Raw genomic sequence first — 72,089 nt, 5'->3', positions numbered from 1 at the left:
GCCAATTAGTTCTCTGCTTTTGATGCACAGTCTGGCTTCATCCATACTAATAAAATATTTCAGACCTCAGGTTTGGGTAACCCCATCCAAACTCCTCACTAGGGATGGTATCTGAACCAGACTAGATAGCAAACCATAGGCAGAAATACTTTGGGAGATTTGTCTTTGTTTACAAATCTGAAAAGTGTAGAGTATACAAATTATATTCCTGTTACTACAGGTATGTAGTTGCTTAATTTTTAGTGTATATATATAGATATATATATACTAGAATATATCTATTTTATTCTATAGTGTGTGTGTGTGTGTGTATATATATGTATGTATATGTATGTATGTGTGTGTGTGTGTGTGTATACATATATATACTTAAAAGTAAATTTCTGTTGCTTATTTTAGAAAGGAGATACAACTGTGCATTAGAAAGCCAAAATTAAGGTGCTGGCATATAAGCAACTGGTTTTATACACTCCAATTATGAACAAGAAAAGTGAAGTCAGTAGAAGTACTGGAGCTTTTTAGTGCTTTCATCTTGTAGTGAAGATGTTTTTCAGTCATTGACTGCAGTCTGGATGTGGTCAGTGCATTTTTGAATCATCACAGTGTATATAAGACTTCCATGTGTGCATAAAACAGCTCATAAGATGCTTAATCCTTTGTGGAACAGCATTTGGAGGCCAGATAGGGTATTTCAAACGGTGTTAGGTGCCCTTGCTGTGATAGCTAAATCTGACTTGGTCACTCCCAAAGTGCAGTTCATATGAGCTGATTTAGATTCCCATTTGAAGATGGGATAAGTCCCTGGAAACTCGTAATTCCCTCTCTAACTTAAAAGAGAATCTTCCATAATCCTAACATTAGTGGTGGGTGACTTCAAGACATGCAGTACGAGTAGATGAGATAAAACATTTGCCCATGTGTCTAAACATCACAACTATATTGAAAACAAGTGTATAATTTAATAATTTTTCTGGTATGAAATGAAAGATTTTCTGTAATGATTCTGTTTTCATTCTAGCACATAAGTAGTGGAGATATGATATTATAAACAAGAGATGATGAGAAATACTGGCCTGGTCCCAAACAAAGGTAAGAATTCAATTCTGTCTTTTTACAATACAATCAGCTTATGCATTATTACAAAGATTTCCTATGTTATCTCGGGAAGATCTGAGATTCTCTCATTATGATTTATGAGAAGACTGCTTGAGATAGAGCAGAGGAGTTCAGAGAGAACAAATGAAGCTGAGCCTGGGAGAAGAGTAAGGAAGGGTGTGTATTTTGAATGTTTATATTTGTTTTACATGAACCAATTTGTTTTAATTGACAATTAATTAAATTCTTTTTCCTCAAGCTGTTTTGCCTGTGACAGTAGCTCATAATCTCTCTCCATGTGTTTACCTCATCCTCCAAACTTTCACATCCTCTTTTGCCCCTTTGTCCCTTTAAAGAGGGGTGAATGAAAGGCTGGATGTATGAAACTGATGTATGAAACCTGTGAATATCTAAGAATGGAAACTTGTATTAACTTGCATTTAAGTCATAATACTGAATTTTTACCCTTCATGTGGTTTTTCCAGGCTGGGATCTATTTGTTGAAAGAACTGTAGAAATATGGCTACAACTTGAATGAATATCTACCATTCTACATCACAGAAAACTTGCTTTCTACATTAAAATAAATTCTGGCAAATTCAATCAGCCTTAAGCAGAATACTGTGTACAGAGAGGCTCTTTGTAGTTTAAAAGTTTGAGAAATATATACAAGTTAAAGCTAATCAACTTTAATTTAAGCTGTAGGTCTTTTGAGCATGACTCATGCCCTCTTCATTATCTTACCCTTACAGCATTACTAACATGCTAGTGTAATTAAGATTGGTATCTTATAAAATTTATCCTGAGGAAATTTACAACACAAAAAGAATACTTTTCAGTTCTTTAACGGTACCAAACATAATCATCCTTTATTTTCATGAAAATGAGAATATGTTACTCCACTACATGATAGAAGAATCTTCTTTATGATTAATGCATTTAAATACAACAGTTATAACTGCAGAATACCAAATAGGTAAAACTACTTTGCAACTATTTTATGAATACTGTGATTTCAACAGTCATAGTTAAAATGCTTAATAGAGTTGCTTCAATGTCAGTATCTATTTTTAGCCATTTCAAGTATATGTTACAACCGAGGAATGCAAAATGTACTAGTATTTTCAAAGACATAAAAGGCATGTGGCTGTTTCATAGTTTCTGTCCACTAAATAGAGGTGCTTTTATGGACCATGACAATGACTCAAACACGGGCAGATACATGCACATCTTCCTACACTCCTTATGTCAACATATACAATGACAGTAAAACAGCTTATTTGGACTTCTGGAGGGCAGACTTTGAACTGTTCAGGACCCTGGTAGGAAGAGTCCCTTGGGATTCAGTCCTGAAGGGTAAGGGGGTTCAGGAGGGCTGTTTGTTCCCCGAGAAGGAAACCTTAAAGGGGCAGGAGCACGCTGTACTCCTGTGATGCAAGACAAGCTGCTGGGGAAGAAGACAAGTGTGAATAAACACAGAGCTTTTCCTGAGGCTACAGGGGAAAAAGAGAACCTCCCTCCTGTGAAAGAAGGGATGGCTAAACTGGGGAGAGTAAAGAGAAACTGTTAGAATGTGCAGGGAGAAAATTAAAAGGGCAAAATCCCAGCTTGAGCTCAACTTGCCCACTGGGATAAAAGAGAGGAAAAACCTTTAACAAATATATTAAAAACAAGGGGAGGGCTAAGGAGAATCTCCATCTTTTACTGGATGCAGAAGGGAATGTGACTGCTGAGGATAAGGAAAAGGCTGAGGTACTCCATGCCTTCTTTACACCTGTCTTTGAAATTCAGACCAATTATCCATGGGATACTCTACCCCTAACCTGGAAATCTGGCACTAGGAGAAGAACACACTCCTCATAATTCAGGTGGAAACAGAAAACTACTACTCCACCTGGACTGCCACAAGTCTGTGGGGCTGAATGGGATCCAACAGGGGATCCAACAGAGGGAGCAGGGGGAGGTGATTGCCAAACTACTTTTAATCATCTACCAGCTTTTCTCATCAATAAGAAATCTCCCAGAAGAATGGAGGCTTGCCAAGGTGACTCTCATCTACAGGAAGGGTCATAAGGAGAATGCATAGAACAACAGAACTGTCAGTCTGATCTCTGCCAGGAAAGGTTATGGAGCAGATCATTTCAAGGGAAATCACAAGACATGTCTGGGACAAGGGAGGGATCAGACCTAGCCAGCATGGGTTCATGAAAAGCAGAGGTTGTACCACTACACAATGCGTGGCACGTGGCAGAAAACAAAGGGCTAGAAGTGTTGTGGGAAGAAATTAATACAGTAGAGTCTAAAAATCAAGTAGGATTTTTTTCATTTTGAAAATCTGATTATTTTAATGTTCTGTATTAAGTATACTTTTGACACTGACTTTTAATAAAATTGTATGAGAAACAGATTGATGTCAACAGTTGAAAATACAGTAGATAGCTTTCCTGTCCAGAATTTTATTTTTCTATTGCAAGAACTCGTAGACAATTTCATACTACATGTGGCATCAGAACTAAAGCCACAGTTATTCTCATGACAGTTGGCCCTTTTTGGCCTATTCTGACAGAGAGGTTAAAGCAAGAAAATATAAGCCATATGTCTATCCTCTGAAGACACCCAGTAGTCTTCTTTTAGTGAACGTTTGATCACCTTCAAATAAGATTACTTCAGTTCTTGAAATAATCTAGCACAGTAAAAGAATTCTTAAATGTTTCCTCTCCTCAGACTTGCTATCCTGATATCAAAGAGATCCCAAGGAATACAGAAATGAGATTATATGAGCAGATTATTTATAAATTCATGTCTAGATTATTATATTATTTTATTTACCCTCTCTGGTTTCCCATATAGAGAATTAGGAAAATAGACCCTTATCATTATGTAGTTGGAATATATTTCATGGAAGACAAACAGTGAAATGGAACTGAATGTATCAGTTTCCCTGACCCTGCCATTTGGGGAGAGGACTGCACTCTGTTTTTCGTGCTGTCTTAACCTTATGAAAGTTTTAAGTCATTCAGCCCTGCTGGTCAGTGTGATAGTAGATTACAGAGGGAGTACTTCAAAGCTTCAGGAGCATGATCCATTTTAGCTTTCTTTTGAAGAAACATGACTGAGTTATTCTGGACAGTTCAAAAGACAGAGAAACAAGGAAATCAAAGAGGTAATAAAAACTACAAACAAAGTGTAATGTCTGCTGGGCCTGATTCCTGCTCTTCAGCCCTTCTAAGCACAGAAGTTTGACACTTCTTTTCGGTTTCATTTTTTTCTCCCTTGTAGATAAGAGATATAGAAGTCAATAGCATGCAAGCATCTGCTCTTTATTCTTCACTGCATTGTTCCTACTTTTGTCTGTTAATAGATATCATTTACTTTGGTGTTGTCTATCATACTTTATTTAAAAAAAAAAAAATCCCCAAAACTACATATATTAACTGAGGCCCTTCTGTGAAACACTTCATGACCCTTCTGGTTGCTATTCCTTTTTAACTGGGCAGCACTGCTCTATGCCAGCTACTGCTAATTGGTCCCTTAGTTGCAGCTAGAGAAATAATTGGTTTATATTGGCTTCTTTGAGCCATGATAGTGTCTTTATATCGTATCTTATTCACAATACTCCTGAATACTCATCATGCTGAAAGACTCAGAAGATCAGAGCTTTAAAAATTCTAATACATTTGGTATTAAAAATTCATCCTCAGAGTATGTCTTTGGATTTGGGTAAGGTTGCCAGTCTTAAATTGTATATTCTGGGATGAATATAGATGGAGATTGTGTGCAGAATCATTCATGGGAGTTCAGAGATCAAAGGATCTGCTGCTGTCTGACCTAGTAGAATACAGTGAGCTTGTTTCCCCATAGAAATATATGTACACACTTCACTGAAATCCTGCTAAATGAGGTGACATACATCTTTATAGTGGGCTGTGACTGAACCAAGTGAGTATTAAAAATTATAGTCAAAGCTCTGTGAAAGACACTGATAAATTATACTACAGACAGCAGACAGGATGTATTGTTTGCAGAAAAAAATAACTGTGGCGATGTGCCCACTTTCCCAATGCCTGGAGCACAGCCAGCTACATTGGTATTATGACATAAATGAGTTTGTAAAGTACATTTAATGGCGTATCAAATTCTTTCATTTACCTGATAGCAGCTTTTTATCATTCTTAAGAGTTTGCAATTTATTTTGTCTGTTTTTCATTTTTCTTTGTAGTGCACAAGCCTTCCAGAAATGTTTGGCATCAATTTCAATGTTGTTTACATTATTAAACCAGTGAGCATGAGAGGTTATTGCACTTTATGGGATCGTTTTGATTTGTTTTTATTTATTTTTTTTTTCCAGTTTCTCTTTTCCTCAATGTCCAGAAATAGTGTTCTCTAATTGTTCCATTTATTTTGTTGAAATAGTAATCAACCGTGCATCTGAAGACATCACCTTCAGGAAAATGAATATTTTTGAGCTTCTCCTATATGCTTTTGTTACAATTTGAAAGGCTTGACTTCAAAGATGATTAATTTATATTTTTTTTACACACTTCCACTAAAAGCATATAAAGATATTTAAAATCATATCTATTTTAACAAATTGATAGTCTGGAATTTGAAACAAATGAATTTTTTTCTGAGCTCCCTTCCAGCTATCTCTGGACACACGTACTTAAAGAATCATAGAACTGTTTCAGTTGCAAGAGAACATTAAAAGCTATATAGTCTGACTCCCCTGAAATGAACAGGGGTGCCTGAAGATAGATCAGGTTGCTCAGTGCCCTGTCCAGCTTGACCATGACTTTTCTCCAAGGAAAGGTCATTCATCACATCTCTGTGCAACCTGTTCCATTGTCTCACCACTCTTACTGTAAAAATCTTCTTACTTATACCCAGTCTAAATCTTCTCTTTTTATTTGAAGTCATTTCTTCTTGTCCAGACACAGCAGACCCTGCTTAAGAGTCTACCCCTTTCTCTTATGCAGACTCCCTTTATATACTAAAAGGCTGCTCTGAGGTCTCCTTGGAACCTTCTCTCCTCCAGGCTGAACAGCCCCAGCTCTCTCAGCTTGTCCTCATAGAGGAAGAATTCCATCCTTTGAATCATTTTTGAAGCCCTCCTCCAGGTTCACTCTCTATGCTGAAGCTCAGCTCTCTGCATTGCACCTGAGCTATTAAGATCTGCAGTAAGTTATTCCGAATGCAAGTTACTTCTGAATTCAATCTGAATGCTGTAGTCCACAAGTACTTTAGTTTCAGTGGTCAGTTGTGACTATGTGACTCGTTGTCACATATATCGTTACATTTTTTCTATTCCGGATTTTCAAAATGTGGAGTAGAAAAAGAGATGGTGGTTGGGTCCATCTTCAACATAGGCTTGGTCTGACTGCTCTGCTGATGTGTTATTACAGTCTCCTAACCTGGGCATTTACACCATTTCTAGTCCAAGTAGCACTGTTGTGCCCAGCCCAGTGCTAGCAAAGAAGACTACGGCTAATGTTAGCTTTCTCCTCTGATAACTTTACTCTTGCAAGAGATTTTGGATTCAGATAGCACTATATAACTTCATTTCCTTTAAATGCTTGTTAGTAACATACATGCAAAGGGTATTTAAAAAGGTACTTAAACATTTAACATCTTTTTTATAATTAGTTTTTAAAAATCTGTGTTATTGTATTTTAAAATACCTTGTAAGAATGGAAAAGAATTCAACATTATTTCTCAACACCTTAGTAAAGCACAAGCATCCAAACAGTAGGGTAGCTGGATTAGTGAAGGGAGCACTTTATAATGAGATTTGTCAGGGGAGCACTTCATGAAACACCACATTCCCTACCAAAGGCTACAACAAACTGTAATGAGATTTAAAGACTTATCTACCTATTCTTTCACAGCTACAGAAAGATCATGTCCCTGGAGAATTTGCTACAATCCCAGAAATGCTACTGCTAATTTTATAGTACTAGTATAAAAAAAGGAATACATACACCTTCCATTAATATTACATCTCTTCCTATTTCTGAAATATAAAGACTTTAAAATTCACTGGCTTGCTATGTATTAATATCTTATCTCTGTCTTGAGGATATTGATCTTAAACATAAAGTGCAACTTCTGCACTATTTGGATCCTAAATTATCAACATGTCAGATTGATCTTCACTTATCATGGAGGTGATTGTGAAGCTTATTTCAATTGATTCATTTTATTCAGTTAAATGAGTTGGAAAAGTATGGAAGTTTAGATTTTGTGATCTGAAACTATGAGTACCAAATAGTAAGTCTTCAAGGCTGATTGAGTATTTTCAAGTGGATTTTAGTTTGTTTTTTATTTATCTGTTGTGCACAACTGCATTCTGCTAAATTACAAAACAATAATTACAGAGACCCTAAAGGAGAAGTTGGAAACATTAGTACAAGTACATTCTTTCAAGATGCCTTTAAGTTCAGTCTAGCAGAACAACATAGTCAATAAGGAAGGCAGCCACCCTGAACTGAACTGAAAGCAGCAAACTCCCATGCAACAAATTAAATTAACCATTTAACAGATAGTAGTACAAACCTGAGCAAAGATGAATCCAAACACAAAAAGTATGCAAATGCACAGACAGTATCTGTATTATTTCTCTATTATAACTGAAATTAATGAGTCATTTATGTTGGAAGGAACTGCTAGTAGAGAGTGAGGCATTGTAAATGTTGACTCCATGGAACTAAAAATGAAGAAAATGGAAGTTTAACAAGCAAGAAACATTCCCAGTGGGTAAATGTTTCATCATTCATGTGCACATCCTTTCATGTACTTTGAACTGAATTTCAGAAAAGAAATAATCTGTGCAGTAAATTTAAAGCCACCTTCACAATTTATTTCACTATCTTCAGAGCTAAGATATATTTTAAACAGTTTGCCTTTATTCTCCACAAGGGTTTCCATGCTTTTTCCTTTGGCCGTCCTGGGATGTGTCATTCTGGGAGTACCAGCACACACAGAAGGAAGACAAACATTTTAGGACTGCAGTAAATCATGTGCGTATGAGGTGAACAAGTCTGGGAGAGCCAGAAGAATTTTGATAAGATTTTCCAAAATGTAAGTTTAGCTCATATAGATACAATTAGCATTGAAATAATAGACATTTAGATTTTCAACATATATAAGGATGCACAGTAACATTCTACTTTTTAGGTTGTGATTAATGTCTTTACCATTCTCCTTGTGATCTTAGCAATTATATTTGTGGAGCGATAATTACCTAAATCCTCAAATAGAAGAAACAGAAAATATAATCAATAGTTTATTTTTATATATTTACTTTCAGATTCTTACTAATTTTTTAATTTTGGTTTTAGCGAGATCTATCTGTCTCTGAAAATGATGAGTGAATAACAAGTTTTGGTACTGTATTACTTAAACATACTTATTTTTAGAATGCAAACAACAATTCCAGATCTCTGTAATTCAAAACAGAAGATGATTAATCTAAAATTATATCTACCAAGAACAATATATCTCTCAAATAGGCCTTTTCTGTAGGTGGTGTTACAGAATTTGTGTCATACATTAGAGGATTAATTTGAAACATTCTTTTTCCCTAAGGTGAGTTCAGATCTTTATCTACTGATTATTTCTATTAATGAAACTGTGCTTCTAAATTTGTTTCCTGACTGAACTCTCATTTATTGTAGTGCTGGAAAAACAAAAAAGAATTTTCAAAAAAGAAATATTTTCACAAGACGTTTCTCTCTGTCTAATTTTCCAGTCTAAGCCATAACAAACAGGTTGATTTCACTGAAATATTAATATATATTAATAAAGTATAATTTTATAAATATGTCATTTTCAGCCCTGTTAATCGAACATGGTGCAATATTTTCCACACTGTAAGTATTGTTTTGTAACAACAATAACTGTCATTTGAAATGAGTAACTGTATCAGTTTTGATGCTTTCCTACTAAAATGAGTTATGCTACTAATGTAATATTAAAAGACAAAAGGTTCACATCTATTTGAACCCAAGAGATTCAGATAAAGTGGGTGAATCAGTTCTGCTTTCTGATTATAATAATAACACATTCAGGTAGTCTTTTTTTAACAGCGATCAGTGACTCACCTCAGTCTTATTTCTTCTGTATGCTAAAAATGCTATTTTTTCTATTTTCCAGTTTTACGTTTGTGTTTAATTATAAAATGAAAACTCATCAAGGAGGAGAAAAAAACATATTATTTTTGTGTATACTGTTTCATAAATGAATTATTCTGCTCTATGGACTGTTATTCATTTTAAAACTTTTTGGATAGTTGTCAGGTATTTATGAAATTTTCATAAAAACTGAAAGAATTATTAACTCAAAATTAATGTCAATTTGTCAAAAAACAATATTATGTTTTCTCTCTGGAAGAATTAGATAATGCAACATCAGAGAAGTAACATACTTAGAATAGTAATGTGATTAAAATAGAAACATGGGAAAATAGCATACACAACAAAAATATTATGGAAAGTATTTTATAAATACTCCAAACCAAACGTGTTGGTTGCTCTGAAAGTAATGCTTAAAGTAATGTTTTATATTTACTTCCATGGAAGCTACAATAGATACAAAGAGCCACTACTAGCTATGCTTTTTCACCAGCTATTTACAGCAGCTTGCATGCTCTAATGCATCATGAAAATCTGCACCAGCAGAGCTAACACACTGTCTTTGTCACCACTGATTAAATGTACCACTCACCACCACACTGTGCTCACATCCAGTGTTTGATCTCTGTAAATGTTCAGCAAATGCCAAGGAATGTCAACACATACAGTTCTTTCCATATGGAGGAATTAAATGACATACCTTTACTTCATGTCAGGCACCATTTTCTCAGACTGCCCTTCTTCTGTCATCTGTCACAAGGCCACAAGGTGTAGTGGAACACAGGTGGGAAGCTACAACTTCTACAGTCACAACACCAACATCCTATGATGTCGTGGGCCTACATAATAAAATAGTAGACATTACTTTTAGACCAGCCCTTGTAAGTGCAGCAGACAGGATCACAGAAAATGCCTTACTACAGCACAGATAGCTCACGCAGTTAAACCCACTGAAACTGAATCAAAATCTGCTAAACTGCAGTTTATTTTTATGCAGACCATAAACTTTCCTTTTGTTCTTCAGATCCAGTCAAAGATCTCTGTTCAGCCAGCCCGGCCTCCTTGCCCGTTGGCTGGTCTTTTATGATTTTGGGATGGTCAGCTCCTGCACCTTTAGAATAATTTCCTTAAAGTATTCCCAGCATTCCTGGGCTCCCACGCTCTCCAAAGTTAGTCCCCAAGGGACCCTCTCCATGGCCCTAAACCATGGTCCTAAAGAGGTTGAAGTCCACCCTCCAGAAGTCGAAGGTGGCAATTCTGCTGACCCTTCATGGTTCAACAAGGATCGAGAAATCTAGCATCTCATGATCACTTTGTCCCAGACAGCCTCCAACCTTTACATCCCCAACCAGACCTTCTCTGTTAACAAACAGCAGGTCCAGAATTTTGCTTGCCCTCATTGGCTCCCTCAGCAGCTGTTTCAGGAAGTTATCTCCCATACACTCTAGGAACCTCTGGGACTGTTCCCTATCTTCTGTAATGTAATTCCAGCAGATGTCTGGGAAGTTGAAGTCTCCTACCAGAACAGAGACCTCACCCAACTGTTTATAAAGCATTTTGTCCACCTCTTCATCCAGGTGGGTGGCCTGTAGCAAACTCCCACAATAACACCCGTCTTGTTATAAGTAATAAGTAATATTAATAATATTAATAGCAATATTGTAATATACCTCTTCATGTTAAAATGCAGCCAAACAGATTCACAATCTGGCTATTTGAAATATAGTCTATTTACCAATCTCAGGTCACTTTCAGGGATGAAGATGATTAAAAGAAATCCTAATGTCATCTTATTTTTTTTCCAGTGATACTTTTAAGACACGTAGATGCATCAAGATACTTATTGGGGATGACAATATGTATGATCACAGAATTTAAATCAGGCACATCATTGTGGAAGAGTTTCAAGGTAAAACATTGTCATGAAAGCACCTCAAAGTGATTAGAAAATAAAGTTTCTGTAGCTGAAGATTTAACAGAAAAATATTATCCTCCACATCCAGTTTGTTTTACTAACTATAGAAGATAAAAAGCCTAAATCAACTGAAACAGAAGGTTTTTGAGTCATAAAAATATATCTTTAGGCATACACAATTTCAAGTTTTGGGAAGAAGTAAAAGCAGACTGATATTTTCTGATAGAAAGGCTATCTAAAAGATTTCTGTGTATAAGCTATGATACAAAACCCACTTTTCTCTATTTTTTATTGGTTTCTGTGATAAAAATAGAATGGAATTCTAGCTGAATTACAAGTACTGAATTATATTATATGTGCAGGGTGTTGGAATCCAGATATATGTTTATAAAAACATACCTGAGATGACAGTGAGACAATGACTATTATAGTACTTTAAAGAAGCCTACAATGATAAAGCAGTTAAAAAGAGTTTTAAGTAAGCCTTAGATATGTAGAGATATATAGAGATTATAAATCTCTACCTTATGTCTCTGAACACATTTAAGTATCAAATATTAACTGAATTATGCTCAGAATCCCCACTGCACTGAACAAACTGACTGTGTAAACAGCTATCTATTTCAGCTGTTTGGGTAGTAGTATCCAAGTTTCCTCCTGACTAAGTCCATGGACACTCCTATGCCACAGCTTTCAAATGATATGATTTTAAACAGTCAAGGAAAAGAAACTAGATTTTTACATTTAAACACTGAGCTACAGCATCTATTTGCTTGTATTCTGGTGTCAGTCTTGCATTCTTGATTGTTGATGACCAAGATTCCCTTCTTTGAATATTTTATTTCCTCCTAAGTTGTTTTCTCCAGAATTGGGAACAAGAGGTTGAGACTGATGATTCATGAGAATTGCCCACACCTTATCCCAGTCTCAGGTTTGTTTAGGTTTTGAATTAAATCTCTGGAGCTCTACAGTGTTTACTTTGATGACAGGAAAAAAAACAACATAGATGTCCAAAGTATTTTTCAAAAACAACGACACACAAAAGAAATACACTTGTGTGCAGTATAAGGTCATTCTAGTTTTTATATACTACAGAATCATTACAAAATACTATAGATAATAATACAGTTTCCATAATCCTCCTAGATTCTAGATATATATATTTTCTAAATTTAATAAGCCATGTTAAAAGCCTAAGAGATCTCTTTGAACATCTCTTTAGACTGACTTTGTAAAGAACCTGAACCTGAAGATGCACAAGCCCATGAGACCCAACAAGACCTATCCGTGGGTTCTGAGGGAACTGGAAGATGAAATTGCCAACCTGTTATCCACCATATTAGGAAGATCATGGCAGTCTGGTGAAGTTCCCACTGACTGGAAAAGGTTGGGTGGAGAAGCAGCCCTGAGAAGGATTTAGGAGTGTTAGTTGATGCAAGACTCAACATGAGTTGGTTGCAGCCCAGATGGCCATCAAGAAAAATGTGTTGCATTAAGAGAAACGTGACTAGCAGGTTGAAGGAGGTGATTCTACTCTTCTGCTCTACATTTGTGAGAATCCACTTGGAGCAGTGCATCCAGTTCCAAGGCCATCAGCACAAGAAAGACTTGGAGCTGCTGGTATACGTCCAGAAAAAGGCCACAAAGATTATCAGAGGGCTGGAGTACCTCCTCTATGGGGGCAGACCGAGAGAGTTAGGGTTCTTCAGCCTGGTGAAGAGAAGGCTCCAGAGGGACTGAACAATCATTGCAGAAATCTTGATTATTTTCAGAATGTTTCCCAGAGTCTTTCCTGGGGAAAAGCAGATATAGTACCATGTTTTATGTCATAGTTCAGAACATTTTATTCTAAACTCACTAGTCTAATAATAAAATTCTCAGACTAGAACTTATCAAGACTTATCTAACTAGTTCTGCTAATGACAAGGCTTTATTAATGACTTTGTTGAGAATATAATCTAACCCCGTTGAGGATACCTTGAAGTATTTGTAAGTAAATTACGGGAAGAAAACTTTTCCAAGTATATAAGGAGGATGAGTAATGATATAATATGTCTGAATGTGAAATGTCACTGAAGAAGATGTGAAATTAGATATCTAGAATAAAGGAAAGAAAGAACAGTTTTAGGCACCAGAATCACAAGCAGGCATGCCTAAACCTCCATGTTATTATTAAATTATCAAAACAAAAAGGTAAATAACAAAACACTAGGATGAAGAACTGTGTTTTTCATGTATTTGTTCCTTAGGTTGTTGGTTATACTTTTTTTTTTTTTTTTTTTTTTTTTTTTTACATCTTGATTCCAAGAAGAATTAGATAGTATCTCCACACCACATGTTTACATTATGGCTAAGGGTGTGGGGAGGTAACAGGCAAGAATGTAGATTGGATTTTTCTAGTGTCATGCTAGAGCTTTGACTGTTGCATTATTTTCTGTTACACAGAAGGAAACTGGTTTTGAAAATGACCCTCTGATCTTTAAAGATGAAATGTGTAACTTAAACATCTATTTTTTCCCCTTGGAGTTGGGATTTATTGGAGATAAAATTAGTTACATTATGTGTTAAGAAAATTTCTACATAAATTACCTTCAGGAATAGCAAAGCAGTAGGGTGGAAGGCAGACATAATCTGAATGAGCCAGAAGCAATGTTTTGATCCTCCCCTTCATATGACCCACAATTCGAACACTGTGCAAAGCAGTTAAAAAAGAAAGGACATGGATGACTCTTGGTTCCTCTCTATGAATTTAATTTGAAAAAAGCTGATGGAGGTGCTTTTAAAAGGGAAGCATTAACTGAAGGAGCGATGGCTTTTGCACGCCTGTGTAGTTTGCAGTGAAGGGTTTGGAAAGCCATAAAAGAAATAGAGCTATTCTAATGGAAAATGATAAAGAAATGAATTTCAGTTAGGCTTGCATTTGAGATAGAGAAAATCCTGGCTGTATCCCAGAAATTTTGCTAGAGAAATTTCAAGCCAAAGAAATGTAAAAGGAAAAGGTAAATTTTAAAAAGATAATGTGTACTCTCACCTCTAGAAAGAACTTGCATTTTAGATAGCAGCTATTTTCCCATTCATTCATGTGTATTCACATTTTCTCCCTGTGTTTCTTCCATGTCTATAAAGTAATATATTATTCATATCTTACACTCTATTAAATTCAGGCATTTATTTGTGGAGTACACAATAATTATCATTACTAATGGAGCTACAGCTTTAAGTAAGAATGTTTACCCAGACACATCAAGTATTCACTATGAAAGCAATTAAAGAGTTTGATGTTCACAGCGAAGCATTAATATTAATGTCTGAGAAACTGCATCCAAATCATATAGAGGTGGTTAGAAAGGCCTCTGGGAGTGAGACAGCCACAGAAAGCTGTGACATGATTATAGTTGTATGGAAAAAATAATGGAAACAGCTACTACTCTCTAAGCAGCTTCACTAAGGAGGGAGGGATTCTCAGCATGAATGTGACTATAAGTGGCAGCTTTTATGTTTGATTTGCCTGCTATAAAACATTTTATATTTGTAACTGACTAGAGTCTTTTTTTTGTTGTTGTTGTTTTTTTTTTTTTTGTTTGTTTTTTTATCACTTGTCTCCAAAGCTCTTTATGGATAGTACAATTAATGGATGGCGTGGATGAAACAAAATTGTATAATAATAATTTGCAGATCATTATGATCTCAAGACTCAGAGGTAATCTGTTCCTGACACTGACCTACTGTCAGATCTAGGGTGAGACATTTAACTTTTGATTTGGTCTCACCATCTCTAATATTAATGGGAAAGTTCTAACATGTCTCAAAGTGCATTTGGAAGCACTGGAATAATGCTTGTAAAGTTCTCTGAGCGTTATATCAATAAACTATAAACTTTATTAGCTGAAAATGTGTTCAGACTGATTAGCAACGTATGAAAACTCTAATTTCTGTGTAGTCTAAAAGGGTAAGTACTGAACTAAAAAGCAAAAAGTATGAGAATAAGAACTGATGGTCTCTGAAGGATGACAAGAAATAGGCTTTGTCACTAAGGCTCTGTAACAGCCCTCCATTTTCACTGCTTCAGGAGATTCACTTTCAGATTATTTTTTCTTCATTTCTAGATGTCTCCTCAGGAGTTCTTTGGGCTTGAGAACTGGGCAAATCCTTTCAGTGAATCTTTTAGAGTTATGACTATCTTCCTTGAGCTGATCTGGCATTTCAGCATGCAACACATTTTATGCCTTTCTGTTGTCTTGACTGTGTACACAAAAAAAGTACAAATGCATTGCTGAGAAATGTATGTAAGTCAGAGGATCCTGGGGAATAACATAACGGAGAGAAACATGACATTCCCATAGCAACGGTGGCAAAGATCTTTATGTTGATGTTGAGTAGAAAATTACCAATGATTTAAAGGGCAGCAGAAATAAGCTGTATGTGATTCCCAAATAATTTCTTACCTTGACAAAAGAAGTCAGTTTAAGGTCTGTGTCAAACTCCACTGGCTGAATAATGTTAATATTGAGCTGAAGGAAGAGATTAATTACTTATAAAACACAGATACAGTGTATTGCTCTGCAAATTAAAACTCAAAATTTATGTATGTATTTCTGAATGATATTAATAATTTCCTGTCACTTCACAAATGTTTGTTTTCTTCTTTGTGTTTTTTTTTGTTGTTTTTGTCGTTTTTGTTTTAATAATAAAGTGCTTTTTAATAAGTGTCTTTGTGAGTAGCCTTAACAACAAGCCTGAGGTGTTCCCTGTTTGGCTCTCATAAAGATATATTATTATAATTTGACAGTGTTTACTAAAACTCAGTCTTCTCACCCAAAGAATGATATTTCACAGCACCCATCTATTAAATTTTACAGCTATAGATGTTCTTACTGTTATGAAACCAATATTTTTCTAAGTGTAGAGACAAATTTCTACATGCCAAATGCAAAATAATGTTCATAATATTTCATGAAGTCTTCTGTAAAACTTATCTAGTTTCACTGGTATCTCTATTTCTACTTCTGATTGAAACTGCAGACAGATAAAAAATCAGTAACATTACTGGAGAATCCACAAGTGGCAGAAAAGCCTGCAAAAATACAGTTTTAATGCTGCTATTGGAATCTTAGCTGTCTATACATTTCCAAACTAGTCATTTCATGGAGTGCCCGATGGTAATTACGTCATGTTTTTCCACAACAAAAGCAAAAATACTATTTACTTGTTTGTGTATAAAAGTACTGTCCAATAAGGAAAAAATATATGTATCATTTCCAGTTAACAGCAGCCTCCCAAACATTTGTATATACATATAAAATAGTGGATATAAGTGCTAACAGTTATTTACCTGTTAAAATGTTAGACTTGACAATGATGTGATGTGCAGTCATTTATTTTCTCAATCCATTGCCAGATACCTGTTATCCATTCAGCTGAGTTTTCTTTTAAAAATTAAAATTCAAAGTAAAATATTTGTAAATTAAGTAATTAAAAATGTCTTTTAGAGCGCTTCAGGGAATATAGTATCATCATGAAAACACTAAATCAAAGGCAGATAGTTATGAGCCAAGATAGTTAAACATCACCTACAAGCCTGTGGTTTATTGACAAAACGTTTGATGTTGGTTTGAAATTATCACATTGTTGCTGTGAAAGTGAAAAAGACTTCCTACTCTACAATTGGTAATGATACAATAATGCCAAATACAAACATAAATTGGAAGATGATCTGAAGCTCCTTTGATGATGACAGCAATGTGCTCTTGCAGCCTAGAATGCCAACTCTATCCTGGATGCAGCTCAAGGGAGTTAATTCTGCTTCTCTGTTCTGTTCTCATAAGACTCCACCTTGAGTAGTGCATCCAGTTCTGGGGCATGGAGATGATCAGAGGCTGGATCACCTCCCCTACAAGGACACGATGATAGATCTGGGGCTTTTCAGCGTGGAGAAGAGCAGGCTCTGCACGAGACCTAAGAGTGACCTTCCATTGCCTGAAAGGGGTGTACAGAAAAGCTGGGGAGGGACAAAAAAGAATGGCGTGTAGTAACAGGATGGGAGGAAATAATGGTTCTAGACTGTAAGAGGGTAGATTTAAACTAGATATTAGGAAGTAATTCTTCATTGTGAGGGTGGTGAGACACTGGAACATGTTGCCCAGGGTTGTGAATGCTCCCTCCCAAGAAGTGTTCAAGGCCAGGCTGGATGGAGCTGTGAGCAACCTGGTCTAGAGGGAAGTGTCCCTGCCTATAGCAGAGGGGTTTGGTTAGATGATCTTAGAGGTCTTTTCTTACATAAACCATTCTATGGTTCTATAATTCTATTATGGTGGGTCTTCGGTATCAGTTATTTGCTTATAGTGAGTACCAATTCTTTAACAATTTCCATCAAAATTCATGCATAGTAGGTCAACTCTTGTGCCACAGTCATAAAGAATTTTTCATATGAGTGGAATCTTTATGCAGATAGGTATGGGAGGTTTCTGTGCAACTAACACACGTTCACTGGCCATGCAGCCAATTTTTTACCCAGCAAAGAACACGACTGTAAAATCTATGAGCTTCTCCAGGATAATACTGTGGGAGACAGAGTCAAAGGCTTTTCTGAAGACTGGGCAGCCTATATCAACAACCTTTCCCTCATTCACCCACTGGATCATCTGGTCACAGAAGGTGATGATGTTGCTTAGGCAGCTCCTGACTTTCACAAAACCATACGGGCTGGGCCTGATCCGCCTGTTGCCCTGCATATCCTGTGATGTGGGAAATGGGAACATGATCTCAGCTTCTCATACAGATACTCAGATTTCGTAAGTCTTTTCTTTACCCACACCTTAAGAAATTTTTGGAAAAAAAATCAAAATGCATTTTAATTCATGCAGTATTCCACCACTTTTAGCTCAAATAATTTTTAACATATATATATATAAATTGTTACATTTTTACACAGTTCTAACAGAAAGATTCTAACCTCTCCATCTCTCCATCAACCAGGATGCTGCAAACTGATTTTTTGCTACTGCTTCCATATGAGTTGTGACAGTGTTGGTATTATCATGTTTATAATTATCTGTAAAAATGGTTGGACTAAAAGCTAATATAGGATATGAATGCTGACTTATGATAACTTTGTGAAATATGAGATTAATTGAAGGAGTAATTTCACTGTATTCTATTGCCTGGGTTTGCAGTTTCCTTGTGAAGTAGGGAAGAAAAATGTTCCTCCTTTTTCAGTGCAGTGTTCTCAATGTCAGTCAAGTGGGTAATTTCACCAGCAGGAGAAATAAGGCATTTTTATGAAACATTGAGACTTCAGTCAAAACTGTAAGGATGAATTTTCTGTAGTTTGATTACACAGTCCTTATCACACCACGGTGGGATACCAGCGTGAAGTGCCTGAAACAGTGGATGAAGAAACATAAAAAAGTTTACAACTACAGAAAAGCTCTGCATATTTTTTCCTTTTTTTTTTTTTTTCTTTTTTTTTCTTTTGTTTTTCTTTTTTCTTTTTTTTTTTTTTTTTTTTTCTTTTTCTTTTTCTGTTTTGGTTAAAACACAGTGGGGTAAACTTTAAGTAAATATAAAATGCTTTGAAATTGACATATCTGATAATTGAAGGAAAAGGAACATTAAATTTGGTGCAAGACTCATCATAAGATATTATTTTGTCCTGAAGACTAAGTAATTTGTCACATTTCTATTTACTCTGAATTCATTTTTCAATGAAATACATCTTCAATACAGCTACAAATAAAATTATTAATAATCTTTTCAGTGTTACAGGAATTATTGTCGGATGAAGAAAGGATTACTTTTAGTGGCATAATTTTGTCCCCAGTCATTGACAAGTTCAGTTTTGTACACCAACCTGTGTTTTCCTGTCTCCTCATTATTTGAGACTTGCTGCTATATGTTGAAGAACTAGCAACTGTTTATTTTGGAGCTCTCCTGTCTTTCTCTGGGTAGTTGGAGAAAAAGAAAAGAAAATCAGTAAAGACGTTTTCTTTCATAAATGGAACAATGGGAAATATGCTGCCTTACCATTGGTACTGTTTTCATTTATTTTATACTATTTCATTTATAGCAGGGCAGACACAAATGAAGTATATTATTAGTTTCTGATTAACTTTCTGCATATGCTGTTGGAAGAATACAGTGTTGTCTTTGTATGAAGGGGGAATCTATAACTTGTATTTTTTCAGTATTAATCACAGAACTTGTTTGCAAATATATAAATTATGTGCAAGAAAAAATGTTTCCTGGGCTGTTCATATTATGTCAAACTCATTTGTTATGATTCCATGTCATAAAGTACAGAATGTGCTTGTTTGTTTGTTTGCTTTAAAAACTGAATGATATGATAAAATTTACAGAAAGTGTATTTATGTTTTCTACATTCAGGAGTGATGTTCGTCAAGTTGATGTTCTATCTTCACTGAAATCAGTTTGACCTTGGATCCACATGGAATAGAATGCCATAGTCATGTCAGACTCTGATCATCTTCTGATTTGTCCTGAGACACTAAGGAATCACCTATCCACTTCAATTTGTTTCTGTCAAATGGATTAGTGAAAGGTTATTTAGCTGCTTTTGCTGCAGTGAGGTGAGACATGGAGCTATTTGAACTTACCACAATTCACTATAGCATTTTCAGTGATGGAAATTATTTTATAAGTCTTTCATGAAGAACCATTTGTTCTGTGCATGGAATTTTGGTTATATAAAAATCAGCTGTATAGATTATATAGATTTCAGATTTAATAAGGTTGCATCTATATTTTCTGATGCTTCTGGCTGTATTATAGCCCAGCTTCAGCATACAAGATATCCTTCCTCCTCATATTTGGCTACTTATATCCTTAAAGTGGGAGTTATTAATCCTTTAACTTAAGGGCTCACAAAAGATTTAGGGTGGGCAGGATGGATATTTTCTTTCTGGAATTGGATTTCCAGGGATTGGGAAGAGGGGACAGTGGGCTATTTCATTAAAAATCAGACATTGGTATCACTGCTGGAAGTGTCTCTAGCTGACACTTTTTTCTGCTAAACACCACAGATTTGAAGCCAGCTATCCTATTTAGATACTACAGATAGAAAGGATGAATTGTACTCTGTGGATTCACCTTCACAATCACTATAATGGAAGCCTAGGAGGACTGGTAACTATACTTTAAGTGTCTAAAATTTGATGTCTTTTGCTTTCTTCTTTCTATTTGAAACCGTGATGCAACACATGAGTGAACCTGCCCAAAGAACAAAACTCAAGGGAGATAGCTTAAGCAGAAATACGGGCAACATTATGGTCAAGCATGTCTAGTAGGAATGCTGTGCCAGCTGGTGGTCTGTACTAACAACTCTCAGCTCTGCAAGATCCCAAATGTTGTTGCCAAACATAACATAATGTCAGGCAGTCCTCTGACCTGAAAGCCTGATTGTCCTAAAGATTCACATGTTCCTGATAATGGTATGCAAGTAAAGTGCATGTTATTGGATAAGAACAGAAGAGAAAATAAGGAAGAATTACACAAAGAAAATTAAAAATCCTCAAATATGAACTGAAAATTTGGACCAATAACTAAAATGATCCTCCAGTTTCACAAATGATAGCAAATAATTATCCAAAAGCATAAATCTTCATAATCTTAGTGCTTTTCTGTCTGTAATCAGAATGACTGGCTTGGACAAATATGTGTTGCAGAACTATCATTAGAGCATATTTTTAATTCCCTGCACCTGACCACAGTTGTCATTGGGCATCATTTGTCACTTCCCCACTGCCTTAAAACCAGCACCCTCAGCAAGAGCAAAATAAATTGTTTGAAAGCAAAAGCTTTTGTGTTTATTTTAATAACTGAAAACTATTCAGCTATTTATTTACACTCCAACTGTTACACTTACCTTCATTTGGGGCAAAAGTGTAACTGTAAAAAATTATGTTGTTAAAAAAAGAAAATCAGTCTGAAACATGAATATGAGTATTCAGCAACCAGATACACTACTTCATGCCTTGCTATGTACTAAAGACAAATGGAAAAACACTTCTGCCAGTTGTATGCTTCAGTGCCTTCTTCAGAGATTATCTTATTTTATGTACATACACATGCATGCAAAGTCTTAGACAGTCTACTTTGAAAGCTGTTTCTGTGCAGAAGAAACATTAAGCAAATTTGTTATTCAGAGCTTATGCAACGTATTGTAAGAACAAACAAGGCAGAGGTCCTGTCTGCAAATAGATATTCTGTTCTTTTAAATGGATAAGCAATTCAATTAGACGGACACCTTTGTCTTGTTTCAGTTAAGTTTATATTTATTCCAAATGAACTTTGCAATCCATGTAGGACATTATCCCACTTATTTGCTCAGTTGATCACAGGTGTCAGGAGTGAAACATCTCTTATGACACATAAATCCTAGTTAGACTCGGGAAAAGGCCACTATGAAGGATGGGAACATGTTTCCATCCACAGTCACGCATGAAGAAACAAACGAGCAATCCAGTCTAATTTAAATGAACTCCTAGTTCAGTGACATTCACGAGCAGTATATCCTATCACAGATATGTCCGTTATAACATCACTGTTAAAACTGAGACTTTCATGGGTGATTTCTATGCAGCTAAAAACTTTGATTTTTTTTATATATATATTTTTAATTATTTGCCATTCTTTTATTTCCTAATATTTTACATATGTTCATGAAAGTGCTTTGAATCACTGCTCTGGTAACCATAAATATCTCAACATTATTTTTGTGATTTTACTTTTCTCATCTTGCTTAACTTTACTCTGCTACACTGTTGCAGCTCAGCAGCAATTCTCTTTGTAAAAGTGAGTCAATATCACACAACTCTGATTCAAAAAACTAAATATTTTGTCAAAAACAACTAAAGGCTATGGGCTGCAAGCCTCTTTAGAAAGCATTTCTTAGCAGTTTATCAGGTAAAGATTTGACATTTTGAAGAAAGTGTCATGCAGATGACTTTCTGGAAAATAAACAGGTATTTACCAGAATCCTAATTTGTGTACAGTTTTGTAGAAAAAGCATTACTACAAAAAGGACTTGCATCTCTGATGCTTTGAGGATGGCGCCAAACTTGTAGTTGTCTGATAACAAGAAACATATGTTAAAAAAGAAAGAGTAGAATGTCAGTCTGTGAGTGACTATGACTTTCATTGGATGCTTACTGGGTTTCTTTTTACTTATTTTTATTTATTTTTTTTTCAAATGAAATTCAGTTTTATTTCTGCTCTTTTCCCCATTCTCCCCAGTCTCTCCCTGCCTTGTTTCCTCAGTTGATTTTTAAGCATGAAACTAGCTCATATTCTGCTAAATTCTGTTGCAGTCTCCATTTTTAGTTCAATGATCAGGATTGCCACAGAATTAGCAATTCTTCACCTACTGAGGTGGACAAGAAAATCTAGAGCTTTTGATTTGTCTTGCATTGTCTATTGTCTTTCACAGAGATGATGAGAGGCATACTACTGTGAAACACTTGCTTGTCAGAGTGGTTTAGGTGCTACATCTTTTTTGCCTTGCACTGGTTGTTAAAGAGACATGACAATAACAGGGCTTGCTCTTTCCAAGACCTCAGCATAAGTATGTGAACAGGTTGGTCATGATAGAGGTTACAGGATGATATAGAAGGCATGGTTGGCTTTTGAAATATTTTGGTGCAGAATTTGGATCAGCCTAACTCCCTGGCATGTGCTGTAATCATGTGGGTCTGGAGTACATAAAAGTACTTATTTCTGCTTCCAATCCTACGAGTTATTCCATGTGAAGAGCAAAGGTAGGTCTAGAAGCTGAAACTGTAATTGAAAATACACCAATTGCAGAATAACCAGCTCACCTAAAGTTATCTAGCATTTTCCAGGAGATATAGTATTTTTTATTTATTTTTACCCCCTTTAACACCTCTCCCCATGTGGATGCTAGATGGATAAAGGATCTCAGGCTCATGGTCTAGGTCTTACAGTGTACATACAGGGGCAGTATATTCATTACACATATCTTGTGTGAAAGTAGAGAATAAAGGGCTTTACCTGGTTGCCCATAGGTAGGATTTGTAATGGTAGCATTTCTTTTGAAAGAACTTTATTTTCTCAGCTAATTTGTTAATACTGAGAACATCATTGTTTTATTGGTTGCTATGCTTTCTAGCATTCACATTTTAATGTGGGTCTTGGGGGGTTGGACTTGATGATCTCTAAGATCCCTTCCAACCCGCATGAGACTATGATACTATGATACTATGATGATGATAAGTGAGATTTTAGAAAAGGTAACGTTGTCATCATATACTCATCTATAAAACTTTAATTTTTTTAGTGACTCAAACTTAATTTATGAAGAGCAATTCTTAAGGCTCCTCCAAAGTCAGTTTTCTCTGGAAAGTCTTGTTTATGTTGTGCTGCATTATGTTCTATGGAGGATGGCAGCCTAGAATTATTGTGATGTATGTATCTGCTGAAATATGGGGTAGTTATTGACTTATTCATAGGTTTAAAATATACTCTAAGTAAATCTAGATATTGTAACAATTAAAAAGGGCACATAGCCACTACTGAGTTATTTAGATAAGATAAACTACAAGTTTGTACCCCAAGTAGCATGTACGTGTCTTTGAAAGAGTATGACGTTTTATTCAGTGTACCTAATAGACTTCCCAGAAGATAACCTTTTCAGCCCAGCACAGAGCCAGGTCCAGAGGCCCTTCAGAGGACAGTCTCAAGTAATGATTTCCCTTATTCTTATTTTTGTAATAGAGCATGGCAGTCAGTTCTGTGTGTCCAGGAGTATTTCACAGAATCACAGAATTATCAAGGTTGGAAAAGACCTAGAAGATCATCTAGTCCAACCATCAGTCTTTTCTTATTACATATATAGGCACACCAAATCACACATTTTCATGTTCCTCCTATTTCTCTCTTATATGATTTTGGGCTTTTCCACTCCAAATAGCTTTACAAATCAGCTGACGTTTTTCACAGCATCACAGATCCTTGTATTCGATGATTTTGTAATTTTTTTTTTAGGAGTAACCCGAATCTAACATGCAGTTTATTATGTCAGAAAGAAATCACTGTAATGGCCAATAAAATCTCTTTCTGCAGTTGCAGGATGTGGTTTAACTCTTCTTTCTGTGAAAAGAAAACTCCTGATAAGAGTACCAGTAGAATAATTTTACTTATTGTTGAAATCTTCTTTTCAGTGCTACTTTTATAAACAAATTTCCTTTCCAAACTCTTCTATGCTGTATTTGTTGTTTACTTCTTACTTTAGTTACTATGGATAATGAATCTTGGTCTCTTCACAAAAATATAATTGCTTGCTTAATGCTATTTTGTCTTCTCTAGTCATGTTTGTCTCACAGTAACCTTTCTGGTTCTCTCTTTTTCTCTTTTCTTTCTTTTTTTTCTTTTTTTTTCTTTTATTTTTTTCTTTCTTTCTTTTTTTTTCTTTTTTTTTTTTTCCTTTTCTTTTTTTCCCCTGTAGATCTGTGTATTTTTCCATGACATTTATTATTGTGAAGCTATGCTCAGAATTCTGCCTTTGTAACGCTTTGTGCGAACTGCTGCAGAGGAGTTCAGGATTACTTAAATCCATCCTAACACCCTGACAGCATGAATGTATTTTTGATTGTTCTGGCAGCTCTCTTGAGATTAGTTTTGTTGTAGGAATGGAGTAATTTCCAAAATTAATATTGCTTTCTTTTTCCCACTAGGATGGCTCCGTCAGCCTACAACTGCATAGCTCACTATAAGCTCACAATTTCCCTTTTAAGACATATTGTTCAGCAGCTCAAGACAACCAGCTGGCTGGTCAAAGCTTAACAGTCTAATTTCTGAGAGTACAAAATTGCAAAGGATCCAGAGACTCAAAATTATCCACTAAGGCCAAAATCTGTCACTGTATGGTTGTACTCAGTACATCCAATTTCATAGGTGTTGCACTTGCTAGAAAATTAGACAGTCCCTTCCTGTTGGAATGAAATCTTTGCAATTCAATGCCAAATAATAAAACAGCTGTCACAATTAAGTGTTAAAAAATGTAGTTCTCAAATAATAGTTTGATTACTTGAAACATCATTGACACTGTGAGAGTGAGGATGAATACACACTAGTAATTTCGTACCATCTTTATAACTATTTTCATTAACCTTTAATGCTATGATCTCTTTGTATGGATATATCATGAAGTACTGTGTCAATTAATAGAATATTAATATTTAGGAAGAAATAATGCAAACAGAGAACTGGAGATGACTGTGAGGTGCTTAGGGTGGAATATTCAGACTCTCCTTATTGGCTGTGAGAGCTGCTAGGGAAAATATTCTTACCAGGTTTAGAATGCCAGCACTTCAAAACGTCAGTGTTCATTGCGGAATGTGTGGCATGTACGTAGTCTCAATGCATACCTCAGGCAGCTTTGAAAACACTTAGCCCTTCACCTTGGTTAAGAAGTTATGAAGGGAGTTGATATTCTGAGGTCTTATCAACCCATTTGGTATCAGCCCTTAAATCAGCAGAAGTCCAGGAGCTGTGGCTGGCATATGTATGCACCTTTAGGAGGGAAAAATAAGATCAGGCTTCTTAACAGTGAGTGGGCAAAGAGCAAACAATGTTTATTTGAATGTGTCAGAAAAATCATTTCAGTGGGAAAAAGAACAAACTAGATGCTACACAATTGGAAGAGAGTCATGACCACCAGCTAGCTTTGCAATCAGTTGGAGTGGGAACCCCCGAGTGAGCAGCCGTTTCTGTCTATTACCTGAATGTAAGCACAGCATGTAAGTCATTTGTTTTGTAGTTAGGTTTCTAGACTGGAAAGCCTCTATCCAATAATCCTACTGCAATTTTACTGTTAAATTGTGCAGACAATGTCAGTCAGTGAATTGCATGCAAATATTCCCTATTTTTTTTCTTTAGTTTTTATTTCTTATATTCAGATTCAGATTTGCATGTATTTCTCTGTTAGTTATGAATGCATTCAATCGAATATGCTTTTTTAAAAAAAATTAATTAGCTGTAATATATTTCAGCCTGTGGTATATATGTATGGACAGAGTGAAAGACGAATTGTTAGGGATATAGGAAATATATTGTAAATGAAAAATATTGCCTGCATATTTTGATATGCTCCTCTTCTTGTGGAAGAAACAGCTCAGACAAAAGTTCAGCGTTAGGCATTGTCAATACAGGTCTAAGACTGCTGTCAATTTAAAAGGTTGCCCGTTATTACAAGTCCATATCAGTGACCTGTCTTACAATATGCATTCCTAATGTCATTTCTTCCTGAGATATAATTGCAGAAAAGCTATTCCCCTTCACTCCCAATGGGTTAAAGCAGTGATAGCTACATTCTAGGCTGCTTTCATGACTGGAGTAAGCTAGGTAATTACGTAACTTTTTTCCTTCTAAAGTCTTGTGTAAATAAGATGCAAGGTAGAGAATGGTAATCCTACTGTGTTATACACAAAAAATGAGCACTTGCCAATGACAGTGATGTCTATCTCATACCAGTAGGATAAGTTTGAAAAAAAATGTACTGAGGTTACTGATTATTTATAGTTGATGTATGATAGTCAAAATAACATCTTGACCAAAACCATCCTTCTGGAAGAACAGTAATTACTGGTATAGTAATTACAAAGCAACTGTATTTCCAATATTACTATTTTACCCCCTCCACCTTTAATATAAAAAAATTCCTAAAAATGAATTAAGTCTTGATCCTTCACCAGCTCTACACAGAAACAGCTTTTATCTACATGCTCACAGTACAGAACTCACATGCATGTCAGAGGTTACTCTTTAAGTATGGGTAAGAGCACGAGAAGCGGGCTTCTGCTATGTGACTGGTAGGCACAGACTTTTCATTTCTACATCCTTGGGGCTTACTTTTTACTTCTGAGTCTTGAAAAAGAGTGGAGCTGGGAGTTGAAGCCCATTGCAAAGCAATTATCCTTGATGTGCCTGTTTCCTGCAGTTCTTTTCAAGGGAATGACTTTGTATAGAACTATGAATCAGGTACAAATTACCTTGAAACCAGACATTTATCTATTTAGATGAGTTAAAAATCAACATTTGACAAAACTGACCTTGCCACAAATGGTAATGAAAGCTAAACTCTGTTTTCAAAGCATTTGAAACTAACTGCAGATAAGCAAACTGTTGAACTGGTGACCCATTACAGAAATGTCAAGGATCACCAACTGGGAATAGGCAGATGGAGTTCACTCCTGAAGTGTGTGAGAAGCTGAAAGGATCACATTCCAGCTAATATGTGTGCAAAGGCAAGTGTTCCTGCACCTCAGAGATTTTAGCAATTTTTTTTAAACCTTGATAAGCTACTAGAACTTGAGTGCTGACATCTATTACAGCACAATGGTTCTAGCTGTTCTGCCTCCCTTACTGTTCTTTTGCTGTGGGAGCTGACATATCTATACTGCTCATTAGAATGTCTATCTTTCTTATACTATATTAATATATTTATTAAAAAACAATGAGAAAACAAACAAACAAACAAAAAAACCCACCATTATGATAAGAATTAAAAACTCAGCATGAGTGAGCAATGTGCATTTCCTGCCCGGAAGGACAACTATATCTTGGGTTGCATCAAGAGAAGTGTTCATTAGTTCATTCATCTTTTAGTAATGAATCTTGATTACTTCTTAAATAGCCATCCTACAGTTATACTTCATACCTGGTTTTTTACTATAGAACTAGAATACTGCATCTCAGTTCCCTTTCTTGCAGTTTCAAAGTAGTTGCTAAAATATTAAGAGAAAGCATTCTTCAAGGAACATGTGGAACACTAGCAACGAGCAAGGTTTTACAGTGATGGGCTTTAAATACAGGAGAATGTACAGTGCCCCTGTCTAGAAAGGGCATTATTTACAGTGTTACATGACAATTCTCTTTATAAAAGTTTTGGTAATTTAATTTATCACTGCAACTAATATGTTCCAATATCTAGGACTTACCAAAGCAGTATGATTATCTGCCCTACCATGGACCTAGTATATACAAATGTAACTCACAAAAGTTCCAAGCACACACACAAAGGTGATCCATAAAACCTCCTTGCAACTTGCTTGGGATTTTTTAAAAGTTTGTTGCAGTTTTCCATGATTGGAAGCATAAATGGGGACATCTTATTATTGTACATAAGATCATAATAAATCAAACAGATGCTCTGGCACCTGCTTCAGAACAACACAGGCATAATTAATTCCTCTGGCATCCTCTGTGTGCATATGTTTGTGTGTGCTTGTGCATGTCTTATTTTATTATCATTAAAAAGGAAACATCTATTGCTGTTTGGTCTTATCTATTATTCTGATGGACACATTTTTTCTACTACACCAGTCATGAGTTTTGATTATGACCAGAATCCCACACCACTACTTTAGTGTCTATGTAAATTGCAGATGTCTTATGAAGAGTTTGCAGAAACTTGGAGAAAAAATCTCTCTCAATTTAATGCATATAAAGCCAAATGATGTTGCATCTCTTTTGCACTACTGGAAGTGAGTGAAACTACATTCCAGAAGGCTATTTATATGTCTGGAATGGGGAAGTATGTGAGCTGCTGCAGGAATTTCATAATTACAAGATTAAAAATATATATATATGAATTACATTACCACAAAAAAAAAGCAGTGCTCCAGATAACAAATGTTTTGTAAGGAAATGCATTTCTGTGACAACATATAGCATAAAGAACTGATGTAGGAGAGAAATCAGATAATTGTTTCTATAACAGAACTGCTTTCTATAGTTGGAAAAACAGGTAATTGAAAATGAGCATGATGCTGACTAAGACTACATCAGTTGCCTGCAGTGTTGAGGGATATATTTTTTATAAAGATGCAGGGAATGTTTTATTTGAAAATAAATAAATAAATAAAATAGAATATTGTATACACACATTAAGCCAGGGATGAACTTTTTATAAGGGCAGGTAGTGACAGGACAAGAGAAAAAGGGTATAAACTGGAAGAGGGTAGATTTAGAGTAGATATTAGGAAGAAAACCTTTACAGTGAAGGCGGTGAGAAACTGCAGCAGGCTGCCCAGGGAGGCTGTGAATGCCTCCTCCCTGAAAGCATTCAAGTCCAGGCTGGATGGGGCTGTGAGCAACCTGGTCTAGAGGGAGGTGTCCTTGTTTATACAGGGGGTTGGAACTACATGATCTTAAAGGACCCTGCCAAACCAAACCATTCTATGATTCTATAATTCTATGATACCATGTCATTTAGTGTAGTTTTTCATAATGTATTTAATACATAATAACACACATAAGCATAGAATTGAATTATATTGATACAGAAAATAAAAACCAAACTTTTAAAACAACTAGGAAATACAGAATGACTTTATTATTGTACTTTGTTCTGGAAATAACTATTGCTGTCATAACTGAAGGAGTCAAAGAGCATTCATTTTGTTGGCTTTGTGTATTTGGAGCATGTTACATTTGGTCAGTGTCACACTTTATCTTGTTTAGCCAGTAATGATGAAATGTGCACTATCACCCGAATGCTACCTTCTCAGAAGTCCCTGATTTAAGCATTTTGTATGGTTTAGTTTATGCAGCTTCTGTGTGTTCAAGATTCAAGACAAGTAATCTTCAAATCTAATCTTAATCGACAATATTCTGCTTTGAGCTGTGCACTGCTTCAGCACTGCATGCAGGTTTGGGAGCCATAATATATGAAGTTTAAACTAAACTACTAGAAAGCATCCAAAGGAGGGCTATGAAGATAATGAGGGTTCTAGAGCACAAAGACATGAGAAGTGGGGTCCCTTGTTTTGCTCAGCCAAAGGAGGAGTGTGAGAGAAGGCCTCATGGCAGCTGAAGCTCTGCACGGGGAACATATGTGCAGTGCTGAGCTCTGCTCTCTGTGACAGCATCAGGGACTAAGGGAATGTTGTGGAGATTTGTCAGGGGAGGTGGCAGCTTGGGGGTTAGGGAAAGCCAGAGGGTGCTGGGCTTGGAACAAGCTGCCCAGGACCATAGGCACAGCCTTGAGTGCCAGAGTTCACTGTGCTCTGACATAGGGTTTGGATTTTGGGTGGTCTTTTTCTGTGGGCAGGAGTTCCACTTGATGATCCTTGTGGGTCCTTTCCAACTCAGAATATAGTACGAAAATGAAACAGTAAATGTCTTAGTACTTATGTGCACTGAGAATACAGCCCCTCTATGCATGTAATATGCCTTCTGGGTATTAAAACATGAATAATTTATTGGTTAAGAAAAATAAGTAATTTGGCATTTTAAACAATCCTCAGTTGTCACTGACACTTCCAATGCATGTATAATAAAAAATAAACAAATTATTAGTGTGTTAGCTGTATTAATGGAACTGTTCAAAATTTCTTCTGAACATTCTAATTACTTCTGGGAAAGTTGAGCGCAATTTGAATTATTCATGTGGAAAATCCCAAATATTCTAAAAACATTTATCATTCCAACTTATCACAGACAATGTTGACTGAAAATCTACATAATGTTTTCTATTTATTTCCATAACAGATAGAGTAAATACAAAGAGCACTATAACACTGTTTGATAGAACAAATTCTCAGCTGAAAAACAATTTTCAACATAGTCAGCCCCATCAGCTATGAAATTTTGCCAGTGATGAATAAGGGACTGTATGCTGTTCTCAGAAGAATCTGCATGGTCTTCCAGAACACAGCTTGTTTTTTACCTCAGTATCACCCGTCCTACTGCCTCTCTGTGCTCACATTCACTGTTTGGTCTTCATAAACATTCAACAAGTGCCAGTGAATGTCAATGGGTGTGATTTTTTTCTGCAAGGAGGTATTAAATTCCACATCTTTGCTTTGTGCAGACTTCCATGTCATATGTAATTCTGTCAGACTACCCTTCTGTGCCATTTGTCATATGGCAACAACATGTAACAAAATGTTTGTAAGAAGGTTCATCTATTGTTATACAATCAACAAACACTTCTGAAGTTGTGGACAAGAATAATAAAATAGGAGGTGTTACTTTCGGAGCAGCCCTTGTGTGTTGCACTGGAGAATGATAATAATATGTACACTTTTTTCAATTAAAAATATGCCTAAATTTATTTATTTATTTATTTGTTTTACTTTTGCTAATTGCTATCAATCAATAACAGACAATTTTTAAGGAACTTCCTGGGTTTTTCTGACTTTACAGGGAAGGAGTACTGTTTCACCAAGCAATTACAATTGCAATTACAATTACATAAAGTAGAATGAAATCAGGCATCAGTCTTTTCCCACAGATGATAAGTTCAAGGGATAAGAGAACAAGATCTTTTAATAGTTTCCAGATCCAGATTTCAAGGTCTCCCTGAGTAACTAAGGTCTAATTTTCAGAAGATCTTGCATCCTATTTAGAAAAAAGCTTATATAAATTTAATTTTTAGCTTCAATAAATCTAACCAGATTTTCAAACCTCAAATATGGAAAAAAACCATCAGTGGATGCTGCATACTTCATGTAGATTATGCAAGACTAAGACTGATATTGAAAACTGTTTTTAAAGTATGGCATGAAAAGCCTATTTTCCAACCAAATACATTTCACATGTTTCCTTGCTGCTGTGTCTGGATCAAGGCTGTGGAGTCTCAATTCATCTAACAGGGAATCTAATCTCAGTGTCGATATTTGGCAGTGAGAGAACAACTAGTAACTATAGGAGCACCCATACCACACGTCGAAGTTGACTATGTGTAAAAATACCATATATTTCTGTACACTTCTATAAAGACCACTGAAAAGATGTGGATACTTGTGAAGCCCCACAGAGGAAAAGCTTATCTGCAGACTTAAGTGACAGAAATGGAGGTGGATAAAATCTACTCCCTGAGGTCCTTGTGAGATATTACCTAATTCTATTAATCATATACGATGCAGAGTTCTACCTAGATACCTGTGATATAAGCATTTGATTGCTTGATTCAGGATTCAATCCATTCTTCTGAGAAAGTAATGTTGCTTTGTACCTAATCCTTCCTTCATGGCACTGTAGAGACAGATATCAAACAGATCTCAGAATGAAGCATGTATTCGAACATTGCAGGTTTTATACCTATTTGTATGTGTATTCAGTTACCAGAGCCCGGAAATAATTATTTGGGTCCCATTTCTGTGGACATTGATGTGAAATTTTATGTCTCATATTACATATGTCTTATATTAATTTTATTAGTCAGGTGTGGTTACACATTTGCAGGTGTATATGCCCTTTGTTGAGAAGAGCAGAACAAGAAAAAATGCTATTATGAATTCTCCAGTACAAACCTAAAAGGTCTGCCAGTGATAAGTGGCTCTGGAGACTGGAAATAAACATATGATGAAAAGACACTTAACAAAAAGTGTCTTTTATTTACGTGAACTAAAACTGAATTCAGATTTTGAAGATTCCTTGCTCAAGCATCAAGATGGATGAAAAACTCTCAGCTTTTCCTAACAGCTTGAGTTTCATCTCCTGGTTAAGTTAGTGTCAAAGAAGGCCAATAAATTTTATGATGCTCTAATTAGCACTCTCTCAAGCTGTTAACATTTTATAGCTGCAGTCAAGTGGCATTCAGAGAAGTGTGAATTTATTCTGCCTTTGAAAATATTAAGGAAATCAGTTCTACTGAAAAGGAGAAGTACTTCTTAGAAGTTTATATGTCCATTGGTGGAAACAGGAGCTGAAAGACACACAAGTTGTCTACAGTCAGATGAATTTACCAAATAGGATGCCCTAAATCTACAACTTTCCTGTATGTCTACTGATATAAATCATAAGTTTATTTAAATTAATGTTTGCAGTAATTGAGTTTATAATATTAAACAAAACTTCAAACAGAACTTCTCGTGCACAAGTCTACACAGATGTACTAACCAGAAGCCATGGAAACTTTCTGCAATTAGATTCTTTCTGTTTCTTTTTCTGTATCTGTTACACTTTGCATAAATGAACTGAAATTAACTGCAACAGATTTGAGCTAATCTCTTCTGCTACACAGCAGATCAGTGTTCCGTCTCTCAGTAAGGATTCTTCCTGCTTTGTTTTTACAGAGAAAATTAGTGTTCTATTTTAGACATATAATTCCATCAGTGTGTAGATCAGATCTATCTTTACATTTCTCTAAATAAATCATCCAAAGATATCTTTGTAGTCAATGATAAAAACATGGCTGTGTGACAGGGTGAATCATTTTGTTCTAAAGCAATTTTTTTATGAAAGTCTGATGAACTATGACATAAAGTGCTTTTCTCTTTCCCTTGACCAGTCTGCCTCAGCTGCAGCTACCCAAAGCAAGTGAGATATGCCACAGTATCTGTAAATCCTAGGAGGAAGGCAAATTTTCCTTTCAAGTTTAGGAGGGCTGGGACTAAATTCTCTAGCCTGTGCTCTTATCAGTTGTCCAAGCCAGAAGGTTTGGCTTAAGTAATTTAGAATATATCAAATTTGTTGATTCATGAATTTGTTGTTGTCATTGTCATTGTTTGTTTGTTTGTTTATTTGTTTGTTTTTGTAATGAGCTCTTAATAAGAGATCAATTTTGCCCGTTTAGGTATTTGTTTTTGAGAATTTTTGGTTGAAGGCTTTAGATTCCATTTTCTCTATATTTTGTTTCTAAGGAAAATGTGTAGTGTTATAGTCATAATAGTGCAATTGGAACAATTTGTCATGTTGTGCAGCTCTGTAATTTCATTTAGTGGTGACACAGCAACCCAGCCATTCAAGGTTGATTGAAAGTACACTGACATCAAAAACATCAAAGTTCAGGTTCAGAAAACCAGTCACTCATGACATTGGCACTGAAACCTCCAGTGGTGAAATAATGAGAGAAAATTCTGCAAAAATCCAGTGGGCTACAAGAAAACTATGTGAGTTTTTATCAGATTTGGTGTGAAGAGCAATAAGAGTCAGCCATTCGCCTGAGTACATTTTTAAGGTATATGTGCTTCTACCTCACTATTTCTGATATTTTGTACTTTGGGTGTAGTTTTCAGCAGAGAGCTTAAAATATCTTTTTTCCTTGAAGCATGGTACTTCTGACTAAGATGTAATCTCATTTGCAGACAGTAGGGGAAACTAACACAGCTGCAGCTCCTATAAATCTCATTCTGGACAAAAAAAAAAAAAAGGGCTTAAGGTTTGATTTTTATTATTATTATTTTTTCCAAAGTATCAGTGTTCAAAAGAATAGATGCTTTGCTATTGCTATTTTAGTTCACTTCCCTTTCACTTCTGATTATGCAATGTTTTGATATGGTAGACCTCAAGTATAAAAGAATGCTAGTAAGAATTATGTAGGGCTCTAACTAGAACTGTGAATTAAATCAGTCTGACATTTGAGTTTAGCCATCCATATGAGTTTGTAGGAAGGGGAAGTTTTTTTACACTCATAAGAAAAAAGTGAAAGAGTGGAAAAGACAAATCAGTAGAACTTTAAATACAGTTTTAATCTGTGAAGTAATGGCAGATATGTTAATTAACTGTTCCAGTAGGAATGTAGAATGCTGTGACTGCAATTAAATAAAAATAATAGAAGAATATAGAAGAATCACTATGAACAAGGAAAGAAATAAGAGAAATGAAAAGATAGCAGAAGAAAAGCAAGTTTAGAGATTTGAGACTTGAGACAGGACAATGAATCAAAATAGCATTTATCTTCGTGGCGGAAGATCTTCCAAAATAAGTGATTGAACAAAACTAGTACTGTTGACAGAAGTAGCAAAAGTGGAATACATAGATTTTGGTCTGAACGCAACTTGGCTGAGGATTTTGGGGCACACAGGCACTTTGCTTCCACTGTTTTGCCCACAGGAAGACTGACTGAAAATAAACTGTTACCCTCCAGGTTATACTGTTAGTATGCTAATAAAGAAGGAAAATATTTATCACAATAGTTTCTATAAAAATGAGGAATCAGTGCACCCCCTAGTACAGGCCCCAGGCCCCCTCTTATCAGTGGCAGGAAGGAAAAATCCATTTAATTTGCTTACTTTAATAGTGGCAGCAAAAAGCAGCACTTACTGATATAGAATGAAGACAGGCAAACAGGATTAGTTTTGAGATCTGATATCCTCCAGCTCCCCAGGCTTGGCTTGAATCTAAGAGCCATGACAGGTAATGAGATACCAGAACTTAAAACTGCATTATCCTGATTTATCAGATACTGTGCTTTCAGCACTTTGCTCTTTTTAAGAACCCATGAAGCTTAAGACTTTCGTTTGTGCCTTACACTTACTGTGCACTGTGGGTCTTTGTAAGCTTGATTTTTTTTCCTTTCTCTTTTTTCTTTCTTCTTACCACTACACTGTATGCAGAAAACATTCTTCCAAATCCTGCCACAAACAATAAACTTAAAGTGTATAGCTATACCAAGAACAATAAGAAAGAAATAGATAACAAGAAGAATCCCAAATTACTCAATTGTTAGATAACCGTGCAGGTCTCATTACTATCTCTACTTTTAAAGTATACAGGAGACTCACACAGTCTCTGAATTTCTTTTTGGAGGAGCTCAGTTCTCCGAACTGGTAATGCAAAAATCTCAAGAAAGTGTGTTCCTGTTGTATGCACACTGGATATCTGGTCCTAAGCAGCGATAACACTTGAATAAATCAGACCTGAGGCTGGAAAATAACATATCATTTAAAAATTCACATTAGTGGTGATGTCATCGTAAAATAGCTGAAAGGAATTTTTAACTGGCTGATAAATGACAACTGAATCATAAAAATCATAGAATCATAGAAGTATATTAAATAGATAAATACATCAAAATAGTTAGAAGCTTAGAGGAGAAGAAAAATGCAATTTTACTGTCATCTTCTTTTAGTGCCAGTCTGTCAAGTTAAAAGGAACACTAGCTTTTTGACGTGCTAAGTACTTTTTTCCCTAAATATTTAGTAACTTTAACATCACAAAGTTATGAACACTAGAGAAAAGAAACCAAACTGTGCTGAAAAAAGAATTAGACCCCTCTAATGCAGAAAGGAATCTTTGTGGACATTTAAGGATGTTGCAAAGTATTGTTGTCTACTGAAAACAAACAAACAAACAAACAAATCTGCTCAGCTTTCAGTGTTTTCAGGACTTTTTAGAAAAAATGAGAAAAATGGAAGGGAAATTCACTGCATAATGAGTCATCTGGAAAAAAAAAAAAAGAGTACTAATAAGACTTGTTTTCATTTCACTTTTCAGTCTAGGTGTTAACTTTTATGAAGTCTGATCCCCATTTATATAAATTAGCTTTATGAATTAAATGAGGCAGCAAATTAACTTCCCTTGGAATTATTTAATATATTACGAAGTAAATAAGCAGCTTGGAAAGAAAAGAAATGAAACTACTTGAGTGCCTGGAAAAGTCACAAGCCTTACCAGAGAAAGAGACTAAAACCAATCTATTATAAAGTTTAACATGTTTATGTTGATATACATCTTCTATTCTAGATTATTTTGTCATTATTGAATTACACCTATGTGTGCAATTATATTTGTCCGTGCAGCTGGCAGATGGTATGCAACAAGAAACTCTTCTTTTAATAGCAAAAGGACCAGAAGAAGGCTCATTCTGTACCTTATGTATTACATCTGCCTGCTTTCACTTCCAATTGGATTAAGACACTTCTATGCATAGGAGTAGTGGCAATGTTTAAGAATGAGTGTTTGGTCTTTGAGGGCTTCTTGACCTCATTCATAAAGAGCCGCTCTTGGTGAACCTACAGTTTTCTAGGCCAAACTGAAGCTGGCATATATCAAGTAGCTTAATTTCAGTAAAGCAGTTTTAAAAGCAGAGGTTCCTTTAACTTGCAGGAGAGCAAAAATGATCTGAGGACTTTTAATTTTATATCACTTCAGTGGATCTGAACAATTTTTTTCAACTGATTTCAACAGAGAATCAAAAGATAGAGTGTGTCAGTGGAAATATTTCCTCCAAAAGTACCCCAATTATTCCACCAGAAGTAGTAGTGTATATTGGAAAGAAAAAACAAAAAAAAGCAAACCACAAAACCCACAACTAGATTAACTGTTCATTACTTCATTAATTGTCCTTTACTAAGAGGAGCAATCATGAAATATCAAGAGACAACAGTAGTTGAATCAGTCAAGAGACGCTACACACTTGCCAGCCAGTAGGAAACTGCTGTGAGAAATACAATTAAGGAAAAATATCGTAAACAAAAAGGGGAACTAGAAATCTTCAGTAGATATAGAGTTAGAAAGATTAAGCCCAAAGAATGTTTGATAACAGACAGATCATTCTGGGAAGGTTTTGAAATAGTAACCAGGCTGAGTGTATGGAAAGAAAGGAAAGGAGACATTTCAACTTTCAGTTCTGTTGCAGCATATATACAAGACTTTGCAGAAGACTGTAAGTTTGTTATCAGTTCGATTAGCTTAATGGATTTCAAATTTTCCCCTTACTGCTATCTTATTTTCAATCAGCTATCTGCTGTATTAACTGCTTCTGTCTCTCCTTTACCACCCTTTTCGTAGGAAGGCCAATCAAAATTTTCATTAATCACAAATTCATTAACTTTGGGAATTAAGTGGAGTGGAGTTTTAAATGGAATAGAAAGAAGCAGATATACTTAGAGTGGTTTGCATACTATAGTGTCAATTTCTCTGTATTCACTTTTGTCCACTTGCCCCATACAAATATTTGTATTCAAATTTTATCATCATATGATGGTTGTAAATCCCATTTAAGATCCTAATGACTGAATGAGAAATATGTGAATTCTTCTCTGACCAGGTATTATGTTTCAGCAGACAGAGATAAGACCTCCATAGCCCTCATCTTCATTGGTTCATGCCTCTGTGCATGGTCAAGGAGGAGCAATGTTTTATGTGAGAGAACTTGACCTATATTCAGTCTACTATCCATAAAAGGCTGTGACAACTGAAGAGAACCCCACTACCTGAACAAAAGTGAACATTCCACCCATCCTCATAAAAGTCCACAACATAAACTTGCAGGCTGGAATTTCTCAGTGCAATCCTTCAGAAAACTGGTAAACTCCTCTTGGAAATCATTTTTTGAGCTTATGATGGAGATGATGACTCAGAATAGGCAACACAGATTTAACAAAGATAAATTGTGCTTGAGAAACAAGGTGTTTGTGAACAAGGTGAGAACAAAATGGATAAAAATAAAACAGGCAAATAAAAGATGGCAAAACTATTCATGGTTTAAAGTTGTGTTTGTTTAATTCTTCATTCTCATGGTTTTAGAAGTGTCATTAAATCCCACTGATCTGTGTAGCATTATAACTAAGCTACCATTAAAGCTGCCTAAAAATCTTTCTGCAGCTCCAACAAAGGAGATTAAGCACTGAACTGTACTGTGTTGTTTCTGTGGTGGGTACCATTGCAATATATTTTCACTTAAGCTGCTCTCCATAAACTATAAGAGCTCCATAAGAACAATGAAATATCAATGTGACGTTTATTGTTAATAATAATAATAAATGTGTATTTAAATCTTCCTAGCTTACATATATATATATTATATATTTTGTTATAAAGATATTGTGAATAATTATTAATAGCTGCTGTATTGTAAATAATTTAACTATTATATTATTACCAAGTCTCATAGACTATCAGTGCAATTTGACACAGCTACACTGATATTAGATACAGACATGACTCATTAATATTTTTTTCTCCAATTAATGATATATAGAAATAATATGAAATTGTAAAAGCTTCAGACAAGGTCTATCTAATTTCTTAGCGATGTAGAAAATATTCATTTTTTATAAAGAGTTCTGGGTCTGAGATCTTAGAAACTGATCATTTGGATAATTATTGCAATTAATTTATATGCAACAGTTCCTCATCAAGGCCAAGTCTATGTTGGATTTTCCTACTAATGCTTCATTTTAACAGTTTAATCATTTTATCAGTTTAATCAACTTTAATAATAAATTTAATCATTCTGAAGCTCCATTTAAAATCAATATTACATTTTGGTCACATTTGACAGTTAAAAAAAAAAAATAAAATCATTTTATAGCACATACTAAATTCCATTCTGTGATCTTACCTTAAATCCTTCATTTTCTTTGTATGAACACTGTTACTACAATAGATAGTTTAGTGTCAAGTACTGCTGAAAATACTCATCTGTATTTTTTGTTGTTGTTGTTGTTGCTTTGTTTGTTTGTTTTTAAAGGCTAAACATAGGATTCTGATGAGTTCTTTTATCCCTGTTGCGTTCACAAAAGAGAATTTTGATATAAATGATTCATAATATCTTTACTCATTGCTACATATTAAACTGTGAGATTTAGTTTGGGATATCATATTAAGGCACTGGTAGAAACTTTCATTGTAACACATACCAGTTCCTTATCTTTAATCTTTCATTAAATATAGTGTTGAGAGTGAAAAGCAAACAGGTGACTTTGTTATTGTTGTTGTTGTTGTTTTTAATTTTAATTTTAATTTTTTTTTACTACATTCTTTATTGATTTTTTCTATAGCAGAAAAAATAGGCTTCTTTTATTTGCTAATTTTCATTTCATGTTGACCTCACTCTCTTTATTTGGATGATAACAAACGCAGTTTATCCCCACACAATCTGTTGAGCTTACCTCTAAAAGACAGTTAGATGATCTTGAATAAAATGTTATAAAAACTGTTTCAAAGACAGAAAAAGGAAATGTTTATTTTGTTTGTTTGTTTGAAACTTCCTGGTGGATACTACTAACATAGTATAAGCAACCAGTTTGAGGCCTGAAAAACTTCTTTCTGTCAAACTTTTTAAGTCACCCTTTTTAGTTTACTTTAGTTATACATTCCCAGCAGTAATATCAGATGTAAAATTGATTTGGCAGCCTGAGCCAGACTACTAAATAGGAAACAGAAAGAAAAAGAATAGGAAAGAAAAAAGAATAAGCTGAGAGTAAAATGATGCACCAGGGAGGAAAAAATAGCAAAGCACTGAGCATCATATTCTAAATGAGACCAAGTATTTAGCCAAATTTATTTTCCATTCTCTAAAAGCACATTCTATAATAAAACCTAGAAGAGCAAGTAGAGTGCTACTTCTAACAAGTTTGCTAATGTTTAAGCATTTAGTTTAGTTCCTATTTGATGAACAAACCTCAAATCTCAAAACTCTTTATGAAAAGGAAGTGTCACGGTTTAAATGAAAATCTACCTGTGTCCGTGACAGGGGGGCCGTGGGCCCCGCAGGGACCCTAGGCCAGAAGAAAAAGTTAATTAGGAAAAGAAAACAGAGGCAACAATCTAAGGAGGCACACTTATTTACTAAATACTATATCGAAATACAGGATAACACAATATAATATAATATAATTGAAATTAAGCTAATGAATCAAGCAAAATAGGAAAGAGAATGAGTCCCGAAACCTACTGTGAATCTAGGCAAATGGCTGAAGGCTCCCACACACACCCCTGATTGCCAGAACTCGAAAGACGTCAGTCCAGCCTGCCAGAGAGAGATAATATAGTGTCCAGGTCCCGTGACCCATCTCTGACCGTAATGTTCTCTGGGAGATGTAGTCTTCTTCTGTAAGTTGCAGATTCAGTAAAACTATTCATGCTTTATATGATGTTATGATGTGGAATACTGATAGCAAAATTACAACATTATTAAACCATGACAGGCAGTTAAACCCCAGTCATGGGGTAGTTTGTACATCTGATGTCTCAGTCTCATAATGGTGGTCTCCCATCCTGAAGCAGCCCAAATGCCTGGAGGCTGAGAAGCCTGTGATATCATACTTTTGAGAAGGCGTGAGGGAGTCTGAGATTTTTGTTTCTTTCTCAGTCAATCAGGCAGGATGCCAAATGGAGACAAACTTAACAGAACTACTCTTCCATCAGTCACTTGGACAGGCTGTTGAAGAGAAGAATGGATGAGATGAAAACTGGGTAAGCCTTGATGCATACGTTTTCTGTAAGTGCTATTGGAACGTGATCAAAATCAAACCTTCTGATTCTGATACTAAAGGTAACACCAAAATAATGGGTAGATATTATATCTCACTGTTGATTTCAAGAGAATGGCAAAACTGCTTTATATCAGAGTAGTACAATATACTGCTATTCTAGCTGTATCTTTTTGGCAGAGGAGGTGAGGCACAAGAAAGAGGTGGAACATGGTTCTTTCTGGAAGTCAATAAGAAAGGCCACTCCTTGATCCACAGAAAGTTTACCTTTGTCAGAGGAATTATAAATTACAGATTATATCCATAAATCATTTAGATAATAGAAATCTTCCTGACTGGATGAAGCATTATCTGTCACTACACCCACTAGCATGCAGCACAGCCTCATACGGGATGCTGTTAAATTCCCATACAGAAGATACTTGTGTTAAGGCACAGGCTTCTCAAACCATAAGAAAACCAGCAGAGGAGACCTGGCCTGCTCAAGATCACTCCCTCCTCAAACGCAGTGCCTTCTGCAAGACTCCCAGTACAGCTTCTAACTTCAGAGGTTAGAAATAAATTCTTCACTCACAGTGTAATGGGGTAGTAACATAGGTTACCCAGAGAAGTTGTGGATGCTTCATCCCTGGAGACAATCAAGGCCAGGTTTGATGGGTTCCAGGGCAATCTGATCTAGTGGGTGGCAGACTGGGGTGCTGGAACTAGATGATCTTTGAGGTCCCTTCCAACCCAGGTGTCATCTCTTTGCATCCCTCCTTTTTTGCATTCTATCCTTGGATTCTTTCCCTACAGAGTTTTCATTATGAACCTCTTAATTTCCCATTCCCCTTTATTGTTGATTTCTTGTCTGCTCTCCTCTTCCCTGTTATGTAATTATGCAGTTACTGTTGAAATTTCTCACACACACTAATCCCTACTGAAGGAGGGAGCACTGGGTACAGTCTGAAGTTGGTAGAAGAGAGAGTGTTCTGCTGTATCATCTCAGTCTAGACAGAAAGCTCCAGCCAGTCAGAAATGGTCACATCAAACAGGATACTATATCCTCCCATGTATTGCCACCATTTTTGTATTAAGTCTGGCATTCCCAGTCTCTGGCAGTGCATTTGAACTCCCATCTGCACCAGCTGACACATTAACTGCCTTGTTTCTCTCTGCATGTTCTCTTCACTGATGCTGCCTTAGGTCTAATTTAACCAAGAAGCCAAATATGAGATTATTCTTCTCCCTGTGAGACTTCCTGATCACCAGCAACTGCTCACGCTGTCTTGGTTTTTGGCTGCTGGCCCTCACTCATGAATGCAGAGTTCACCACATGTTCTTACCTTCCATGCTGTGTTCCCTACAGGAATCAAAAGTTTGACATTAAATTGCTTCTTTTTATTGCTAGGCACCTAACCTGAGAAGGTTGTTTAGGTGATATAAGACAATAATTTGTCAATCCACAGTCTCCAAATACTATTACATTCACACTCAGTTGAGTACTGAACATATTCAGTAAATAATTCACATTACTACCATTTGTTTCACTTTCAAAATCAAGTATAAATCATAGTTTGTGGAGAATTAATTTACTTGTTGAAGAAATCTGTTTCAACAGAAAGTAACTGTTGATTCCTTAGCACCAAGTAACTATTCTTTAATATTGAACGCTCTGTTTAAGGAAATGCAACCATCTATCTACAAGCAAACAGGTGTGATCCACTTCCCACTAAAGCTTACAAGACACTTTATTTTAACTTTACTAAGTAGAAAACATGGAATTTTGTGAGCAGTTTGTACGTCTTCTCTAAAGAGAAAATGGTCGCAAACATTTTTCCTGTCATTTACCTAAATGCAGATATCATATCTCCACTATGAGTTTACCCTGCAGTTTAATATTCATCTCCAGTTTCATTAGATTGCTGAAGTAATTCAGAATTTTAGACTCATAACAGAGATTTATATTTTTGAACAATGAAGAGGGTAAATGAAGATTTAGACATAGTATCTAAAAACAGCAGATAAAAAAAAGTCATAAAATTATGGTATGAATTTATATTTTCTAGTTTATATTATTTAAAAATTGCGAGGTTACCAACTACTGAATGGTAACTAAGCAAAAGCAGTAAAAATGCAAGCAATCAAAACCAACCCAACAGCAATAAAATACAAAAAAAAAAACCCAACAACAACAAACCAACATGAAAACATTAATTCTGTAAACAGAATTGAAGTTAATCCATGCAAAATAAAATTGCAGGATAAAGACCACTATTGTTCAAATAAATGAAACCAATTTTAACTCTAGTTTACTATATACTTTTTACTCAACAATTTTACTATATATTTTTTCTTGTTCAAATCTTCTTTTTCTCAAAGAACTCTTCTGCTGCAAAAGATATTAAAACAGTACAAAATTGGGAAAAAATAAAGAATATGGAAAAATGGAAAAAGCAATGATTAAAGCCCTACAATGTTTGGAACTATAGGAACTTTTTCCTTCCGTATCTGGGAGAAGAAGGTTTTACCTACAGGCTTCTCTTGATCAGACTGCTAGCAGTAGACCACAACCACAAGGTTGCCTTGGTCTCAAAGTCTCACCCTCAAGCATTTTACTTGCTCATGGCCATTCTTCAGGGATAGCTCTTTACACACTATTCTTTCCTTGATGTAGACAGCAACACATCCTCCGCAGCAACAGCTCCTCCCCTTCTTCCAAGCCTGCCTCTTCTGTTAAAGGCTTGAGTACCTTCTGAATAGCATGTAGCCATCAATTGCCACACTCCAGTAACGGGAATCATCCCACCAGGCCTTCTTCAAGGATAACTCCTTAATTTCCTTGAATTTTCCTTGAGTTTCCCTGTTGCCTTCTCCTAATCTGGTGATAAAAAAGTGATAAAGGATAATAAAAAAGGTTTTTTAAAAGTATATTAACAGAAAAAGGAAGACTAGGGAGAATGTGGGTCCCCTACTAAGTGAAGGGCGTGTTCTAGTAACAGAGGATGCTGAGAAGGCAGAGATACTAAATGCCTTCTTTGCTTCTGTCTTCAGTGAAAAAGCTCTCCCTCAGGAATCCCAGACCCTGGAGGTTAGAGAGAGGGTCTGGGGAATGGAAGACTTCCCTTTAGTTAGGGAAGAGGTGGTCCATGAGCACCTAGGTAATATCAATGTTCTTAAGTCCATGGGACACAATGGAATGCGTCCACAGGTGTTGAGGGAGCTGGTAGAGGTGACTGCTGAACTGCTCTCTATCATCTTTGAGAGGTCCTAGAGAATGGGGGAGGTGCCTGAAGACTGGAGGATAGCCAGTGTCACTCTGGTCTTTAAAAAGGACAAGAAGGAAGATTCTGGTAATCTAAGGCCTGGCAGCCTCACCTCTGTCCCTGGAAAGGTGATGGAACAGCTTGTGCTGGATCTCCAGCACAGCTGGAAGAAAAGCAGGTTATCAGGGGTAGTCAGCATGGGTTCACCAAGGGGAGGTCATGCTTGACCAACCTGGTAGCTTTCTATGATGTTGTCACTGGCTCGCTGGATGGGGGGAGAGTGGTGGATGTAGTCTACCTTGATTTCAGCAAGGCATTTTATACTGTCTCCCACAACATCCTTATAACAAAGCTGAGGAAGTGTGGGATAGATGAGTGGACAGTGAAATGGGTTGAGAGTTGGCAGACTGGCAGAGCACAGAGGGTTGTCATTGACAGTGCAGAGTCTGGTTGGAGACCTGTAATTAGAGGTGTTCCCCAGGGGTCAGTGCTGGGTCTGGTCTTGTACAACATCTTCATCAATGACCTTGACAAGGGGATGGTGGCCACCCTCAGCAAGTTTGCTGATGATACAAAGTTGGGAGGATTGGCTGACATGCCTGAAGGCTGTGCTGCCATTCAGTGAGACCTGGACTGGCTGGAGAGCTGGGCAGTAAGAAACCAGATGAGGTTTAACAAAAGCAAGTGTAGAGTCTTGTACCTAGGGAGGAATAATTGCATGCACCAGTACAGGTTTGGAGATGATCTGCTGGAGAGGAGCTCTGCAGAGAGGGACCTGGGTGTCCCTCTCTGCAAGAGAGGCCAGAAATTGGAGCACAGAAAGTTCTGCACGAATATGCACAAGAACTTCTTTACAGTGAGGGTGACAGAGCACTGGAACAGGCTGCCCAGGGAGGTGGTGGAGTCTCCTTCTCTGGAGATATTCAAGACTCGCCTGGACAACTACCTGTGCGACGTGGTGTAGGGAATCTGCTTTGGCAGGGGAGTTGGATTCGATGATCTCTGGAGGTGCCTTCCAACCCCTACAATTCTGTGATTCTGTGATTCTATGTTGCCTCAGTGGTCCTTGGCTCATTGTCATAAGATCTCAAGTGTGCTGCAGTGTTGCCAGCACATCACAGGAGGTTGAAGGCCCCCACTAGCATCCTGTCTCTCTAACTTAAGTATGCCATCTCACACATTATCACGGGTAGTCTCACTATCACTCTCTCCCCCTTCAAACCTAGTGAGAAGCTCCGCCAATTAGTCCTGCTATCTTTTCCCCCGATTATTGTTTTTCCCTTTTGACAGAGGTGAAACTCATTTGGTGACTGCCAGCCTAGTGTCACATGGGCTCAACGACAGCTCAAGGTGCCTCAGATTTTCAACTGGAGAACTATCCAAACTGAAAATCCACTATGAAATGTGGCTGATGCACAGTTAAAATGGATCTACTACAGCAAATTATGAGAACAATAAACCTTTGTTATAAATACTGAAGTCATTCCCACTGAGGGAAGAGAGCTGCAGTCTTGTTTTGCCCCCTTCTTTGGGCCCTAATCTTCCAACTTTTTTAATCCTTAACACTGGGTAGCACAAGATATCCTGTGCTCAAAGAGTCTTAATGCTCTGCAGACTGATTACATGAATGATCGTTTAGCAAATAGGCATTATATTCTCCCTGATCTCTAAGAGAAAGGAAAATAAAAAACCCCAAACCCCACTACACTATTTTTTCCAAAATAAAACAGGAGAGAAAATCTTTCTCAGTAATTTAATTATCTTTTAGGCTGACAGCTTTAGCTGTGTTTAAAAATTACCGATTGAGGGCTTTACATTAAGCTTGCCAAGAAAGGAACAGCAAGAAGCAGATGCGCTTATTCTTCATGGGCTCATCACCAGTGAGGTGCAGCTGCTGCTTTGACTTTGTCTTTTGTGGCTTACTTTGAAACATTGTCCCCTTTTTATCATTATGTACTAGCTTTATTACCTTTTTTTCTTTTTTCTTTTTTTTTTTCCTAAAGACTAACATGCTGATGAGATGCAAGAAGAATGCTCTGTGGAGCTTGTGGTAAGTTAAAACTGTGGTACTGGTGCAGAGAACAGGTTTAGACAATATACATATCTTAACAGAATGCAGCAGAACAATGATAGTTTTTAATTAATAAGACAGTTTTCAGTGAAAAAGTGATAGTTATATTATAAGCAAGGCAGAAATATCAGCTGGAACATACTGACTGTGATTGTTCATATTGCAAAAATACTTAGGGTATCACATTTGTCAGGTTGAGATAAGATGTGCTTAGAAGTATAAGGAGGTGGCAACATTAGGATAGTGATTTGGCTGGCAGAAAGATTAATGCAAATATTCCTCTATCTGGTTTTATTCATATTTGTATAAAATGGATTAGAAGTAGAGCATTTTCCCTGTTTATCTCTTAGCATGTCTGATAATTACAACAGCATGAAATGCAGAAGTGAAGATGGAATAAGATACTAAGAATACAATATTTTTATTCTTTTTTTTCCCCTCCGGAAGTTCAGAGGAGTGTGAGGAAAAATCCTGGGGACAACTGCTAAGGTAACAAATTACTGGAGAATTTGCAAATGACTGAATAATTTCTGTTATTCATTTTGCAGATAATTTCCTTCCTTGAAATTATTTCAGGAATCCATATATTTAACAGATTCAAATTTAGCTTTCTCCCTCTCTCTCTCTCTATATATATGTATGTATATGTATGTACATATATATTTCTGGAAAGAAGAATATTTGTGGATAATAAAATCAATAATTACAGGTACCTGAGGTGAGAACAACCACTGGAGTTGAACTGTTCTTTCACTTTACATCCTCAGGAAAAATATGCTTGATTCTTAGCCAGATGATGTGAGTGTCATGATGAGAACTATGTATGAGATTGAACTCTGGCCACAGCTTTGAGTTACAGAGTGGGTGTGAGGAATGAGCAAAGACAGCCTAAGGGATCTAATGGCATGGAGGGAGCAGGAGAGGGCTGATAAAAATACCGGGAACAGTGAGTATATTTGTCCTTTTCCATACAGACTGTATGATGTAATCTGTGGTGTAGAAGTAATGCCATGTCTGTGTTTTTCAGACTTTCTTCCTTCTTCTGGGCTGTAGAGTGAGTTGATTCTTTTCAGGTAAAGAATGGCAGAGGAACTGAAGGAAAGAGAATTAGAAAAATGTGCTTACAGTAGACAATCCATCACATTATCTCTTCTCTTACTGACATTATATTGGACTAGAAACATCTCAGCACGATGTGTTTCTGCTGTGGTTACATCCTCCAGCTCACCCTTACTTATCTTTAATTTGTTTTCAGTTTAGATCACGTGGTCTGTCCAAAGAGATTCTTCCTCTATAGTCATCAGTTCTGCCCTTTCTCCAGTTCACCTGGCACAATCTAAGCAACCTAGCTTTCCATTTCTGTTCCTCTGAGTTTGTAGGTGTAAACATGAAGGGAAATATTAAAATAAGTGTTAGACATTTAAAACATTTAAAAAAAAAAATTTGAATTTAAAATTTTCCACATAAGAAATGTTAAAAGATGAGACCTACCAGCATGTATGGTTGCAGAAACTCTAAGTGCTGTAAGAGGGACTTGGGTTACAGCGAATACCAGAGGTATACCTCCTATGTGATGAAGGGATCATGTCCTCACAGAAATGATAAAATGTGCTAGATGATCGAATGTGCTCTTCCATGCTGAGGTAATTCCCACTTACAGAGTAGGAGTGTATCAGCTACCCAGCCTTTAGACAAAAGACTCTTCTTCTATGCCCTAGTGTGTGAACTAACTGATATGTTGTCATGTTCGGACTGTTTTCTCATAGGTGTTTAACCTAGGACAAGGTGTCATAAATTTCAGATAATGACCTACAGTTTCCTTAAATAATTCCTACTGGCTGTCAACCCATAATGCAGCTGTTGCAAATTCTAGTTTTGGGTGCCTAACTCTCCATTTACCAGAAAATGTAGTCACTTTGCAGTGGCCAGTTCCAGGGATACAGTAGTGTAGATGAATATCCAGCATAGCAGTTGTCAATGCTAGTACACTGGCAATCTTCTCTAGGTCAGTAAGATTTGAATTTTCTTTATACAGTAGTATTACATTCAAGTTTCTTTCCATTGTGGATATAATGGATAATAACACATAGCTCTTTCAATCCTGTAAATCCCAGTGTGAGCTGGGACCTGGATGAAGAATGAAAGGAAAAAATAAAATAAAATAAAATAAAATTTTAAAAATTAAATAATAATAATAAAATAAAACAAGCAAAAAACAAACCCATCAAACACTTTAAAATCTATGAGGTGTGTTTTTTGTAATGGACTAATTCAAACTCATTGCGAGCACCACAGCTGCAATGTGGTGTATACTACAGATGGATAGCATTACAACAGCGGTACACTTTTATAACTGGCAAACAGGTGTCTGGGTTTAGTTAACAATCCAGCTAGCATAAACCAGATTTCTATTTACTGTGGGAATAGTTAGTGCATATGATGTTGCATCAAGGAAGAAGAGAAGCCAAATCTTTGTGAGGCATTTGTAGATTTAAGATATTCCTGAAGAAATGCTTTCATACTGCAGAACTTTATAAAAGTGCTATTTTCATCTCTTTTTGGTATACAGTATCTATTTCACTCTAGAGTAGTATCCTAAGCCTATTATGGCTGCTTCACTGAGATATGAGCAAAACCTACGTCTTAGCATATGTGAAAGAGAAAACACACTCTTTTGTTTTGTAAACGTAATATAGAGTTACTTTTCATTTGAGTACAAACCCTACTAAGTATTCACACAGATAATCATGCTTTCCAGGAAAATCATTCATGATTATGTGTTATACTACTGTTAAACAGGTAAACAACTGCCTGCTTTGAAGGACGACTAACTGCTAAGGCTTCACACATACCTTGATTAGTGTTATTAGCCTTTCCATCTTACTGGGACTTGAACATGATGGAGATGAGAAAGACCAGAATACCCATCGCTGATAACATAAGCTCTTACACTATTAACAGCAGTAAGTCTAATCATACATGCCTAAGTATGGAGAAAACATATCGATTGCTGCTAACCCCACAAATATGTAAACCTATAAAAGAAGACCAAACACATTGCTGAGAGTAATTGCTGAAAACAGAAACACTTCAATAAGACACAAATTAAGTTTATGGTCACTGAAGAAAATCATTCAGAAAAATTGTAGATTTTTCATTTCTTAATGTCTCCAGATTAAGACATTTGTGGAAAATCTGTGTGAGACAAAAACAAAGTATTGAGATGAGCAGAAAAATCAACTGTTGAAAATAAAAGGTCCAAATAGTGGTGTGATTCTGAAGAGATTTTCTACTCAAAAAGAGCTGCAGAGCCTACTACAGTTTTTGATTAAATGCATTTCAATTTATTCCAGTAAAAAAGATATTTTTTATTCCCCCAAAAACCATCTGAATATTATGGACTGTGTTTTTCCCTTTCTGCAGTGAAGAGGTTCATGAATGCTTAATGAAGTTTTAGGTCCAAAATATCTGAGTAATGGTATACAGCAAGTTTTACAGTGTGATCTGTTATCAGCAAATGTAGCTTCTGGTGTTTAATTTGTTGGGTATTCTGTGCTGTGGAACTGGATAATCCTTTTAATTTCCTCACTTTTAGAAATTACCAGTTAAGCGGGAGTGAAAGCAGAATTTCATGACAAAAGATGGGAATTGTTGTTAAGAATGTTGCCTCTTGTTTGCTTGCTTGGTAGGTGAAGAGTGGGGGGAGAGGATTTAGCTCTCGTTGTCTGGCATTTTTCTTCTAGTAGTAAGGTATAATTTACATAGATTATCACTTACTGCAGCTTTTTCAGCTGCTTTATTAACGGCCTTTTAAGGAAGCTAGCAACACTCTTCAAAGTAGCTTTGTTGGGATACTCTTGTTATGAGCAAAATATCAATAAACAAACTATAAACTTGTAAGTGTATCTGACTGAGCCTGGCTTGAATTGCAAGCTCATGCAGAAATGAATACACTTGACTTCCCACAGGTCCACAACTGAGTTTCTTATGTGTCTGTTCTGCCCTACAGTAATTGTAACTGTTCTTTAAACTACTAGTCAGAATAAAAGTCTGTACCACCTGTTTATAACTCTTGATATGGACATTTTGTAGCTAAGCAGTAAGACAAACACTATATCTTAATTTTCAGCAAGACAGACAGGTTTTTTTGTTGTTGTTGTTGTTTTTTTCTGTGATTTTTCAGTTTCCTCTGCAATATTCAATGTGCTAGCTATAGGTTATCACAGCCACTACTCATTTTAAGTAAGAATGACTGGAATAAGGACATGACAGCAATTCAGAAGGGCTAAGATGACAGTGTCTTCAAAGTAGTGGTTCATTCTTTGATCAGATGAAACAAAGTATTTTGCATTTAGTTTTGAATTACTGCTCATGGATGAAGACTACATACTTCTGCTTCAGCTCTCATGTTTTGCTTTTTGCAGACAGAAGATGAGGTATGAATCACAACATAGAAAAGTCTGATGTGAGAAAGATTTGAAAAATGTGATCACTGCAATTTAAAATGACAAAATTAGCAAAGTTGAGAGGTCTTTAATGACTAAAGCAGAGCAGAAGTTAATTACAATCTTCAACTGAATTTATCTCAGATTTCTGAGCTAGGGAAATATATTAAATAATATTTGCACATACAGCACAACTGGACAGGAAGAATTTCTCATTTAAGCTTATTACTTCTACAGTGTTCCTCATCTTCTTAACCCCATACAATCCAACTGAAAATTATCTGGAATCTTGAGGAAAAAAATAATCTGAAAAAGGCCCTAATAAACACAAAAACATATAATTAATACAAGATATTGTAGGTGTGTTTTATAACCAGAAAATGTTTCTATATGAAACAAGAAATAGGAAAAGAGCTTAAGTACTAATCTGATCAATGTTTTAGATACAATGGGAAAACAGCGTAGGAGGAAGAGAGAAGAGTTGTTAAAATCTTCATTCAAAGAACTACACGTGCTGTAGTTTAAACTGGCTATACACCGCACAAGCTGCTCACTCAATTGCTCCTACCAGTGGAACAGGGGAAAGAACTGAAAAGTGCAAGAAGTTTGCATGGGCATGGAATCCTACCACTGGCTGGGGTGCAGGATGAGGATCCTGGTGTGGAGAAGCTGTGGATGTCCTAATACTGGAGGTGCTCAATTGTCCTAATACTGGAGGTGCTAGATTGGACGGGGTCCTAGGCAACCTGATCTGGGGCCCGATTTAGTAGTTGGCAACCCTGCCTATGGCAGAGGGTTGGAACTAAATGGTCTTTGAGGTTCCTTCCAGCCCAAGTCATCTGATTCTATGAACTGATGGGCTTAGATAAGGACAGTTTAATAATAAAGGAAAAAACCAAGAAACAAACAAACAACAACAAAAAAAAAAAAAAAAAAAACAGGGGAAAAAAAAGATAAAGGAAATAAAGGAAAAAATACAATAACAACAATGTACAATGCTGTTAATGCTGTTGCTCACTACCAGCTGACCAGTTCCCAACCTGCCCTTGAGCACTGGCAGCTGACTTGGCCAAAACGCAGTTCCTCATGATGCCATATGATATGGAATATTCCTCTGGCAAAAAGTGATAGTAAATTTTTGACTAAATAAGAATAATGGAATTTTAGATTTGCAAAAATAAACTAACTTAATGTTTGTTTCATATTTGATATAAAACATTAAAAACATGAAAGATTCTCCCTGCAATTTGGAGATAACAAAATAAATCAATCTACATTCCAGTAAAGGGAAATACTTTTTATGAAAGGCCAATGATATATGTTATAAAAATTCATTTAAAACAGAAATGGGTTGGATCAAGCCTTTGTGGAGCTTAATGAAAAATATGCAACATATTTCAGGATGAGATTTCTGAATATCTGCTCCTTATTAAAAAAAAAAACAAACAATAAAATCTAAAAAAGCAACAACAACAACAACAAACAAACAAACAAAAACAGCCCAAAACAAACAAAAAAAATGAACTGTGTTTTAACTGTGGCACATCCCTGTTAAGAAACTACTGAACTGTGCCAGCTTAAACTCTGTGTAAAGTACAAACAAGAAACTCAAGTTCTACTTACTTCAATACAACAATGCAGAGTGACCATGTATTTTCCCTATACTGTCCATATATATACACATATAATATTTTTCCTTTTGTGAATGAGCCAAAAACTGTCTTGATGCTTATTTACAGATAGCAAAGTAAATGCAGAAATGTTCTTCAGTGTTCAGGATTGAGAGCCTGATCACATCTTCAGTACTATGCTTTGTTTTATTAGTTTGGGAGTGTTGATTTCCTAGAGCAAATGAGTTAAATACTTCCTCTTTATGATAAGTGGAGAGAATTAATCATTTCTTGGACTTGAATCATTTGGTCTACTTTGTATGTCAGCTTCAGAAAACACTGAATTGAAATTAAAATTACCTTTTTTTTTTTTTTTTTTCTTTTTTTTTTTTTTCCCCCATTGACTATAATGGGATCCCTAGGTGACTTGCTCATATCTTCAGAAGACCATAGACCACAATGTATTTGTATTTACTATGTTATCATAATCTACATATATATGTATTAATTAGTCTCTCAGAAGAAAGGAAGGAAGTTAGGAATGAAGGAAACAAGGAAGTCAAGAAAAATTATTTTAAGATAGTGAAGATTGGATCAAATTTTGTTTCTATTTACTGGTATGACCATAGTCTTTCAAGTGCTTAACATCACACCGACTTTGACTTAAAGACACAAGGTGATGTTTATCTCTCTATTCATGATTACAAACTTTTCAACAACATTAAATGAAAAGAACCCTTCAAGATTCTAATGAAGAATTCTAGTAACATCTTTAAGAAAACAAACAAACAATTAAAACATTAAAATAAATAAATGGAAAGGAAAGGAAAAGAAAGGAAAGGAAAGGAAAGGAAAGGAAAGGAAAGGAAAGGAAAGGAAAGGAAAGGAAAGGAAAGGAAAGGAAAGGAAAGGAAAGGAAAGGAAAGGAAAGGAAAGGAAAGGAAAGGAAAGGAAAGGAAAGGAAAGGAAAGGAAAGGAAAGGAAAGGAAAGGAAAGGAAAGGAAAGGAAAGGAAAGGAAAGGAAACAAGAAAAACAAACAAACAAACAGAAAAACCCACAATCACTTGGTGGTTAAAAATTTCATCTGAAACTTCAAAATCCAAGTTTCAGTTCCAAAGCTGAAGATAGACTGACCCTATAGATTCTAAAATGGTGTTTGAGTATTTGTGACTGCTTAGACAACACAATATCAAAGCTTCAGGTGCACAAAGTTTCACATCATCAGGTAGGTAAGGCAGATTTCCATGCTCATGGCAGAAAAAAGCTGATGCCAAAATTTGGACTGATGTCTCTACTGTGTAGCTGCTTTAACAGACAGTCAAACTAAAGATTCATAAAGATGTTTATTAATACTGACGTGAAAGCTCTAAATATTATCTGACATCTCTTCATTCTTAAATGTTTTCCCTTTGAAAAAAAGATATTTTCCACATATATAGAACAAAAACATACTTCACAATGTTTTGTTTTGTTTTTAAATGAAGCATAATTTCTTCTTTGCAACAAAACCTCCCTATAAATAGTACTACATAACCACCAGTAGTTTAGCTCCTCCAGTCCTCCCATTTCTCAGATTGCTTGCCAAAGTGATGTAGTGCATATTACACAGAATCAAAACTAATTGATATAATTTAACCAAAGTTGTTTTAGTTGATTTTTCAAATCAGTGCAAATTAATTTACTGTGATTATTTCTACTAAAATACATGAAATAGATTAATTTATTTTTCTCTAACACCTAATTTCCCTGAAGAGCTGAGCTAGGACTGAGAAAATAATTTAACATACATAAAGAAATGTTCAACACTGCAATATTATTCACTTCTCCAAAGTACTAATAAACTGTTTCTGAAGTAAACTTAAAACTCTGGAACCACATTTAAAAGTACATAACCTCAAAATCTTTGGCTTTACTTTGCGTTAATTGCGTTGGACTCGATGATCTCTAGAGGTCCCTTCCAACCCCTACAATTCTGTGATTCTGTAAGGTAATGAGGGACTTATTATTACTTCATCAGATTCTTGGTTCATATATTTCTAACACAGTGATCTGCCTGGTGACGAAAATGCACATAGGTTTCCCTCCAAGAAGCTGAGTAAAGAATTTCTGTATGACAATTCTACCACTTGTAAGCAGCTGGACTTGAAATAATAACTGAAGGGAAGTTGCACTGGGAGCTGAAATTCTATATTAATTGCAAGTCTGCTATCTACTGAAAGGAACTCTGCATATATAGATAGATAGATAGCAGCAATCACTTTTTATCCAGAAAAATATATGGAGATACTTAAACTGATGAACTCTGAGTTTTGAGATAAGCTAACAGAAAAGTTTAAATAAAGATCCTTAGAAGGTATCTGGACATTAGGAGTATGATTTGACTTTACAAAGTGATCAGTAGCTGCAATACTTTATGAGAAAATAAAATGACCTAAACTGGAGGCCTAATGTTTAAATGACTGAAATTACCCAAATCAACCATAGCCACATTCTTTTCAACCAAGACAAACATCTGCTGAATCAGTGACAGCACATACTGAAGCTAGCTTCAACATTTGGATTCACTTACACCTGTACTCATCAGCTGTCTGGCTGCTATCAAATCAAATGCAGAGGTTGAGTTGTGGTAGAGACACCCTCATAAGGAACAGACCACACACAGTGAAAATCAGTGAAATCACACTGGGATGCAATAGATACCAGAGTGACAGGTCAAGGAAGTGTTCTGCTTCCTACGAACAGCCACTCTCAGAAAAGCTGCCTCAAGTTTTCAAAGCAGTATAGGCAAAACTGAATTCTCAAGTATGAAGAGCTTCTATTGTTAAAAGGAGGGTTCTAAAAAGAAGAAAAGTTCTGACAATGGGCAGGAAGACATAGGGAAGAAATTTATTATTATTATTATTATTATAATTATTATTATTATTATTATTAAGCATCTTAATTAATTAATTATTATTTTTATTAATATTTTTTTAATGGGATCGGGGCATTTCTCCTCTGAAGAAGGACTGAGAGATCTCAGCCTGGAGATGAGGAGGCATGGGAGGATCCCATCCGTATCTACAATTATCTTAATGGAAGATGCAGTGGAAACAGGACCAGGCTTTTTTCATTGACACCCAGGAGACAATGGACACGAACTGGAACATAGTTGGTTCCCTCTGAACATCACAAAGGACTTTGCTGTGCATGTGACCAAGCACTGCTACAAGTTGCTCAGGCAGAGAAAGTCTGCCAGAAATATTTAAAAGCCACATAGATCTGGTCCCAGGCAAACCTCTGTGGATATCCTATATTGAGTAGGGGTTGGTCCAGGTCTCTTATAACCTCAAAGATTTTGTGATTCTTGGAAACCTAAATGTTCAGGCTGTTCTGACCTGAGGTGCTGACATGTGACATGGCCAAGTTCATTTCCTTCTAATTATTTGTTTCCTTGTTTTGCCACTGCTTAGTATCAAATTTGACTCAGCATGATTGCAATGCTTTGTAGAAACTAAAGCTTTATTCACCTCAGATCAGGTTGCTGTTGTTGCTATTTGTTTGTTTGTTTGTTTCCCAAATATCTGTAGTGCAAAAAGGATTAGAGAAATCAGTATATGATTTTTATGGTCTCTCCTTTGCTGCAAAATTTTGCATTCCTTTAAAATTTTTAGAGGAAAATGTTTGCTTAATTACATCTTTCCAAATTCTCTTGGGAATCTCTCCTTTTTTTGAGGCACATTCAGATCTACAGCACTGCAGTGATGACCCTGACTTTAGAACATTCACATCATGATACACTATGTCAGATTGAGTGGTACAACTAATGCGACGTGACCTTATGCTGTACTGAATGTCACAGCAGCATTTTGTTTTTTACCCTTCATCCCAGGTATATCTGTCAGAAACCATCCTTCATTGTGTCAACTACTCAAACACTTCTATCCACAATGGTATGTGTTATAAAACACCTTATCTTCAAACAGTCTGGTGAGTTAACCCCAGAATATTTTTCTCTAACCTTTAGTTACCCACAGTATTTTCTCAAAATAGTTGCCAAGTTACACAGAAAAGTGCCATTAACTCTCTCTCCTGATTATTTAGCCCCTCTGTACCGAAAGGTAGTCTTCTGTGTTTATTTTCATGTTTCTGCTCAGTCCAGACCATCTGAGATAATTCTGATAATGCTGAGTTGCTTTCACTATCCATATGACTGCTCTTCCTTGGTATGGAGTATTGGTTATTGACAAACCTTTGAGGCTGTGAATGAATAAGTAGAGAAGTGTATGGACACCAAAGCCACATGTCAGGACATCCAAGACAATTTCATATATTCAAGGCTTTTTTTCTTCTTTTTTTTTTTTTTTCCTTTTTTTCTTTTTTTTTTTTCCCCCCCACTTTTTCTCTCTTTTAGTGATATCTCAATATAAATTGATGTATTAAATGAACCTTCTGTGGACTGCAATTCCTGAACATATGCTTTGACTGAAGTCAGGCAAACTGTTCACATTAATATTAGCCAGCTAATGATTACCTCTTTTCCGTCCTATAAAGATTTTCTTTTCCTCTAACTGATGATATTTCAAGTACTTGTTACAAATATTTGGCTTTCATCAGTCCACTGAACTAATGAGTCCCACTGTAATAATATTCTGTATTTGGGACCTAGTCCAACTGCCATAAAAACTCTTCATTGAGTTAGAAAAGAATTGAAATAATATTCTCATTGTGACATTTTAGTATGGGTTGTAGTGAACTGAAGTTTGTCACCCTTCAATTTGTTTATTCCTGATTGAGATGCTCCTGTTGAATTTGCTTTAGAGTTTTAGCATAAGGCAGCTCCCAGCTTATCCAGGAATTGGTCCCTACAATGCATGAGGATTTTATGTCTTTACTGCATAACTGAAATAGTCTAGAAAACACAAGATAATATATTTTGCTTGGTTTTGAACTAGAAAATACAAATTGGGTTTCCCTTCATGTGTTTTTTGTTTGTTTGTTTGTTTTAAATCTTTTAAAATGTTCAGATTTGAACAAAGAAAGGCAAAATGTTTTCATCATACTGCCCAACTTTGGAAACTTTTATGTATTTACTTTAGTTAGGACAAAAGTCCTCTCAACCTAAACGTACAGTCACAGAAGAAAAATGGTCTCTCTCTTCAGCATAATTCCTTGTAAAATATTACCTTCTGTGCTTCGAATCAGCACCAGGGGGAACCTCACACTCTTTCTCCCATTACTCTCTGAGAGATCACAGAGGAAAAAAAAACCAACCAACCAAACAAACAAACAAAAAGAAAACAACAAAAAAAGAAAACAAACAAAAACAAAAACAAAGATTAAAACAAATATTGAATTCAGTCTGTTCTTCCACCTGTATATTTTCCAACTCTTAGCAGAAATATTTTAGGTAGATGTTGAACTGGAGTTTGAATCTTGACCATTGTATTTTATAAACTCTGAAATAGCCATTTGTAATGGCTTTGCTTTCTTTAATGTACCATTTTTTAGTGCTGGTATATTCTTTAAGAAATGTAGTATAAAGAGTTCAAGATGCAGCTGCACGTAGGAAAATAAATAAATAAATAAAGGTTCACTTTTCTGCTTTCAGTTTCTTTACTAATGATTTCTTAACTTTATGTTTCTTGTTCAGCTTCTGTTAAGCAGGCAGTTTCTTAGAAATGTCTACAATGCCTCCAAAAATCTGTCCTCTAAGTGATAATAGCTCATTTAGAACTCATCATTTTATGCACAGTTTTTCCTGTGTTTATTACTTAGCATTTATTAACACTGTATCTCTGATATATTTTATTACACTTTTACTTATGTAACACAATCAGCATTAGCTTTGACTTTCTGGCATAATCGTTCATCATCAGCAAGCTTTGCTACAGCAGTATTCATGATTTTATGTGAATTATTTTTATTGATTCAATGAGCTCTTCTGAATTCCTTTAATCTCCTTCCTTTTTGATTACTGTTACATTTTTGGGGTTGAATCTCAGTACTAATCCATGTGTGAAACTTGTTTCTTACCAATGATAACACATAAGAGCCTTCTGAAAGGAACATTGTCAAATTTTCTAAGACGTTTGTGTAGATAACTCTGAGTGGATCACCCCATATTCACTTGCTATTTCACCTCTTCGTAGAAATCTAATAGCTCAGTGAATAACAATTTTTCTCTGTAAGAAAGATGTTTAATTGCTGATGTTGGGCTTTTAAACTTTGTCATGTACCTCTTCATACATATTCAAATGTGTATCCCCTCATCATCAAGCCTTTTTTTAAGATCACTTTTTAAAATCTTGTTACCAAATCCATTCACCAGCAAGTAACAGTTACCTATAATCATTAGTGCCTTACACATATAAATACAAAGTCTTTAATCTTAACTAAATTCATTTTTGTTTCCCGAGTGTTTCCATGTGGTCCTAGAAATTTTGATGTGTTTCTAATTTATCTTGAATTTGCACTTATTTTTCCTAATTATACAGTTCTTTTAAAGAATACCCAACACTAATGTAGGTTCTGGACCCCATGCCCTTCACTGGTCTGCATAACTATCATCTGTAATGTAGGCACTCAACATGAGTGGAAGGACTAGATTTAAGCACTTTTAATCATCCCAGGATAAGGAATTTTTTTATTTGTTCAAGATCATTATGAATAATACCTAATTGATAAAGTTATCAACACTTATTTTTGGATTCAGCGATGTGTGCTTCTAATTTCATCAAAGTACACTTTTTGTGTATTTTTGTACAAAAAAATAGGTTAAAAAAAAGAGTTGCTGTTGAACTCTAACTCACCAAATAAAAGCAGGATACAAACACCTTGAAAACATTCAATAATATTTCATAAACTGGTTTTGAGGTCTCAGTGAGCATAGCTTTTACCTACGAAATGTAATATTGTTAGTTTCAGACCAAACTTCTGATTATAGACTTTGATAACATCATTGTTTAATAAGATAAGGAAAAATGGCTTGAAACAGCTAAGTGAAACACAAATCTATACTAAGTGAGCAATCCTAAGTAAAAAATGGAAAGAGTGTGCTTCAAGTTTAAAACCAGTGTATATATTAACTGCAGACTTTGAACTCTTATTATCCTCTCAAACAACAAAAACTGAATCTTAAAAAAAAAAAGTGCCAAATAATCCTATTTTCAGTTCATAAAAGATTTTAAAAGTGAAAACATATTATTGAGTTTGGATGGCTAGCAGTTCTCTACAAAGAAGGATGAGGCTGCTTACATTGTGCTGTAATCAAAATTTCTGACTTTTACTCAGGCAATATAATTGTGATTTATTGCCCTATTACTTCCATCATGTCATCGCTTAAAAATAAAAGTAGATTAAGAGATTGGTGCCAGAATTAGGCAGCAAATGACCATAACAGAGAAGTACAATTCTCCTCCAAAACATTATTTTATTGAAAAAACAGGTCTGTTACTGCACATAATATGAACGTGGCATCTTTCCAGATACCTGCAACACGGAGACTAAGCAGAGGCAGATGTTAAACAAACAAGCAGCAAATGTGTGAAGTGCCATTTATCTCTAATAGGAAGGCACTCACAAAGCAATGAATTTAAATTATCAGCAGCCAATTACAGCTGAACCAAAAAATAAAGGGATACAGAGAGAGGGGAAGGATGGAAGGAAAGAATGAAAGAATGAAAGAGAAAACGTTTTTTGTTTTTTTATTTTTTATTCCTCCAGGGGCAATACACAACAATAACAGATGAGAGACAAAGGAATTTTACTTCAATATTCATTCATTCGTTTACTTATTTATGATAAAACAACAAATAAAGCTCATTGCTGTGTATAGCTGCCTGTTTGGATTTTCTATAAGCTATCTTGCTCCCCTTTGTAATCCTCTATTTCAAGGGCTACTACAGACTGCTATGAATCAAAGCTACACAGCAGTCTGTTCCTTCTTGGCTGCAACAAGATGGAATTTCTCAGGATGTTTTCTCAGCACAGAAAAGCCTTTTACATTTGTGAACACTGGTGCAATTAGTGCAAAGAATGAAAAAGAAGATTAAGAGAGGAAGAAATAGTCATTTCTTCAAGAATACTCTCCACAACTTCATGGTTAAGAAGAATGGTAAGAAATACCTGTTTTAGTGATTGCCTGAGCTAGCTGACAGTAAAGACACTGTAGATCAAGTATCTGGCAGTATAGACCTACATGATCTACTGGTCCTCAGAGTGGGGTCCAAATCAGACATACTCTATTTCCAATTCCATGTTTCTCATTCTCAGTCAAAAATCTGTATAGTCTCCTATTCTTATTCTCTTCTAACAGTGTGCAATTTTTTATAATTTATTTTTTATTTTTATTTTTATTTTTTTAAATAGACTTGTTAGGAAGATTCCTAAGGCAATGACATCTTTCAGTGGAAAAAATAATGTATATTTTTATTTTCCTTCATGTCCAACAAGGGCTAAGAGAAAAATTTAAGACATATCATAAATTTCCTTCTGGTAGATCCCATAGCTCTAAAACAAATAATCCTTTACTTTGCCATTTTGCTAAGAAAAGATATTGACATTTCAATTATATTCTTATTCATTGGCAGAAGTGAAAATTAAAAGCAAGGCCACAATCATACAGGAAGGAACATTTTATTTACGTAAAGTTTAATTAAAATCAGTATACTTACCAGTTGATGTGGTGTAGCATCTGTCAGAGAAAGTAAAAATACTGTCCTAAGAAAGAGGATTGTATTTTGTCATCTGTGGGATATGACTCTTATAGAACTTTCTTTTATCTTTCACAGAAATGGGATGCATAAAACCCATTTAGTCCCTTGAGGCAGGAAATTACACTAGAATAAAAGTATTACAGTAGAATAAAAGAATGATTTACCCTCCTCTATCATTAATGAACTCACTGTTAGTTTTTCCACTTTGTGTTTGCAAGTATCTGCGTGACAGCTGAACACTTGGTTAATATAACAAGGACTGAGCCAAGAACCTCAACAGATGAGAATACTAAATTTAATAGTTTGACTTGATAAAAACAAAACAAAACAAAACAACAACAACAGAATCCATCCCACTGCAGCTGGTAGCTATAGTTCATAGAGTCATAAAATGGCTTAGGTTGGAAGGGATCATAAAGATCGTTTAGTTTCAACTATGCAAGTCTTGGGCAACTTCCCTCCCCTCCTGTCTTGCCCACCCCTTCTATCATTTGTGAATAACTCATTTATGTGTTACAATTGCTCTAACTGTTTAGCTCTGATTTACTTTGCATAATTTCAAACTAAACTTTTTGTTCATGTATTTGCACACACATAGCTGAGAGTTTAGCTCTTTGTGGAAGGAAGATAAGCTTTTCAGATAAAAGAAGCAAGCACTTAATTAATATATTTTTTAATGATTCTCTGCAAGTTTTATTCCAAGGATACAAGGCATCATTTAACTTCAGGTATATAAAATAACACATCTAACTGAAAATAGTCAGTTAAGCTCCATTTATGGCCCATGGAGACAAACTTCCATCCACTTTTTTACCCGTTCTTGTGGAATGAATAACTTTGGAAGACACCATTCCCTGCTTTGGGTGATGGCCTTTCTCAGCTGAGATATCAAATGCTTAAATATGAGACTTCAGTGTTTGAGATGCCATTTCCATTTGGCTTACAGCCATCACTCCAAAATAGAGTGGATTTTCTGCAAAGCTCTTGTGTTATGTCTACCATCTGAAGGCTGATGCCCTACAACCCTACAACATCAGAAAGAGAAATATACAACTATGCTTAGGTACTTGAACTATTCCTCTTCCTAGACAATGGAAAGTGAATTAGATACACTTTAAATCCCACTTTTATTGAAATTGCTAGCAAAATTGATTTAATTTCACTTGTGCAGGTGCAGACCATTACCTCCCATAGGCCTCAGATTAACAAAAAAATCACTTGAGTATGCAGTGTAGGTAGATATCAGAGATGATTTACAAATACTTTTCATTTTCTTTGCTGGAAAACTGTAAATATCAAAGATAGCTATGTGTTTTTCAGACTGTTTTTGGTAGAAGAAATGACACCAAGTAAATTTACCTGCAAGTCTTGAGCATTTTGTGTGTTAAATAAAAATAAAAATAATTAAAACAAAAACAAAAAACAAGGGTGGGAAAAAAAAAAAAAAAAAAAGTAAAAAAAGACCAACAAGGCAAACTATTGACTAAGAATGTGAATGTGAACAAATATTAAATTGTGCACTTTATCAGTTTGAAGATTCACTGCTAGGAATATCTTTATTTGTAATCAAGAGAACAAAAGCACATAGTTTTAAAAAGAAATGTGCATGATTGCATTATACAGTTACACAATCTATGCTCACACAGCATTGTTATGGAAAGCCGGTTGCTTTGTCCATTAAGAAACTCTATGATGCTGCATTCAAATGAAATGGAGTCTCCCAGATAGTGAAGGAAATGAAATCTCAACCTGTTCTCTACTTTTGAAGTTTAAATCACTTTGAGAAAAGACACATCTACAGATTTTTTTAGATTTTTTTTAGACTCATAGTTATATCACAATCTTTATATTAATAAACTGCACTTGATGCAATGTGCACATTGTAGCAAGACTCCCAAAGTCTTGATTCTGTAAAAAGATATACAAAAACATTTTAGATTCTTCAAATGCTGCAGATTTTCTGACAACTCTAAGAACACAATCACAAGTGTTTCTGAGGCTAAAGACTGAGATAAGAATCATCTGAGTGACATCAGTGAAGGAAGATATTTATTCATTTCTAGAGGAAAATGAAAACCTGAGGTAAACTGAATTGTTTTGAAAAAAATATTTTGTAAAAACAAACAATTTTTAAACACAATGTCTCCAAAGTATTGATAGATTCCTTTCCCTTCCCCTATGAAAACATATGTCATAGTTTATATCCAATTGTCTTCAGGAAAGAAAATAGATTAATATGTTCACAAAGATTAATATGCTATTTCACTGAATAACAGAATTAGTGGATTCCAAAATTATGAAGGTTGAAAACATCCATTGAAGTTTACGGAAGAGACATAGAGCTTTCAAACATTTAATTTAAATAGGTGAAGTGTGTGGAAGTGTGTCTTGCATTACTTGTCAATGGAAGCTGTTGATTTTGATGATATTTTCCTTATTTAAATAATTTTAAAATAGTAGATATTTATGTTTTATTTCCCACCAATTTTTTTTTGTTTGTTATGTAATCTGTGTAGAAGAGGAATTTTTCTGAATGTGCAATAATCATACTAAATTTTCTTAAATGCTTAGAAGAATTAAAAACTGAACACAAAAAATAAGTTCACCAAGTAGAAAGAGATTTGATGATTAAAAAAATTGTTAAAAATCTAAAAGCAAAATATCAGTTTTCACTCAAATACCAATATGAATCACTGATAGGATTTGTAACTCTCCAATTCTTTAAATCCCTTAAATGGCTTAAATCCTTATTTAATTAATAGAAATCTTACAGACACATGAAAAAACACTAAGATATAAGTCCCTGCCTGAGGTTTTCACAAACTCTTGGAGTATTTAAATTGAGTCATGCTTGTTCAATTATTTTCTCATGAGAAGGAGAAACCCTTTTGGCAATTAAGATGAAGATTCAGGTGTCTGATAGCCAAGGGTCTGGGGAGCTTTCCATGAGCAGTCTGCAAATTTGGCACTACTCTCATCATTTATGGATCTCATGCACTGGTATTCCCTCTTCCAATAAATCAAGAGAGACAATGACTGAAAAAGTTACGATGTTATAGTGTTTGCTATCTTACTGGTAATAACTATGTTATCATCATTGATGTCTTACTAATTCTACGTGGATTTACAGAAGATTAGATTTTCCAGTTTTTCCAGACTCATGTAGCTGATATTTAATATCTTCATGGACTGAATAATGAAAGTCTACACTAGATATAATTTCTGCCTAATTCTTATTTCATGATTTAGGAGCCACTGGAAACTTTTCTCTTTACAAGCAGTTTAGACTGCTGAACACTTTGGCAGCAGATCAAATTTGACACCTGCCAAGAGAAGCAAGAACTGTGTAAGTCCTTGTATGAAAAGAGTTTAAATGAACTCAGTGTCAAACACTACAGATTTTCATACTCTGGGTTTCTCCGCAGCTTCAATGGAAATTCTGCTGGAAGGAAAGCATGCCACATTCAACAAATGAGCAGAGGAATGACCCATTTCAATGGTGATCACCAGATGCTGTAGAATAAAGCACTAATATTTCCTCAAGAGCTTACTAGCCATTATTTACGACAGCATCTCTCAAGCTAAAACATAAAAGTAACTTGTCAGCTTTTGCATATTGTAGGCCTCTTTCAGTTCTCTAGGCATTAGTACTTCCATTAGCACTTTTTGACAAACTTACTGTATAATTGTGAATACTGCTGATCCCATCAAGTCTTTACAACATGTAGCCATATATCTATTTACTCAGCCAATTACTGAATTTCACATCATTCTTCTGCTGTCAATTTGTTCTTTAGAAAACTAGGCTTTTATTTATTTATTTAGCAATTTGTGTGTGTTTAAGACAGCCTGACTCAATTGCCACTCATAGTTTAGGGATAATTACACATTAGGCACTATAAATGGAAACAAAGCATGTATTTCACTGAGAATACAGAGGAGGAAAAAAATAAAGAGCAGTCTGTAGAAGCACTTTAAACCTCTTGTCTTTCCATACCAGCTGTTTGACACTAGCATTCTCTTTGAAATCAATTTTAGAGTGAAATCACACAGTTATGCTGCTTCTGAGATATTAATATTTTCACGCCTAAGACAAGACAGGATTATTCTCCCTAGGGCACTTTTTAGCACGCAGTTAGGTACTTGCCAGCACCAACAATATTTTGGACCCCTACTGATGACAGAGTGAAAGAACTGCCTTCTGTCTTACAGAGAATAACTGCTCCTTGTGACTCACACTGCCTTACACATCTTGAATGCAGCTGTCTTTTTTTTTATCACAGTTCAAGTAAATTTACAAGGGTGCTTTAGTAAGAGAAAACTGAAAAAGCTACTTTTTCTCCAAGCTTACTATGTTGTGTTTTTTTCTGAGGAGCACTCATTGTTCAGTAATGATATTCCCTGCTGAATTCACAAATTGAATCTGGGGAAGAGAGAGAGAGGGTGTTTTGAAGGTTAAATTAAATGACACGTTTTGTCAGTGTGGCCCAGAAAGATGATAATGTGTTATTTACCTATGAGTTTTGATGTGACCAGGTTTGCACAATGTAGAATGTAATCTCTGGAATATCTGAAAGATTTGTCCCATGTTTCTGGAGCCTAAACAGCCATGGAAAGCTTGTGGCTTTCTACTGGTCAAGTAGCAGAACACAAAAATTGTTATACACCTCTAATCTGAACATGATGGCTCATAAACACTTCTCTCTAGCCAGAATGAACCAAGCAATCATTCTTTATTTGACATCACATTTCTACCAATGTCTGACAAAGAAATCTGAACTTATTTACAGCTGTGTGCCCACTGCTGTTGGTAGAATTACTGAAGTTATCCTACATGGCTGTCTGGAGACATGACCATATTATTTTACAGTGGAGGGACAAAGATGAGATAAAGAATAGGAAATGAGAAATCACAAACTGTGTTATTGTGCACTACTGTATTTTTAATAAGCTCACACCATCATCGCTGTCCAAGGTTGCCAGTGTTTTGACAGCATTCTGAGTGCCTCATCACATCAGTTACACCATTCATCACTTAGAATAGCAGTGAAGTAGCATTTTTACTCCATCATTCTCAGCAAATCTGCCCAATGATAGCACAAAACATATGCTTCACTTTTCTCACATCCTGCTTGCCTCCTCAGAGCAAAGTACAGTTCAGTTTGGCTCTTGATAGAAGAAGTGGTAGAAGACAAAAGATTGTTGACTTGCATGAACCCACCAAAGCCCACCCAAGTTCAAATGAAGCAGTAATCCAAAGTTTTGGGTGGGCTTTAGGGAAGAAGAGAGATGTGAGAGAAAATGAAAGCAGACATTAAAGCAGTGTATATAGTATTTTGCAAATGAAAGCCCAAATTTTCTGTCCTAGCTACGTATTAAATAAATGACTGTAGAAAATGTTTCACATTAATGTAGCAGGTTTGCTACAGTGTTATTTATGAGCCATAATTATTTTAATTTCTGTGTAACATTGAATTATTGCTGCCATTTTTGGGTAAGATCGAACAGCTTCTTTAACTGAATAATTGAAAGCTTGTAGTTCATTTATTGCTTTCTTCTGAAAACAGAACTATAAAATATTTTAAATTACTGTGGGGGGAAAAAATAATCATTTTCTGGAACTAATTTGAAATTTTGTCTGTACATTGCCAAGTTCCTGAATTCAGTGTTTATAACATAATCTGACAGTTAGAGTCTGAGGATAAAGAAACAATTATAGCACCTGTGTAAGTAACGTCTCTAAGCCCCTTCTTCTGTTCTATTACGGTTGGCCTTAATATGAAGGGTCTTCCAATATTCTTTATAATCTGTAGGAAAGAAATAAAATTCTTAAGAATTTAAGAACGTCTTAAGAATTTACTTAAAGAACCTTAACTTGAGCAAGATATTAAGATGCATAGAAAATACTGTGTACTCAGGAAACTTTATACAGAATAATGATGTAAATTAGTGTAGAACCTTTGAGATGTCTCAGATATCTAAAAACCAGAATATAGTCACTGTTAAAATTGAAGACAATCACAAAAAGGAACCTTAGAAAAACTTATAATAAAAATATGCTACATTTCCCTTTCTTAGCATAGTGAAAAATACGTAAGGATAGAATATTATTGGTAAGAGGATTAGGAACTTCTTGCTGTACCATACAGCAAGAACATATTTTTCATGAAAAATAGCTGTAGTATATAAAACCATGGAAAATTCTGAGACAAGTACTTAATTGGAAACTAAGTGTGAGTAAGTATTTGTAATTTCTGTAGAACGTTCAGAATTACAATTAATTCTAACAAACATTGTGGAAAGAATATTGTGTCTCTTGTAAAATTAGAGAGCATATGAAGATAAATATCTCTATATTCTTTTACAGTTTCTGTTGTTGGTCACTTTGAAAAAATGGTTTAGTGAATCAGAGGAACATCTAGATTGATCCAGTATTACAAAAACCCTTTCAAAATTGAAATGTTGGCTGTCTGAAATTATGTACTTAATTTAAAGACTCAACAATTCATTGATCTGAAAGGGAGGAAGCCTTGTTGAGAGGATAAATCATAAAAGCCAATAAACTAGGAAACTGTCTATTATTTTGTTGTTGGTTGTGATGCTGATGCTGATGCTGATTTTTCTTTGTTTACCTTCAGAGAGCAGAGGATGGATTTTATCTCCTTTCTTATTTTATCCTCGTGAGAATTCAATCCACTGATACCTGATGGTCATGTTCTATCAGTATTTGAGATGCACCTCAGAAGATCTGATGGCAGTCAAAGAGTCCTCAGTAGAAAATTTATTCAAAATTCCACATTTTCGCCACTAGATGACTCTCTGATCTATTTAAATTTAGCAGGAAAAGTGGTAGACGCTGGGAACGCAATAAATTGATGAAGTTATTGTTGAAATGAGTAGTTCTATATAGAAAGATAGTCTAAAATCAAGACAAAATTCAAGCCCAAGTATTTTAATAGTCTAAAATCTTATTTTTCTCTCCCCAAGTCCACCAGAACTTAAGGAGAAATACAAACAGACACACACAAAGACAAGAAAGCAATCTTGACAAATCTAATAGACAAATCTGAAGCACCAGTGTTATCACTACATTTGTAATAGGTAACTGTAGGAAATAGTGTCTGATGATCATTTTACTGATGTTCTGTTGGATCTAAAAGCTTCAGGAAGATTTAATTCTTTCTTTCAGAAATTTTGGTCTCTTCCTGGGAAGTGATATTATTTCTTTATTTCTCTCACAAATGCTTAAAGAAGTTTCAGTAACATTGATTGCATGTATATGAGTAATAAAATTCAGATGTAATTTGGCATTCCACAACTAAGTGATGTATTGATAAAGGTTATTCGTACATCTGACTACTGACATCTGCAGTATGTTAGTGTTTGACAAACCTACTAAACTGACCAATTAGTTTCCCTCTATAAAGAGAATTACAGAGAATATCAAGATGCATTCTGCATTGGTGTTTTATGCTGAATCAAAGAACAGATGGTATGGCTACCAATTGTTGTTCAGAATCATAAGAATGTTAGGAGATTATTCTGTGTTAAAGTGGATAGCAGTAAGCAATTCAGCAAAACAAGTTTTGATTTATTATTTGTTTATGAAAAATCCAGTAACTAGCATTCCCATACATATATATGTATATATAATTATAATTACAATTATTATTATTATTGAACGCTTACAGTTCTTTCCAAAGTAAATTACTGTCATCTGGTATAAAGATACTGCATACATTAAGATCCAGATTATCAGTGATTGCTGCTTACATTTAATAGAGAAAATGGGACAATTTTGAAGACCATGTGAATACTTGCTTAGCCTTGTTTTTGATACTGTGGTCAGAATCACTGTTAAAACTATTTTATTCCATCTGTAAAGATTATCTTATTTTCAGAGGACATTGTTAAAAATGAATTATTTCGCCAACAGAAGTTTAGTTTGTCATGTGAAAGGAGAAAAAAAAATCTGATAAAATGTTCAACACCTCAAATGAGAGTAGAAAACAAAACTAATTATATCTACTCCTTACAACTTAAAAAAGTGTTTTTTTTTCATCAAAATGATAAAGATTTTAGAAGTACTTGAATTCTCATGTGTATTTTCAAAACATGTTCTAAAATGCATTCACTATGAATGAATGAATGACTAATTATTCCAACTTAATAAAACAGATTTTAACCACTATATTTTTTCTCAAAAGTAGGAAATTTTAATTTCAATATGGGACTATTTAAATGTAAATTCTTCTAGTAATGAAAAATGTAGTAAAGCCCAACCCTTGGAATATAGATCTGGGGCTCACTATATTACTGTAAACGGTACTTCAATTTTATTCTCTGCTTTATCTCTGATCTACTTTTTATGCTTCATAAGGAATGACTCAGGCATGAGGCAGAGTGGAGCTGGAATGCTGCAGACAGCCATTTTCATTAGGTATTTTTCAGTCAAGCATGGAATTCATCAATGTAACATTTAAGATTTGTGTATTTCATTTTAATTCCAGGTATTCTTTATTCATTTGTCTTTCTTGATTGCAAATGTTATCATTTGGCAGAATTTGATAGTGCAATTTATGGAGTCTGATCAGTCAGAGCCTATATCAGCTTAGCACACTTGTAAAAAGTAGAAAGGAGCAGTGATATCAGGATATACAGGAACTTCCTGTCTTTGTCTTACATTGTAAAATTTGTCAGCCAGGACCTAAAATTCAACACTTGGAAAGCAAGAAGTCAAAAGCCTTCAAAAATGCAGCTAGATTTTTTTATTACATAAACTCACCTTAGATACAAGAGAACTGTGTAACATTAGCACTTCAATGTCTTCCCTGTTTTAAGTAGTTTCTTTCATATTCTGTGCCTTGGCAGCTGCAGACAGACAATAGCCATGGACAAATTCAGTCTAGAGAGATTCAGAAGGAAATCTAGCCCTCAGTCAAAACACTCTGAAATGGATGAAAGGGGATCTATTGACTTTGATGGACTTTGGCTTAAGCTCTTCCAGCTTCCACAGGCAGTCTGGGGATCTGATTCTGGCTCAACACAATGTTAATATATTTTATTCAATAGCTGCTTACCTATATATATTGAATGGCACTTAGAATAGGTGTAGGAATACATAGCTGAGCTTTGACACGGAGATGATATCACATATATGATAACATACATATATATAATGCCTCTGAATTTTCTGTGGTTTTCCTGCACAGTCACACGAATTTTCATAGAATCATAAGAAAACTCTGAGTTGGAAGAGACCCACACAGACCATCAAGTCCGACTCATAGATCCACAAAGGTCTTAACAATGTCTAGAATTTTTAAATTAAAAATTTTAAATAATAATGAAAATAAAAATACTACTTAAAATTTAAACTAAATATCTAAGAGCACTGTCTATGCACTTGATGAACTCTAGTAGCTTGGGTCCATGCCCACAGCCCAGGGCAGCCTGTTCCATGCTCACTGCCCTCTGTTGCAGAACCTGTCCTTAACCCCAGCTGACCCTGCAGCCACAATGAGGCCTCCCCTCAGCTCCCCCTTGGGCTGCACAAACTGAGACACCTCAGTCAGAGAATATATGTTCTGCCCACTACACCCTTCACCATCATTGCAGCTCTCCTTTGGACACTGATAGGTTTTATTTTTTAATCATTTTTGCATTAGAGGTATCTTCTGTCAGTACATAATTAGTCCAGGAGTAACTAGACACATGAGATGAAGTGGAACGCTCATGGAAAAACAAAGAAAGGAATTATTGTCTGCATGAAAATGACTTATGTGGTAAAATCACACATACCAAGTTGCAGCACAAAAAACAGTTATCACTGCATTTCACCAGAGTCTGAATCTGCCTGACCACAGGAAAAGGCCAAACTGCAAGCATTATAAGGAACTGTCAGACCAAGAGCAACATACCTATGAAATAACAGCTTTTCTGCTTTAGAAAGAAGATGAAGATAAGTGGCTAAGAGTTCTTATGATTTTTGAAAGTAAGACTAAGTAAGTCTTAGAAAGTTTGTGGCCTTTATCTACACTTCTGTAAGCATAATATACTGATCTAAGTACACTACAAGGGGGAAAATGGTCTACCACCTGCTGCCTGAATCGAGCACTCACCCGCAGGTCACCAGTCTTGTCAAAAAGATTTGCACTGACAGAATATGAAATGTCATTACCATCAAAACATATAAGATTATCTTTCCTTTGAAGAAAAGAAACAGCTAGACTAACTTTGAAGTTAGAGGACAGGAAGGCAATTAGTTCAAAAGTACTAGACACAAATGGGGAAATAAACTCAATGTTGCCACTAATAGAAACTGGCAGTTTCGAACCCTGAAAGATGGGCTTCTTAGTGCATTTTTTAGCGCCAAATCCCCAGCTGGAGCAAACTGATTTCTGACCATAAGAATGTAATCACTCAAATAACCATGTAAAATTCCCTATAAAAGCAAGCTTTTCTGCTATACATAAACAGATTTCACAGAACATCTCCATGTGTCACTATACTCTCATGAGCCATAGACCATTTTCCAATAACCCATATGAATTTCAGGCTTACACTAAAAGACTGAGAGATATATCACAAGAATAAAGCAAAGGAGACTGTGGTAATTTAAGAAACTATTTTAATTTAAACCTTGCAGATGATATTAAGAAGTGAATTATGCTATGGAATAGCTAACTTTCTCCTCTGCTTGCAAAAGACTAAACAAAAATCTGGTTAGCGAAAACATCTTTGAACATATGAACAAAATAGGGCAATTAGGCACTTGAGAAAGTACAGTGCTATCAAAGGGATCAAGTATGGGCTTTCTGCTTGCCTTAAGCTCAAGCACATCTTCAGCATTTTTTCAGTTTAATAACAGGGCTTAAGCCTTTAGAATATATTTGACATGACTTAAAGCTATGTTAAGATTTCTGGCGTAACTTTCAATTTTTTTATTTTCTTTTTCATTA

General features: G+C 35.5%; 1 long non-coding RNA gene across 1 annotated transcript; it reads left to right on the top strand.

Moving 5' to 3' along the window:
* Window positions 1–33,921: 33,921 nt before the first annotated feature.
* On the top strand, window positions 33,922–56,402 carry LOC146761562 (uncharacterized). Its single transcript, XR_014944251.1, has 5 exons — window positions 33,922–34,078; window positions 40,940–41,043; window positions 46,309–46,355; window positions 46,824–46,865; window positions 56,304–56,402. It is a non-coding gene; the product is annotated as an uncharacterized LOC146761562 (long non-coding RNA).
* Window positions 56,403–72,089: the final 15,687 nt, after the last annotated feature.

This window comes from Coturnix japonica, chromosome 3 (assembly GCF_054131305.1).
Source record: "Coturnix japonica strain WE chromosome 3, WE-NBRP24, whole genome shotgun sequence".
NCBI classification, from domain to species: Eukaryota; Metazoa; Chordata; class Aves; order Galliformes; family Phasianidae; genus Coturnix; species Coturnix japonica.
This window is presented reverse-complemented; position numbering and strand designations above follow the sequence as displayed.